The sequence below is a fragment of the Myxocyprinus asiaticus genome, unplaced genomic scaffold (genome assembly GCF_019703515.2).
Source record: "Myxocyprinus asiaticus isolate MX2 ecotype Aquarium Trade unplaced genomic scaffold, UBuf_Myxa_2 HiC_scaffold_65, whole genome shotgun sequence".
NCBI classification, from domain to species: domain Eukaryota; kingdom Metazoa; phylum Chordata; class Actinopteri; order Cypriniformes; family Catostomidae; genus Myxocyprinus; species Myxocyprinus asiaticus.
The window spans coordinates 8,040-79,607 of NW_026249815.1; the positions used below are offsets into that span (position 1 = coordinate 8,040).

At 45.3% G+C, this 71,568-nt stretch overlaps 13 non-coding genes across 13 annotated transcripts; all 13 read left to right on the forward strand.

Annotated features, from left to right (window-relative positions):
• Window positions 1-12,368: 12,368 nt before the first annotated feature.
• On the forward strand, window positions 12,369-12,458 carry trnar-ucu (transfer RNA arginine (anticodon UCU)). Its single transcript is given in 2 exon segments — window positions 12,369-12,405; window positions 12,423-12,458. It is a non-coding gene; the product is annotated as a tRNA-Arg (tRNA).
• A 4,986-nt stretch (window positions 12,459-17,444) lies between these two features.
• trnat-agu (transfer RNA threonine (anticodon AGU)) lies at window positions 17,445-17,518 on the forward strand. The gene has a single exon. It is a non-coding gene; the product is annotated as a tRNA-Thr (tRNA).
• Window positions 17,519-21,999: 4,481 nt separating this feature from the next.
• On the forward strand, window positions 22,000-22,089 carry trnar-ucu (transfer RNA arginine (anticodon UCU)). The gene is given in 2 exon segments: window positions 22,000-22,036; window positions 22,054-22,089. It is a non-coding gene; the product is annotated as a tRNA-Arg (tRNA).
• A 4,986-nt stretch (window positions 22,090-27,075) lies between these two features.
• trnat-agu (transfer RNA threonine (anticodon AGU)) lies at window positions 27,076-27,149 on the forward strand. The gene has a single exon. It is a non-coding gene; the product is annotated as a tRNA-Thr (tRNA).
• Window positions 27,150-31,630: 4,481 nt separating this feature from the next.
• On the forward strand, window positions 31,631-31,720 carry trnar-ucu (transfer RNA arginine (anticodon UCU)). Its single transcript is given in 2 exon segments — window positions 31,631-31,667; window positions 31,685-31,720. It is a non-coding gene; the product is annotated as a tRNA-Arg (tRNA).
• Window positions 31,721-36,706: 4,986 nt separating this feature from the next.
• trnat-agu (transfer RNA threonine (anticodon AGU)) lies at window positions 36,707-36,780 on the forward strand. The gene has a single exon. It is a non-coding gene; the product is annotated as a tRNA-Thr (tRNA).
• A 4,481-nt stretch (window positions 36,781-41,261) lies between these two features.
• trnar-ucu (transfer RNA arginine (anticodon UCU)) lies at window positions 41,262-41,351 on the forward strand. Its single transcript is given in 2 exon segments — window positions 41,262-41,298; window positions 41,316-41,351. It is a non-coding gene; the product is annotated as a tRNA-Arg (tRNA).
• A 4,986-nt stretch (window positions 41,352-46,337) lies between these two features.
• On the forward strand, window positions 46,338-46,411 carry trnat-agu (transfer RNA threonine (anticodon AGU)). Its single transcript has one exon. It is a non-coding gene; the product is annotated as a tRNA-Thr (tRNA).
• A 4,481-nt stretch (window positions 46,412-50,892) lies between these two features.
• trnar-ucu (transfer RNA arginine (anticodon UCU)) lies at window positions 50,893-50,982 on the forward strand. Its single transcript is given in 2 exon segments — window positions 50,893-50,929; window positions 50,947-50,982. It is a non-coding gene; the product is annotated as a tRNA-Arg (tRNA).
• Window positions 50,983-55,964: 4,982 nt separating this feature from the next.
• On the forward strand, window positions 55,965-56,038 carry trnat-agu (transfer RNA threonine (anticodon AGU)). The gene has a single exon. It is a non-coding gene; the product is annotated as a tRNA-Thr (tRNA).
• A 4,481-nt stretch (window positions 56,039-60,519) lies between these two features.
• Window positions 60,520-60,609, forward strand: trnar-ucu (transfer RNA arginine (anticodon UCU)). The gene is given in 2 exon segments: window positions 60,520-60,556; window positions 60,574-60,609. It is a non-coding gene; the product is annotated as a tRNA-Arg (tRNA).
• Window positions 60,610-65,595: 4,986 nt separating this feature from the next.
• Window positions 65,596-65,669, forward strand: trnat-agu (transfer RNA threonine (anticodon AGU)). The gene has a single exon. It is a non-coding gene; the product is annotated as a tRNA-Thr (tRNA).
• A 4,481-nt stretch (window positions 65,670-70,150) lies between these two features.
• Window positions 70,151-70,240, forward strand: trnar-ucu (transfer RNA arginine (anticodon UCU)). Its single transcript is given in 2 exon segments — window positions 70,151-70,187; window positions 70,205-70,240. It is a non-coding gene; the product is annotated as a tRNA-Arg (tRNA).
• The last annotated feature ends 1,328 nt before the right edge of the window (window positions 70,241-71,568 follow it).

The following is a 71,568-nucleotide window of genomic DNA, read 5'->3' on the forward strand; positions in this document are numbered from 1 at the left end:
CAAGCCGAGGTGCACCACCCTCCTCGGACTCTCACAGAGGTTCGCACCTGCTTACACTTGGTTCTTGGCACTTGTGAGTGAAAAAGCATCATTTCATCCAGGCCGCATGAAATTGCTTCAAGCCGAGGTGCACCACCCTCCTCGGACTCTCACAGAGGTTCGCACCTGCTTTCACTTGGTTCTTGGCACTTGTGAGTGGAAAAAGCATCATTTCATCCAGGCCGCATGAAATTGCTTCAAGCCGAGGTGCACCACCCTTCTCGGACACTCACAGAGGTACACACCGCTTATACTTGTGAGAAAGAGCATAAGCCAGGCATCATTTCATCCAGGCCGCATGAAATTGCTTCAAGCCGAGCTGCACCACCCTTCTCGGACACTCACAGAGGTTCACACCGCTTATACTTGTGAGAAAGAGCATCATTTCATCCAGGCCGCATGAAATTGCTTCAAGCCGAGCTGCACCACCCTTCTCGGACACTCACAGAGGTACACACCGCTTATACTTGTGAGAGAAAGAGCATCATTTCATCCAGGCTGCATGAAATTGCTTCAAGCCGAGGTGCACCACCCTTCTCGGACACTCACAGAGGTTCACACCGCTCATACTTGTGAGAAAGAGCATCATTTCATCCAGGCCGCATGAAATTGCTTCAAGCCGAGGTGCACCACCCTTCTCGGACACTCACAGAGGTTCACACCGCTCATACTTGTGAGAAAGAGCATCATTTCATCCAGGCCGCATGAAATTGCTTCAAGCCGAGGTGCACCACCCTTCTCGGACACTCACAGAGGTTCACACACCTTACACTGGCTCTAGGCACCTGTGAGAGCATCCACTATCCGCCCTGAGTGAAGGATGAGCGGCCACAACCTTTACCTTGACTTACATGGAGCATTTACAAAGTCTGCCAAAAACTAAGTCCACAAAAAAGCGTGTCGGACAAATCTCCGACGGCACCCCACCACTGAACCCCCCGCGATTGGACCTCCAGTCGCGGGGGTCCTCGGACCCGAGGCCGACAGGGTTGACCGAAATCGGCATGACCGCGAAAGCCGAAGACCCTGGAGAAACGCGAACTCCCGAAAAAGTGTCATTTTGGGGTAAAACACACACTTTTGGACCTCCAGGCACTACATTGAGCTCATTTATGCCCACCAAGTCGCACCCTCCCGGACTCGGCCGGTTCGGCAGAGGGCCTGGTTCTAACACCCTCTCCCGAAAAATACTTAGTCATTTTTTCAACAAAAAATTTTTCTGCACCACTTTTTGGACCTCCAGGCACTACATTGAGCTCATTTATGCCCACCAGGGTGCACCCTCTCGGCCTCAGCCGGTTCGACAGAGGGCCTGGTTCTTACACCCTCTCCCGAAAATTACTTAGTCATTTTTTCAACCAAAAAATTTTTCTGCACCACTTTTTGGACCTCCAGGCACTACATTGAGCTCATTTATGCCCACCAGGGTGCACCCTCTCGGCCTCAGCCGGTTCGACAGAGGGCCTGGTTCTTACACCCTCTCCCGAAAATTACTTAGTCATTTTTTCAACCAAAAAATTTTTTGCACCACTTTTTGGACCTCCAGGCACTACATTGAGCTCATTTATGCCCACCAGGGTGCACCCTCTCGGCCTCGGCCGGTTCGACAGAGGGCCTGGTTCTTACACCCTCTCCCGAAAATTACTTAGTCATTTTTTCAACCAAAAAATTTTTTGCACCACTTTTTGGACCTCCAGGCACTACATTGAGCTCATTTATGCCCACCAGGGTGCACCCTCTCGGCCTCGGCCGGTTCGACAGAGGGCCTGGTTCTTACACCCTCTCCCGAAAATTACTTAGTCATTTTTTCAACCAAAAAATTTTTTGCACCACTTTTTGGACCTCCAGGCACTACATTGAGCTCATTTATGCCCACCAGGGTGCACCCTCTCGGCCTCAGCCGGTTCGACAGAGGGCCTGGTTCTTACACCCTCTCCCGAAAATTACTTAGTCATTTTTTCAACCAAAAACATTTTTTGCACCACTTTTTGGACCTCCAGGCACTACATAGAGCTGATTTATGCCCACCAGGGTGCACCCTCTCGGCCTCAGCCTGTTCAACAGAGGGCCTGGTTCTTACACCCTCTCCCGAAAATTACTTAGTCATTTTTTCACACTTTTTGATCATTCTTCCAGGCCCTTTGTGTTATGTATCATGCCCACAGGTGTCACACACCTCGGCTTATGACACTGACACTGTCCCCATCACACTTACTGGTTCTTTGTGCACCTCCAGGGGCCTGGGGCAAGTTGTCAATGCGGTGACACACACACCCTCCTCGGATACATTCACTGAAACAGACAACCTATGACAACAGATCATCCAGAATGCATTGACTTAGTCATTTTTTGACACTTTTGATCATTCTTCCAGGCCCTTTGTGTTATGTATCATGCCCACAGGTGTCATACACCTCGGCATATGACACTGACACTGTCCCCATCACAATTACTGGTTCTTTAAGCACTTCCAGGGGCCTGGGGGCAAGTTGTCCATGCCCAGGCAGGTGTCACCCACCCCGGCTTATGACAATGACTTTGTTCCCATCACACTCACTGGTTCTTTAAGCACTTCCAGGGGCCTGGGGGCAAGTTGTCCATACCCAGGCAGGTGTCACTCACCCCGGCTTATGACAATGACTTTGTTCCCATCACACTCACTGGTTCTTTAAGCACTTCCAGGGGCCTGGGGGCAAGTTGTCCATGCCCAGGCAGGTGTCACTCACCCCGGCTTATGACAATGACTTTGTTCCCATCACACTCACTGGTTCTTTAAGCACTTCCAGGGGCCTGGGGGCAAGTTGTCCATGCCCAGGCAGGTGTCACTCACCCCGGCTTATGACAATGACACTCCACCCTTCATACTTACCTATTGTATCAGCACATCCAGGGGCCTGGGGGCAAGTTGTCCATGCCCAGGCAGGTGTCACCCACCCCGGCTTATGACAATGACTTTGTTCCCATCACACTCACTGGTTCTTTAAGCACTTCCAGGGGCCTGGGGGCAAGTTGTCCATACCCAGGCAGGTGTCACTCACCCCGGCTTATGACAATGACTTTGTTCCCATCACACTCACTGGTTCTTTGTGCACTTCCAGGGGCCTGGGGGCAAGTTGTCCATACCCAGGCAGGTGTCACTCACCCCGGCTTATGACAATGACTTTGTTCCCATCACACTCACTGGTTCTTTAAGCACTTCCAGGGGCCTGGGGGCAAGTTGTCCATGCCCAGGCAGGTGTCACTCACCCCGGCTTATGACAATGACTTTGTTCCCATCACACTCACTGGTTCTTTAAGCACTTCCAGGGGCCTGGGGGCAAGTTGTCCATGCCCAGGCAGGTGTCACTCACCCCGGCTTATGACAATGACTTTGTTCCCATCACACTCACTGGTTCTTTAAGCACTTCCAGGGGCCTGGGGGCAAGTTGTCCATACCCAGGCAGGTGTCACTCACCCCGGCTTATGACAATGACTTTGATCCCATCACACTCACTGGTTCTTTGTGCACTTCCAGGGGCCTGGGGGCAAGTTGTCCATGCCCAGGCAGGTGTCACTCACCCCGGCTTATGACAATGACTTTGTTCCTATCACACTCACTGGTTCTTTGTGCACTTCCAGGGGCCTGGGGGCAAGTTGTCCATGCCCAGGCAGGTGTCACTCACCCCGGCTTATGACAATGACTTTGTTCCTATCACACTCACTGGTTCTTTGTGCACTTCCAGGGGCCTGGGGGCAAGTTGTCCATACCCAGGAAGGTGTCACTCACCCCGGCTTATGACAATGACTTTGTTCCCATCACACTCACTGGTTCTTTAAGCACATCCAGGGGCCTGGGGGCAAGTTGTCCATGCCCAGGCAGGTGTCACTCACCCCGGCTTATGACAATGACTTTGTTCCCATCACACTCACTGGTTCTTTGTGCACTTCCAGGGGCCTGGGGGCAAGTTGTCCATGCCCAGGCAGGTGTCACTCACCCCGGCTTATGACAATGACTTTGTTCCTATCACACTCACTGGTTCTTTGTGCACTTCCAGGGGCCTGGGGGCAAGTTGTCCATGCCCAGGCAGGTGTCACTCACCCCGGCTTATGACAATGACTTTGTTCCCATCACACTCACTGGTTCTTTAAGCACTTCCAGGGGCCTGGGGGCAAGTTGTCCATGCCCAGGCAGGTGTCACCCACCCCGGCTTATGACAATGACTTTGTTCCCATCACACTCACTGGTTCTTTAAGCACTTCCAGGGGCCTGGGGGCAAGTTGTCCATACCCAGGCAGGTGTCACTCACCCCGGCTTATGACAATGACTTTGTTCCCATCACACTCACTGGTTCTTTGTGCACTTCCAGGGGCCTGGGGGCAAGTTGTCCATGCCCAGGAAGGTGTCACTCACCCCGGCTTATGACAATGACTTTGTTCCCATCACACTCACTGGTTCTTTAAGCACTTCCAGGGGCCTGGGGGCAAGTTGTCCATGCCCAGGCAGGTGTCACTCACCCCGGCTTATGACAATGACTTTGTTCCCATCACACTCACTGGTTCTTTGTGCACTTCCAGGGGCCTGGGGGCAAGTTGTCCATACCCAGGCAGGTGTCACTCACCCCGGCTTATGACAATGACTTTGTTCCCATCACACTCACTGGTTCTTTAAGCACTTCCAGGGGCCTGGGGGCAAGTTGTCCATGCCCAGGCAGGTGTCACTCACCCCGGCTTATGACAATGACACTCCACCCTTCATACTTACCTATTGTATCAGCACATCCAGGGGCCTGGGGCATGTTGTCCATACCCAGGCAGGTGTCACTCACCCCGGCTTATGACAATGACTTTGTTCCCATCACACTCACTGGTTCTTTGTGCACTTCCAGGGGCCTGGGGGCAAGTTGTCCATACCCAGGAAGGTGTCACTCACCCCGGCTTATGACAATGACTTTGTTCCCATCACACTCACTGGTTCTTTAAGCACATCCAGGGGCCTGGGGGCAAGTTGTCCATACCCAGGCAGGTGTCACCCACCCCGGCTTATGACAATGACTTTGTTCCCATCACACTCACTGGTTCTTTGTGCACTTCCAGGGGCCTGGGGGCAAGTTGTCCATGCCCAGGCAGGTGTCACTCACCCCGGCTTATGACAATGACTTTGTTCCTATCACACTCACTGGTTCTTTGTGCACTTCCAGGGGCCTGGGGGCAAGTTGTCCATACCCAGGAAGGTGTCACTCACCCCGGCTTATGACAATGACTTTGTTCCCATCACACTCACTGGTTCTTTAAGCACATCCAGGGGCCTGGGGGCAAGTTGTCCATGCCCAGGCAGGTGTCACTCACCCGGTTATGACATGACTTGTCCTTGCCCAGGCAGGTGTCACTCACCCCGGCTTATGACAATGACTTTGTTCCCATCACACTCACTGGTTCTTTGTGCACTTCCAGGGGCCTGGGGGCAAGTTGTCCATGCCCAGGCAGGTGTCACTCACCCCGGCTTATGACAATGACTTTGTTCCTATCACACTCACTGGTTCTTTGTGCACTTCCAGGGGCCTGGGGGCAAGTTGTCCATGCCCAGGCAGGTGTCACTCACCCCGGCTTATGACAATGACTTTGTTCCCATCACACTCACTGGTTCTTTGTGCACTTCCAGGGGCCTGGGGGCAAGTTGTCCATACCCAGGCAGGTGTCACCCACCCCGGCTTACAACAATGACTCTGTGCCCATCACACTTACTGGTTCTTTGTGCACTTCCAGGGGCCTGGGGGCAAGTTGTCCATACCCAGGCAGGTGTCACCCACCCCGGCTTACAACAATGACTCTGTGCCCATCACACTTACTGGTTCTTTGTGCACTTCCAGGGGCCTGGGGGCAAGTTGTCCATACCCAGGCAGGTGTCACTCACCCCGGCTTATGACAATGACTCTGTCCCCTTCATACTTACCTGTTGTATCAGCTCATCCAGGGGCCTGGGGCATGTTGTCCATGCCCAGGCAGGTGTCACTCACCCCGGCTTATGACACTGACTCTGTCCCCTTCATACTTACCTGTTGTATCAGCTCATCCAGGGGCCTGGGGCATGTTGTCCATGCCCAGGCAGGTGTCACTCACCACGGCTTATGACACTGACTCTGTCCCCTTCATACTTACCTGTTGTATCAGCTCATCCAGGGGGCCTGGGGCATGTTGTCCATGCCCAGGCAGGTGTCACTCACCCCGGCTTATGACACTGACTCTGTCCCCTTCATACTTACCTGTTGTATCAGCTCATCCAGGGGCCTGGGGCATGTTGTCCATGCCCAGGCAGGTGTCACTCACCACGGCTAATGACACTGACTCTGTTCCCTTCATACTTACCTGTTGTATCAGCTCATCCAGGGGGCCTGGGGCATGTTGTCCATGCCCAGGCAGGTGTCACTCACCCCGGCTTATAACAATGACTCTGTACCCATCACACTTAATGGTTCTTTAAGCACTTCCAGGGGCCTGGGGCATGTTGTCCATGCCCAGGCAGGTGTCACTCACCCCGGCTTATGACAATGACTCTGTCCCCTTCATACTTACCTGTTGTATCAGCTCATCCAGGGGCCTGGGGCATGTTGTCCATGCCCAGGCAGGTGTCACTCACCCCGGCTTATAACAATGACTCTGTACCCATCACACTTAATGGTTCTTTAAGCACTTCCAGGGGCCTGGGGCATGTTGTCCATGCCCAGGCAGGTGTCACTCACCCCGGCTTATGACAATGACTCTGTCCCCTTCATACTTACCTGTTGTATCAGCACTTCCAGGGGCCTGGGGCAAGTTGTCCATGCCCAGGCAGGTGTCACTCATCCCGGGTTATGACAATGACTCTGTACCCATCACACTTAATGGTTGTCTCAGCACTTCCAGGGGCCTGGGGCAAGTTGTCCATGCCCAGGCAGGTGTCACTCATCCCGGGTTATGACAATGACTCTGTACCCATCACACTTAATGGTTGTCTCAGCACTTCCAGGGGCCTGGGGCAAGTTGTCCATGCCCAGGCAGGTGTCACTCACCCCGGGTTATGACAATGACTCTGTACCCATCACACTTAATGGTTGTCTCAGCACTTCCAGGGGCCTGGGGCAAGTTGTCCATGCCCAAGCAGGTGTCACTCACCCCGGCTTATGACACTGTCACTGTACCTTCACACTTACCGGTTCTTTAAGCACCTCCAGTGGCCTGGGGCATGTTGTCAATCCGGTGACAGACACCTTCCTCGGCTACAGTCACTGAATCAAACACCATATAACAACAAATCATCCAGACTGCATTGACTTAGTCATTATTTGCCACTTTTGGATCATACTTCCAGGCCCTTTGGGCTATTTTTCATGCCCAAATAGGTGTTTCACAGCTCGAATAAGGTCATTTACACTGTCTCCCCATTGAAATCAATTGAAACTGACCCTTTCCCCCATGGACATCAATTAAATCAGCACAAACATTTTCAGCATCACTATTTTGACATCCAGGAGGTACATGAAGCCAATTCATGCCCACCAAGGCTCACCCTCTCGGCTTCAGACGATTCGGCAGAGGGCCTGGTTCTTACACCCTCTCCCGAAAAATACTTAGTCGTTTTTTCAACAAAAAATTTTTCTGCATCACTTTTTGGACCTCCAGGCACTACATAGAGCTGATTTATGCCCACCAAGGCGCACCCTCTCGGCCTCAGCCGGTTGGGCGGAGGGCCTGGTTCTTACACCCTCTCCCGAAAAATACTTAGTCGTTTTTTCAACAAAAAATTTTTTGCATCACTTTTTGGACCTCCAGGCACTACATAGAGCTGATTTATGCCCACCAAGGCTCACCCTCTCGGCCTCAGCCGGTTCGGCAGAGGGCCTGGTTCTTACACCCTCTCCCGAAAATTACTTTGTCATTTTTTCACACTTTTTGATCATTCCTCCAGGCCCTTTGTGTTATGTATCATGCCCGCAGGTGTCACACACCTCGGCTAATGACACTGACACTGTCCCCATCACACTTACTGGTTCTTAGTGCACCTCCAGGGGCCTGGGGCAAGTTGTCCATGCCCAGGCAGGTGTCACTCATCCCGGCTTATGACAATGACTTTGTACCCATCACACTTAATGGTTCTTTAAGCACTTCCAGGGGCCTGGGGGCAAGTTGTCCATACCCAGGCAGGTGTCACTCACCCCGGCTTAATACACTGACACTCTACCCATCATACTTACCTGTGGTATCAGCACATCCAGGGGCCTGGGGCAAGTTGTCCATGCCCAGGCAGGTGTCACTCACCCCGGCTTAATACACTGACACTCTACCCTTCATACTTACCTGTTGTATCAGCACCTCCAGGGGCCTGGGGCAAGTTGTCCATGCCCAGGCAGGTGTCACTCACCCCGGCTTAATACACTGACACTCTACCCTTCATACTTACCTGTTGTATCAGCACCTCCAGGGGCCTGGGGCAAGTTGTCCATGCCCAGGCAGGTGTCACTCACCCCGGCTTAATACACTGACACTCTACCCTTCATACTTACCTGTTGTATCAGCACATCCAGGGGCCTGGGGCAAGTTGTCCATGCCCAGGCAGGTGTCACTCACCCCGGCTTAATACACTGACACTCTACCCTTCATACTTACCTGTTGTATCAGCACATCCAGGGGCCTGGGGCAAGTTGTCCATGCCCAGGCAGGTGTCACTCACCCCGGCTTAATACACTAACACACTACCCATCACACTTACCTGTTGTATCAGCACATCCAGGGGCCTGGGGCATGTTGTCCATGCCCAGGCAGGTGTCACTCTCCCCGGCTTAATACACTGACACTCTGCCCATCACACTTACCGGTTCTTTAAGCACCTCCAGGGGCCTGGGGCAAGTTGTCCATGCCCAGGCAGGTGTCACTCTCCCCGGCTTAATACACTGACACTCTGCCCATCACACTTACCGGTTCTTTAAGCACCTCCAGGGGCCTGGGGCATGTTGTCCATGCCCAGGCAGGTGTCACTCACCCCGGCTTAATACACTAACACACTACCCTTCATACTTACCTGTTGTATCAGCACCTCCAGGGGCCTGGGGCAAGTTGTCCATGCCCAGGCAGGTGTCACTCACCCCGGCTTAATACACTGACACTCTACCCATCATACTTACCTGTGGTATCAGCACATCCAGGGGCCTGGGGCAAGTTGTCCATGCCCAGGCAGGTGTCACTCACCCCGGCTTAATACACTGACACTCTACCCTTCATACTTACCTGTGGTATCAGCACATCCAGGGGCCTGGGGCAAGTTGTCCATGCCCAGGCAGGTGTCACTCACCCCGGCTTAATACACTAACACACTACCCTTCATACTTACCTGTTGTATCAGCACATCCAGGGGCCTGGGGCAAGTTGTCCATGCCCAGGCAGGTGTCACTCTCCCCGGCTTAATACACTGACACTCTGCCCATCACACTTACCGGTTTTTTAAGCACCTCCAGGGGCCTGGGGCAAGTTGTCCATGCCCAGGCAGGTGTCACTCTCCCCGGCTTAATACACTGACACTCTGCCCATCACACTTACCGGTTCTTTAAGCACCTCCAGGGGCCTGGGGCATGTTGTCCATGCCCAGGCAGGTGTCACTCACCCTGGCTTAATACACTGACACACTACCCTTCATACTTACCTGTTGTATCAGCACATCCAGGGGCCTGGGGGCAAGTTGACCATGCCCAGGCAGGTGTCACACACCCCGGCTTATGACACTGTCACTGTCCCCGTCACACTTACCTGCTGTTGAAGCACCTTCGAACTCTCCAGCCCAGGTGGCCCGTGGTCCGGAGATAGGATCCCGTGAAAAACCGATTCTTCCGCCGGCCATATCTCCCGAAGGGGACCACCTATGGGCTCGGGGTTGGTCTCGTTGGAAAGTCCGCAGCAAGACCTTTCCAACGAGCCCGGCCACACGTTCCTCGGTGGTTCCTTCCCGGATACAGCGGCTCTGGACCGCCCGAAGTCCCACGGACGTTTCTCCCGGACCGGACACAGCACAGACTCCGGGTTGGTCGCGTTCGAACCGGCCTTCTGAGTCCTTTCAGACGAGCCAACCCCCACCTCCCTACTCCGTTGTCGCGCGGAGCGGCGGCTGCTCCAGCCTTCAGGTGGACGTGACGGATTACGTTTGGGGCTCTACCTCCCGAACCGGACCGACCCCGGACCCCGTTACAGGCTCATCCGACGCGGCTCGAAGGGACCCTTCGATTGAGCCCTGGACCGTCTCTGTAGTCCTCCGGGTCTCAGAGATACGGGCCTTGGATTACACCCTCTCCGGAAAACGACTCTTTCGACGGCCGTATCTCCGGAACGGAGAGGCCCCGGGACACCAAATTCGGGGCCCTTACACATCTCGACGAGCCCTTTCCAACGACACCGGCCCCGACCCTCTAGCCCCTCGGGGGCCCGAGATAGCATTTTGCACATTTGAGCCTCTAGCTCCAGAACCGGAAGTGCCACCGGGTAGAGACCGGCCTCATTCGAAAGGCACGCCCGAGACCTTTCCAACGAGCCCGGCCTCGTCTCTCTAGCCCACCGGGTCCCCGAGATATCGTACGACGCGACCTCCGCGTCCAAAGGGCTGTCGCCCGTGTCAACATGGCCGTCCAAGTTGGCCGCAATTAAACATTGTTTCAACGGCGTATATCCTAACCCTGGATAGCGCATTGCACTTCTAGATTGCAAAATGTGCCCATTCAAAAGTTGTGGGTTCAAGTCCCAACAGAGTCACTGCTTTAGTCATTTTGCTAAGCACACTTGGCCAACGAACAAGTCTATCTGACCACCAAAACTCTTTTCTCAAACAAACACTTTCATGCTCACAATAGCATGGCCTGTTCATTGATCTGATGACCTCCCATGGACACTTTGCAGCAGAAGGTGCTGTGGCTTAGTTGGTTAAAGTGCCTGCCTAGTAAACAGGAGTTCCTGGGTTCAAATCCCAGCAGTGCTTTTGTAGTGTGTTGCGGCCGCCTAGTCTCTAAGATGTAAATGGCACTTTGTAAGAGGGCCAATCGGGTTGAGGCACTTGCTGACCTCATAGAGACTAGGCCGTGGCACCACTGGAAAGAGCACCCTCGAAAATGGGGGGGTAGGGCTTGCTCTCATGCCTCTATCACCTTGCTGGCAAAAGTTATGGCAATCCGGCATGAGCATGGTGGTTTTCATCCCTATATCCTAACCCTAACCTAACCCTAACCCTACCTTTACACCTAAACCCACTTAAAACTAACCCTTACACCTAAAACTTTACCTACACCCACTCAAAACCTACCCTAACCTTAACCCACTTAAAACCTACCCTTACACCTAAACCCACTTAAAACTAACCCTTACACCTAAAACTTTACACCTACACCCACTCAAAACCTACCCTAACCTTAACCCACCTAAAACCTACCTTTACACCTAAACCCACTCAAAACTTACCCTTAACACCTCTAACCCTTTCTAATGGAAACCTAGATTTTTGAACCCCACCTGATGCAGCCCTACTTATTTCAACCCACAAAAAACTATTATTAGCTTATGTGTTGGAGTCAACACAGACTGGGTGGCTGGGGCTCTCTGCTTGGTCCTCTCACCGGAGCTTTGGGCCCACTGGAAGCGACCAGTTGAGAGAAGGCCTGTGCACAACCGGGCCTGGGCCCTTTGGGGCCTAGGCTTAGGATATTACAATTCCCTAACCTAACCTAACCCTAACCCTAACCAACCTAACCTTCCTAACCCTAACCCTAACCCTAACCTAACCTAACCTAACCTAACACTAACCTAACCTAACCTAACCTAACCCTAACCCTAACCTAACCTAACCTAACCTAACAAGTCTATCTGTCCACCAAAACTCTTTTCTCAAACAAACACTTTCATCCTCTCAATAGCATGGCCTATTCCTTGATCTGATGACCTCCCATGGAGACTTTGCAGCAGAAGGTGCTGCAGCTCAGTTGGTTAAAATGCCTGTTTAGTAAACAGGAGGTCATAGGCTCAAATCCCAGCAGTGCCTTTGTAGTGGGTTGTGGCCACTGAGTCTCTAAAATGTAAACAGCACTTTGCAGGAGGGCCAATCGGGTTGAGGCACTTGCTGACCTCATAGAGACTCGGCGGTGGCACCACTGGAAAGAGCACCCTCGAAAATGGGGGGGTAGGGCTTGCTCTAATGTCTCTATCACCTTGCTGGCAAAAGTTACGGCAATCCAGCATGAGCATGGTGCTTTTCATCCCTATATCCTAACCTAACCCTAACCTAACCTAACCCTACCACAAAGACTGTAATCTCAGAGTGTTGGAGACACAAGACAGTGACTAATGTGGGCTCTGTGGCGCAATGGATAGCGCATTGGACTTCTAGATTGCAGAACGTGGCCATTCAAAGGTTGTGGGTTCAAGTCCCACCAGAGTCATTACCTTTGTCATATTGCTAAGCACACTTGGCCAATGAACAAATCTATCTGACCACCAAAACTCTTTTCTCAAACAAACACTTTAATGCTCTCAATAGCATGGCCTATTACTTGATCCTTTCACCTCTTTTTTGCTCCTCTGAGTCATCCTTCCATGCAATATCTGCAGATGGTGGTGCTGTGGCTCACTTGGTTAAAGTGGCTGCCTTGTAAACAGGAGATCCTGGGTTCAAATCCCAGCTGTTCCTTTGCAGTGTGATCTGCACTTCATCAATCTGTATGTATGTTGAAATGTGTGTTTTTCTAAGATCAGTTAGTAATCGATTACCAGGTTCAAAATGCTGCAATGATCAAGGCCAAATGTAAGTCCTGTTCACAAATCTTTCATTGGCTGCATTCTAAGGCTACTTTGACATGATAACACTCTTTTACAACAGTTTTCTGTGGCTAAGCTGGTCAAGGCACATGTTTTGTTCATAGCAGATGCTGGTTTCAAATCTTAGAAGTGCTTATATGGCAGTGACTGTGCTCTCTGGCCTTTCCTGAGGACAGAAGGTCCTGACAGTGCATTTTGAAACGGCAATCTATTCTACAGAGATTCAGGGAAGGTGATTTCTTTTTCACAGAGTGTGTAAACTCACAGTTTTAGAGACACAAAGAAGGTCTTTGGGTGGGGTCTCTGGTGCAATGGATAGAGCATCAAATCAAATCAATCAAATGACTTTATTGTCACTCAACCATATACACAAGCGCAACAGTGGGTGAAAGTCTTGGGTGCAGTTCCAAGCAACATAGCAGTCATGACAGTGATGAAACATATACCAATCTACATAAACATCAGAGTTACACAACACAATTTACAAAACTAATATACACATAGTTGCTCAACAAAATATACAAATAATAATATACAATGTGCAGTATACATTTACATTACATTTGCATTTATTCATTTGGCAGACGCTTTTATCCAAAGTGACTTACAAAAGAGGAAAACATAAGCGAATCATCTTAAGGAGACAGTGGTATGAAAAGTGCCGTATTACAAAGTTTCCCTAGCATCAGAATAGCATTCAAAACAGAATAAAGTGCAACACGAATTATTATTATTATTTTTTTAAATGACTCGTTAAGTGCTCATGGAAAAGATGTGTTTTTAGTCATTTTTTGAAGACGGAGAGTGAGTCAGCTTCATGGATGGAGTTGGGAAGGTCGTTCCACCAACGTGGTATGATGAAGCTGAAAGTCCGGGAAAGTGTTTTGGTGCCTCTTTGTGTTGGTACAACAAGGCGACGTTCCTTAGCCGACCGCAGGCTTCTAGTGGGCGCGTAGCTCTGCATAAATGATTTTAGGTATGCTGGAGCAGACCCAGTGACTTTTCTGTATGCCAGCATCAGATCCTTGAATTTGATACATGCATCAACCAGTAACCAGTGGAGAGAGACAAGGAGTGGTGCAACATGTGCTCTCTTTGGTTCATTAAAGACCAGATGTGCTGCTGCATTCTGGATCATTTGCAGGGGTCTAATTGCACATGCAGGGAGGCCTGCAATGAGAGCGTTACAGTAGTCCAGTCTAGTTATGACAAGTGACTGGACAAGCAGTTGTGTGGTGTGTTCAGAGAGGAAGGGTCTTATCTTCCTGATATTGTAGAGTGTAAATCTACATGATCTTGAGGTCTTTGAGATGTGGTCTGTGAAATTTAGTCTGCTGTCAATGGTTACCCCTAGATTTCTTACTGATTTGGAAGGCGTTACTCTAGTTGCACCCAGCTGCATGGTGATGTTGTGTTCAACAGCAGGGTTGGCTGGAAAGACAAGGAGTTCAGTCTTGGCTGGGTTGAGTTGCAGGTGGTGCTGCTTCATCCAGGCCGAGATGTCTGCCAGGCAGGCAGAAATTCGAGCAGTCACTGTGGTGTCGTTGGGCTGGAAAGGCAAGTAGATTTGCGTGTCATCAGCGTAGCAGTGGTAAGAGAAACCATGTGGCTGAATGATGGGTCCCAGTGATGTTGTGTATATAGAGAAGAGAAGTGGCCCAAGCACTGATCCCTGAGGTACCCCAGTACGTAGCTGATGAGGCTTGGATACCTCACCTCTCCGGGCTACCTTGAAGGACCTACCTGAAAGATAGGACTTAAACCAGTCAAGCAGTCGTGTATACCATACACACAATATAGAATACACAGTATACAATCAAAATAATACATATAAATGTGCAGTAAAGTTGTATAGTGTTGTATTGACATTCATGCTGTTGGTTGATAGTCAGTTGCCTGTGTGTTGTTAAGAGAAATATAATTATGACAGTCCAGTGTGAGACTGATAAAGTTCAGTGCTGATATATGTTGATCATGAGCGATCAAGAGTTCAAAATTCTGATTGCTTGGGGGAAGAAGCTGTCGTGAAGTCGGCTGGTGCAGGTCCTGATGCTGCGATACCGCCTGCCTGATGGTAGCAGTGAGAGCAGCCCATGGCTTGTGTGGCTGGAGTCTCTGATGATCCTCCAAGCTTTTTTCACACACCGCCTGGTATAGATGTCCTGAGGGAGGGAAGCTCACCTCCGATGATGTGTCTGGCAGTTCGAACCACCCTTTGCAAGGCTTTACGGTTGAGGTCGGTGCTGTTGCCTTACCAGGCAGTGATGCAGCCAGTCAGGATGCTCTCTACAGTGCTGGTGTAGAACCGTGTGAAGATGTGGTGGTTCATTCCAAAAGTTGCGCCTCATGTATTCAGATAGAAGACAAAGGCAGGCCTAACACAGTCGTAAAAACCTAACTCAAGCCCCCACATTCCAAGTCGTAAATTATACTGATAAAAATTGCGCCAAAATCAAACAAAGGGAGTCCAAAACAGACTACAAATCCCATGAAGCTTTGCTCACTAAAGGATCGAACTCTCAACTCCTATTGGATGAGGCACACAACAGAAAGTCCCTCAAACATGACATCATCAGTAGTTGAAATACCTCTGAAATGCTTCCGGGATTTGCTTCCAGCAACTTTATTTGCAATGTGTAGACGCAGCTCATTGCTGCTCTCAGGTGCAACCTCGTGGCACAAGGACGAATTGAAACTTTGGCCATACAATCTCCATCTCGCTGGACGAGTTGAGATTACTCTGTGTTCAACCGAACACTCTAACGGATCCGAAGGAGACCGCCGAGCAATGCGCAACTTCATTCGTTTGCCTGCAGAAGTGAAGAGATTAAAGATTTCTCTTCCATCTTCAATCAAGTCGACATTTCTGAGTTCTCCACCAGCCCGCCGAGAATCAACAGCCGTGCCCGCCAACAGAGCGAGGAAACGGCCTCCCGTCATCACCCGAGCCTCAAGGAACCGGGTCGGAATTAAAGGACGGATGAACACACATTCTGTCCTCATGCGATTCAAGTAAGAGGTTTACGTCTGGGCAGAGATAGAATATTATAGTGTGTTATTCTTGTGTTTCAAGGTTTTTGCTTGTACAGTTTACGGACCGCCATGTCCGCTCATTATTGATACTCAGGTTATTAATTATCACAAATTTGTTTTGCTGTATTGTGGTCCAACCAAATTGGACTGTTGTGCATTTTCGCCATCGTGGGTGAAACCGGCAAACTGAGTTATCCATTAAAGAGTCAAAGAACACGGGACTTTTACGAGCCATCCACCGCGTCTCTGAGCGATAAACTGACAGCTGCTTTCTCTCCCACGATTGAGAAATCGGCTTGAGGGCTGTCACTTTATTCTCTCTCTCTCTCTCTCTCTCTCTCTCTCTCTCTCGTACTAACCACACACACACACACACCTAATGTGTTATAGGATTATTTTTATTTCCATATTTAATCATATCACTGTTTAGTTTGTAGTTGTAAGTCGGAAGTTTATTGACTGCATTGTATTAATTATTAACTGATATTACTGCATAAATAAACTTTGTTTATATTGCAAAGATAAGTGTTTTGGTTTGTTTTGCATACACCTGTGTCATGCTGACGGAATGTCAGTGCTTGGATTCAAGCCTTCATTCATTGTTTTTTTCCCCGAAAATCGATATTCTTCGGATGTCGATTTTCCTGAGAAAACAATCTAATATTGAGACTGTTTTACTATCTGGTTATTAGCCCCTGATTCCAGGGTGGTGCCCCGTCAATGTTAATCCTTATTAATTTTCTATTGATTTTTGATAATTGATAATTATCTTTGATGATTGTTGAATTTGAATGATCAATAAGCTAGTGTTAATTTTAATTAATGTTTCATCAATGTTAACAATTAACGATTATCTTTGATAATTGTTGATTTAAAGGATTAAAAAAAAGCTAACGTTCATTCTCATCAATGTTCTATTGATTTTAATGATTAATAATTATCTTTGATAATTATTAATTATTGCTAATAACCAAACTTGCTCCTAAACGTAGCACACTACATTTACTGGAGCCCCATATGAGGTTTTAATGAGTTAGATTCAATTAATTAATTTAAATATTAATTAATAACTAAAGAAATAATTATTAATTATTTCTGATAGTAACACTGACCTAAACAACCAGTAAAGCCCTACACAAACTTCCTCAGCCGTCTCAAGAAAAGAGGTGCTTGTGAACACTCTTCACAACGGCCTCAGTGTGGACGGACCATGTGAGTTCCTCAGTGATGTGGACACCGAGGAACTTGAAGCTGCTGACTCTCTCCACTGGTGCTCGATTAATGGTGATGGGGCTGTGTTCTCTGTCTTTTCTTATGAAGTCCACCACAAGCTCCTTGCGTTGGACTTCTAGTTTGCCAAATTTGGCCATTAAATGTTGTGGGTTCCAGTTGCAGCATTTGTCATTTTGTTGAGCACACTTGGCCAAAAAGGACAAGGCTATCTGACCACCAAAACTCTTTTCTCAAACAAATACATTCATGCTGTCAATAGCATGGCTTATTCCTTGATCCGATGACCTCTCTTCTGGATATTTTGCTCCTCGGAGTCACCCTCCCATGGAGACTTTGCTGAGGGTGGTGCTGTGGCTTAGTTGGTTAAAGCGCCTGTCTAGTAAACAGGAGATCCTGGGTTCAAATCCCAGCAGTGCCTTTGTAGTGTGTTGTGCATCTCAGAAACTTCCAATCACTTTTGTTGTCACACAGCCATATACACAAGTGCAATGGTGTGTGAAATTCTTGGGTGCAGTGCCGATCAACATAGCAGTTGTGACAGTGATGAGACATGTACCAATTTACAATAACATCAAATTAACACAGCACAATTTAAAGTCTAATATACACATAATTACACACAACAATATACAAATAATAACATACACTGTACAGTATACAATACACACAATATAAACACACATTATTCAATAAAAATAAAAAAATAAAAAGTTATATAGTAGTATATATAGAATGTACAGTATGTTGTATTGTACTGTATTGACATTCAGGCTGTCGGTTGATAGTAGGTTGTTAAGAGAGAATATAATATAATAATAATATAATATAATTTATGACAGTCCGGTGTGAGATATAAGAGTAATAAAGTGCAGTGCTGATGTATTTTGATCGTGGGAGATCAAGAGTCTGATTGCTTGGGGGAAGAAGCTATCATGGAGTCGGCTGGTGCGGGTCCTGATGCTGCGATACCACCTGTCTGATGGTAGCAGTGAGAACAGCCCATGGCTCGGGTGGCTGGAGTCTCTGATGATCCTCCGAGCTTTTTTCACACACCGCCTTGTATATATTTCCTGGAGGGAGGGAAGCTCACCTCCGATGATGTGTCTGGCAGTTCGCACCACCCTTTGCAGTGCTTTGCGGTTGTGGGCTGTGCTATTGCCGTACCAGGCGGAGATGCAGCCAGTCAGGATTCTCTCTACAGGTGCAGGTGTAGAACCGTGTGAGGATGTGGCGGTTCATTCCAAACTTCCTCAGCCGTCTCAGGAAGAAGAGGTGCTGATGAGCCTTCTTCACAACGACTTCAGAGTGGATGGACCATGTGAGTTCCTCAGTGATGTGGACACCCAGGAACTTGAAGTTGCTGACTCTCTCCACTGGTGCTCCATTGATGGTGATGGGACTGTGTTCTCTGTCTTTTCTTTTGAAGTCCACCACAAGCTCCTTTGTCTTACTGACGTTGAGGGAGAGGTTGTGCTCTTGACACCAGTGTGTCAGAGTGTGCACCTCCTCTCTGTAGGCTGTTTCATCATTGTCAGTGATCAGACCTACCACCGTCGTATCATCAGCAAACTTAATGATGGCATTGGAGCTATGTGTTGCCACACAGTCATGTGTGTACAAGGAATACAGTAGTGGGCTGAGAACACAGCCCTGCGGGGCTCCAGTGTTGAGGGTCAGTGATGAGGAGATGGTGCTGCCTATTCTAACCACATGGCGTCTGCTTGACAGGAAGTCCAGGATCCAGCTGCACAGCGAGCTGTTTAAGCCCAGAGCCTGGAGTTTCTCATCTAGCTTGGAGGGCACTATGGTGTTGAATGCTGAGATGTAGTCTACAAACAGCATTCTCACATAAGTGTTCTTTTTTTCCAGGTGGGAGAGAGCAGTGTGTAGTGTAGATGCAATGACATCATCAGTGGAGCGGTTGTTGTGGTAAGCAAACTGCAATGGGTCTAGAGAGAGAGAGGCAGCACAGAGCAGATGTAATCTCTGATTAGTCTCTCAAAGCATTTGCTGATGATGGGGGTCAGAGCAACAGGACGCCAGTCATTTAAGCAAGTTATTTTTGATTGCTTTGGAACAGGCACAATGGTGGATGTTTTAAAGCATGTGGGGACTACAGACAAAGAGAGGGAAAAGTTGAAAATGTCTGTAAAAACACCAGCCAGCTGGTTCGCGCACGCTCTGATGACGTGGCCCGGAATGCCATCTGGGCCCGCGGCTTTGTGGATATTCACCCGTCGGAAGGATCGGGTTACATCCGCTACAGAGACAGAGAGTGAACTAACCTCTGTAGCTTCGGCCGTGAGAGCTCTCTCCACGAGGGTGGTGTTATTTCCCTCAAAACGAGCATAAAAAGTATTTAGCTCATCCGGGAGAGAGGCAGCGGTGTTCATGGCGGAGTTTTTATTCCCTTTAAAGTCCGTGATGATGTTAATTCCCTGCCACATGCTTCTAGAGTTGGTGGTGTTAAACTGTCTTTCAGTCTTGTTCCTGTACTGGTGTTTTGCTGTTCTGATTTTTGGAGGGTATAACCGGCTTGTTTATTCTCCTCCACGTTCCCGGAATTGAAAGCGGAGGTCCGCACATTAAGTTCCGCGCGAACATCGCTATTTATCCATGGCTTCTGGTTCGGATAGATCCGTGTTGTTCTGGTCGGAACTACGTCCTCCACGCACTTTTTGATGAAACACATTTAGCTATCAGTGTAAAGCTCGATGTCGTCATCAGAGGCAGACCGGAACATCTCCCAGTCCGCGTGATCAAAACAGTCCTGTAGCGTAGAGTTTGATTGGTCCGACCAGCACTGGATCGTTCTGAGAGTGGGTGCTTCCTGTTTCAGTTCCTGCCTGTAAGCGGGCAGAAGCAGAATGGAAGAGTGGTCCGATTTGCCAGATGGTGGGCGGGGGAGGGATTTGTAGCCAACCCGGAAGGGAGAGTAGCAATGGTCCAAAACCCGGTCCCCTCGTGTGTTGAAACTAATGTGCTGGTGGTATTTTGGTGCGACTGATTTGAAACTGGCTTTATTAAAGTCCCCGGCCACAATGAACGCGGCCTCAGGGTGCGCAGTTTCCTGCTCACTTATACTCCCATACAGTTCCTTGATTGCCTGGTCTGTGTCGGCTTGTGGCGGGATGTACACAGCTGTGATAATGACCGCTGTGAATTCCCTCAGTAGCCAGAATGGTCGACACAGAAGCATGAGAAATTCCAGATCGGGAGAGCAGAAAGACTTGATAGAATGTACGTTCCTCTGATCACTGAGTCTTGGGTGCAGTTCCAAGCAACATAGCAGTCATGACAGTGATGAGACATATACCAATCTACATAAACATCAGATTTACACAACCCAATTTAGAAAACTAATATACACATAATTGCTCCACAAAATATACAAAGAATAATATACAATGTGCAGTATACCATACACACAATATAGAATACACAGTATAAAATAAAAATAATATATATAATTGTGCAGTAAGGTTGTATAGTGTTGTATTGACATTCATGCTGTTGGTTGATAGTCAGTTGCCTGTGTGTTGTTAAGAGAAATATAATTATGACAGTCCAGTGTGAGATTGATAAAGTGCAGTGCAGATATATGTTGATCATGAGCGATCAAGAGTTCAGATTTCTGATTGCTTGGGGGAAGAAGCTGTCGTGAAGTCGGCTGGTGCAGGTCCTGATGCTGCGATACCGCCTGCCTGATGGTAGCAGTGAGAGCAGCCCATGGCTCGTGTGGCTGAAATCTCTGATGATCCTCCAAGCTTTTTTCACACACCGCCTGGTATAGATGTCCTGAGGGAGGGAAGCTCACCTCCGATGATGTGTCTGGCAGTTTGCACCACCCTTTGCAAGCTTTTGCGGTTGAGGGCAGTGCTGTTGCCTTACCAGACAGTGATGCAGCCAGTCAGGATGCTCTCTACAGTGCTGGTGTAGAACCGTGTGAGGATGTGGTGGTTCATTCCAAACTTCCTCAGACGTCTCAGGAAAAGAGGCGATTGTGAACCTTCTTCACAACGGCCTCAGTGTGGATGGACCATGTGAGTTCCTCAGTGATGTGGACACTGAGGAACTTGAAGCTGCTGACTCTCTCCACTGGTGCTCCATTGATGGTGATGGGGCTGTGTTCTCTGTCTTTTCTCATGAAGTCCACCACAAGCTCCGTGCGTTGGACTTCTAGTTTGCCAATTTGGCCATTCAAATGTTGTGGGTTCCAGTTGCAGCATTTGGCATTTTGCTGAGCACACTCGTCCAAAAAATGACAAGGCTATCTGACCACCAAAACTCTTTTCTCAAACAAATATTTTCATGCTGTCAATAGCATGGCCTATTCCTTGATCCGATGACCTCTCTTCTGGATATTTTGCTCCTCGGAGTCACCCTCCCATGGAGACTTTGCAAAGGAAGGTGCTGTGGTTTAGTTGGTTAAAGTGTCTTGTAAACAGGAGATCCTGGATTCAACTCCCGCCAGTGCTTTTGTAGTGTGTTGTGCACCTCGGGAACTTAGACATTTAGAAATTTGTGCTTTTCTAAAAGCCAATAGAAAAAGGTTACTCAAGTAAATTTGCTGCAGTGATCAAGGGTACAAGCCAATCCTGTTCACAGATCTTTCCTTGGCTATGTTTTAATGACACTCAGACATGCTAACACACTTTTTCAACAGGGTACTGTGTCTTAGCTCGTCAAGGTATCTTTCTTATAAACAGGAGATCCTGGTTTTAAATCTTAGCAGTGCTTATCTGGCAGTGACTGTGCTGTCTGGCCCCTCCTGAGGACAAGAGTTCCTGACATCTCCTTTTGAAAGTGCGTTCAGTTCTTAATTCTTGGGAAGTTGATTTTCTTACCACAAAGACTGTAATCTCAGAGTGTTGGAGACACAAGACAGTGACTAATGTGGGCTCTGTGGCGCAATGGATAGCGCATTGGACTTCTAGATTGCAGAACGTGGCCATTCAAAGGTTGTGGGTTCAAGTCCCACCAGAGTCATTACCTTTGTCATATTGCTAAGCACACTTGGCCAATGAACAAATCTATCTGACCACCAAAACTCTTTTCTCAAACAAACACTTTAATGCTCTCAATAGCATGGCCTATTACTTGATCCTTTCACCTCTTTTTTGCTCCTCTGAGTCATCCTTCCATGCAATATCTGCAGATGGTGGTGCTGTGGCTCACTTGGTTAAAGTGGCTGCCTTGTAAACAGGAGATCCTGGGTTCAAATCCCAGCTGTTCCTTTGCAGTGTGATCTGCACTTCATCAATCTGTATGTATGTTGAAATGTGTGTTTTTCTAAGATCAGTTAGTAATCGATTACCAGGTTCAAAATGCTGCAATGATCAAGGCCAAATGTAAGTCCTGTTCACAAATCTTTCATTGGCTGCATTCTAAGGCTACTTTGACATGATAACACTCTTTTACAACAGTTTTCTGTGGCTAAGCTGGTCAAGGCACATGTTTTGTTCATAGCAGATGCTGGTTTCAAATCTTAGAAGTGCTTATATGGCAGTGACTGTGCTCTCTGGCCTTTCCTGAGGACAGAAGGTCCTGACAGTGCATTTTGAAACGGCAATCTATTCTACAGAGATTCAGGGAAGGTGATTTCTTTTTCACAGAGTGTGTAAACTCACAGTTTTAGAGACACAAAGAAGGTCTTTGGGTGGGGTCTCTGGTGCAATGGATAGAGCATCAAATCAAATCAATCAAATGACTTTATTGTCACTCAACCATATACACAAGCGCAACAGTGGGTGAAAGTCTTGGGTGCAGTTCCAAGCAACATAGCAGTCATGACAGTGATGAAACATATACCAATCTACATAAACATCAGAGTTACACAACACAATTTACAAAACTAATATACACATAGTTGCTCAACAAAATATACAAATAATAATATACAATGTGCAGTATACATTTACATTACATTTGCATTTATTCATTTGGCAGACGCTTTTATCCAAAGTGACTTACAAAAGAGGAAAACATAAGCGAATCATCTTAAGGAGACAGTGGTATGAAAAGTGCCGTATTACAAAGTTTCCCTAGCATCAGAATAGCATTCAAAACAGAATAAAGTGCAACACGAATTATTATTATTATTTTTTTAAATGACTCGTTAAGTGCTCATGGAAAAGATGTGTTTTTAGTCATTTTTTGAAGACGGAGAGTGAGTCAGCTTCATGGATGGAGTTGGGAAGGTCGTTCCACCAACGTGGTATGATGAAGCTGAAAGTCCGGGAAAGTGTTTTGGTGCCTCTTTGTGTTGGTACAACAAGGCGACGTTCCTTAGCCGACCGCAGGCTTCTAGTGGGCGCGTAGCTCTGCATAAATGATTTTAGGTATGCTGGAGCAGACCCAGTGACTCTTCTGTATGCCAGCATCAGATCCTTGAATTTGATACATGCATCAACCAGTAACCAGTGGAGAGAGACAAGGAGTGGTGCAACATGTGCTCTCTTTGGTTCATTAAAGACCAGATGTGCTGCTGCATTCTGGATCATTTGCAGGGGTCTAATTGCACATGCAGGGAGGCCTGCAATGAGAGCGTTACAGTAGTCCAGTCTAGTTATGACAAGTGACTGGACAAGCAGTTGTGTGGTGTGTTCAGAGAGGAAGGGTCTTATCTTCCTGATATTGTAGAGTGTAAATCTACATGATCTTGAGGTCTTTGAGATGTGGTCTGTGAAATTTAGTCTGCTGTCAATGGTTACCCCTAGATTTCTTACTGATTTGGAAGGCGTTACTCTAGTTGCACCCAGCTGCATGGTGATGTTGTGTTCAACAGCAGGGTTGGCTGGAAAGACAAGGAGTTCAGTCTTGGCTGGGTTGAGTTGCAGGTGGTGCTGCTTCATCCAGGCCGAGATGTCTGCCAGGCAGGCAGAAATTCGAGCAGTCACTGTGGTGTCGTTGGGCTGGAAAGGCAAGTAGATTTGCGTGTCATCAGCGTAGCAGTGGTAAGAGAAACCATGTGGCTGAATGATGGGTCCCAGTGATGTTGTGTATATAGAGAAGAGAAGTGGCCCAAGCACTGATCCCTGAGGTACCCCAGTACGTAGCTGATGAGGCTTGGATACCTCACCTCTCCGGGCTACCTTGAAGGACCTACCTGAAAGATAGGACTTAAACCAGTCAAGCAGTCGTGTATACCATACACACAATATAGAATACACAGTATACAATCAAAATAATACATATAAATGTGCAGTAAAGTTGTATAGTGTTGTATTGACATTCATGCTGTTGGTTGATAGTCAGTTGCCTGTGTGTTGTTAAGAGAAATATAATTATGACAGTCCAGTGTGAGACTGATAAAGTTCAGTGCTGATATATGTTGATCATGAGCGATCAAGAGTTCAAAATTCTGATTGCTTGGGGGAAGAAGCTGTCGTGAAGTCGGCTGGTGCAGGTCCTGATGCTGCGATACCGCCTGCCTGATGGTAGCAGTGAGAGCAGCCCATGGCTTGTGTGGCTGGAGTCTCTGATGATCCTCCAAGCTTTTTTCACACACCGCCTGGTATAGATGTCCTGAGGGAGGGAAGCTCACCTCCGATGATGTGTCTGGCAGTTCGAACCACCCTTTGCAAGGCTTTACGGTTGAGGTCGGTGCTGTTGCCTTACCAGGCAGTGATGCAGCCAGTCAGGATGCTCTCTACAGTGCTGGTGTAGAACCGTGTGAAGATGTGGTGGTTCATTCCAAAAGTTGCGCCTCATGTATTCAGATAGAAGACAAAGGCAGGCCTAACACAGTCGTAAAAACCTAACTCAAGCCCCCACATTCCAAGTCGTAAATTATACTGATAAAAATTGCGCCAAAATCAAACAAAGGGAGTCCAAAACAGACTACAAATCCCATGAAGCTTTGCTCACTAAAGGATCGAACTCTCAACTCCTATTGGATGAGGCACACAACAGAAAGTCCCTCAAACATGACATCATCAGTAGTTGAAATACCTCTGAAATGCTTCCGGGATTTGCTTCCAGCAACTTTATTTGCAATGTGTAGACGCAGCTCATTGCTGCTCTCAGGTGCAACCTCGTGGCACAAGGACGAATTGAAACTTTGGCCATACAATCTCCATCTCGCTGGACGAGTTGAGATTACTCTGTGTTCAACCGAACACTCTAACGGATCCGAAGGAGACCGCCGAGCAATGCGCAACTTCATTCGTTTGCCTGCAGAAGTGAAGAGATTAAAGATTTCTCTTCCATCTTCAATCAAGTCGACATTTCTGAGTTCTCCACCAGCCCGCCGAGAATCAACAGCCGTGCCCGCCAACAGAGCGAGGAAACGGCCTCCCGTCATCACCCGAGCCTCAAGGAACCGGGTCGGAATTAAAGGACGGATGAACACACATTCTGTCCTCATGCGATTCAAGTAAGAGGTTTACGTCTGGGCAGAGATAGAATATTATAGTGTGTTATTCTTGTGTTTCAAGGTTTTTGCTTGTACAGTTTACGGACCGCCATGTCCGCTCATTATTGATACTCAGGTTATTAATTATCACAAATTTGTTTTGCTGTATTGTGGTCCAACCAAATTGGACTGTTGTGCATTTTCGCCATCGTGGGTGAAACCGGCAAACTGAGTTATCCATTAAAGAGTCAAAGAACACGGGACTTTTACGAGCCATCCACCGCGTCTCTGAGCGATAAACTGACAGCTGCTTTCTCTCCCACGATTGAGAAATCGGCTTGAGGGCTGTCACTTTATTCTCTCTCTCTCTCTCTCTCTCTCTCTCTCTCTCTCGTACTAACCACACACACACACACACCTAATGTGTTATAGGATTATTTTTATTTCCATATTTAATCATATCACTGTTTAGTTTGTAGTTGTAAGTCGGAAGTTTATTGACTGCATTGTATTAATTATTAACTGATATTACTGCATAAATAAACTTTGTTTATATTGCAAAGATAAGTGTTTTGGTTTGTTTTGCATACACCTGTGTCATGCTGACGGAATGTCAGTGCTTGGATTCAAGCCTTCATTCATTGTTTTTTTCCCCGAAAATCGATATTCTTCGGATGTCGATTTTCCTGAGAAAACAATCTAATATTGAGACTGTTTTACTATCTGGTTATTAGCCCCTGATTCCAGGGTGGTGCCCCGTCAATGTTAATCCTTATTAATTTTCTATTGATTTTTGATAATTGATAATTATCTTTGATGATTGTTGAATTTGAATGATCAATAAGCTAGTGTTAATTTTAATTAATGTTTCATCAATGTTAACAATTAACGATTATCTTTGATAATTGTTGATTTAAAGGATTAAAAAAAAGCTAACGTTCATTCTCATCAATGTTCTATTGATTTTAATGATTAATAATTATCTTTGATAATTATTAATTATTGCTAATAACCAAACTTGCTCCTAAACGTAGCACACTACATTTACTGGAGCCCCATATGAGGTTTTAATGAGTTAGATTCAATTAATTAATTTAAATATTAATTAATAACTAAAGAAATAATTATTAATTATTTCTGATAGTAACACTGACCTAAACAACCAGTAAAGCCCTACACAAACTTCCTCAGCCGTCTCAAGAAAAGAGGTGCTTGTGAACACTCTTCACAACGGCCTCAGTGTGGACGGACCATGTGAGTTCCTCAGTGATGTGGACACCGAGGAACTTGAAGCTGCTGACTCTCTCCACTGGTGCTCGATTAATGGTGATGGGGCTGTGTTCTCTGTCTTTTCTTATGAAGTCCACCACAAGCTCCTTGCGTTGGACTTCTAGTTTGCCAAATTTGGCCATTAAATGTTGTGGGTTCCAGTTGCAGCATTTGTCATTTTGTTGAGCACACTTGGCCAAAAAGGACAAGGCTATCTGACCACCAAAACTCTTTTCTCAAACAAATACATTCATGCTGTCAATAGCATGGCTTATTCCTTGATCCGATGACCTCTCTTCTGGATATTTTGCTCCTCGGAGTCACCCTCCCATGGAGACTTTGCTGAGGGTGGTGCTGTGGCTTAGTTGGTTAAAGCGCCTGTCTAGTAAACAGGAGATCCTGGGTTCAAATCCCAGCAGTGCCTTTGTAGTGTGTTGTGCATCTCAGAAACTTCCAATCACTTTTGTTGTCACACAGCCATATACACAAGTGCAATGGTGTGTGAAATTCTTGGGTGCAGTGCCGATCAACATAGCAGTTGTGACAGTGATGAGACATGTACCAATTTACAATAACATCAAATTAACACAGCACAATTTAAAGTCTAATATACACATAATTACACACAACAATATACAAATAATAACATACACTGTACAGTATACAATACACACAATATAAACACACATTATTCAATAAAAATAAAAAAATAAAAAGTTATATAGTAGTATATATAGAATGTACAGTATGTTGTATTGTACTGTATTGACATTCAGGCTGTCGGTTGATAGTAGGTTGTTAAGAGAGAATATAATATAATAATAATATAATATAATTTATGACAGTCCGGTGTGAGATATAAGAGTAATAAAGTGCAGTGCTGATGTATTTTGATCGTGGGAGATCAAGAGTCTGATTGCTTGGGGGAAGAAGCTATCATGGAGTCGGCTGGTGCGGGTACTGATGCTGCGATACCACCTGTCTGATGGTAGCAGTGAGAACAGCCCATGGCTCGGGTGGCTGGAGTCTCTGATGATCCTCCGAGCTTTTTTCACACACCGCCTTGTATATATTTCCTGGAGGGAGGGAAGCTCACCTCCGATGATGTGTCTGGCAGTTCGCACCACCCTTTGCAGTGCTTTGCGGTTGTGGGCTGTGCTATTGCCGTACCAGGCGGAGATGCAGCCAGTCAGGATTCTCTCTACAGGTGCAGGTGTAGAACCGTGTGAGGATGTGGCGGTTCATTCCAAACTTCCTCAGCCGTCTCAGGAAGAAGAGGTGCTGATGAGCCTTCTTCACAACGACTTCAGAGTGGATGGACCATGTGAGTTCCTCAGTGATGTGGACACCCAGGAACTTGAAGTTGCTGACTCTCTCCACTGGTGCTCCATTGATGGTGATGGGACTGTGTTCTCTGTCTTTTCTTTTGAAGTCCACCACAAGCTCCTTTGTCTTACTGACGTTGAGGGAGAGGTTGTGCTCTTGACACCAGTGTGTCAGAGTGTGCACCTCCTCTCTGTAGGCTGTTTCATCATTGTCAGTGATCAGACCTACCACCGTCGTATCATCAGCAAACTTAATGATGGCATTGGAGCTATGTGTTGCCACACAGTCATGTGTGTACAAGGAATACAGTAGTGGGCTGAGAACACAGCCCTGCGGGGCTCCAGTGTTGAGGGTCAGTGATGAGGAGATGGTGCTGCCTATTCTAACCACATGGCGTCTGCTTGACAGGAAGTCCAGGATCCAGCTGCACAGCGAGCTGTTTAAGCCCAGAGCCTGGAGTTTCTCATCTAGCTTGGAGGGCACTATGGTGTTGAATGCTGAGATGTAGTCTACAAACAGCATTCTCACATAAGTGTTCTTTTTTTCCAGGTGGGAGAGAGCAGTGTGTAGTGTAGATGCAATGACATCATCAGTGGAGCGGTTGTTGTGGTAAGCAAACTGCAATGGGTCTAGAGAGAGAGAGGCAGCACAGAGCAGATGTAATCTCTGATTAGTCTCTCAAAGCATTTGCTGATGATGGGGGTCAGAGCAACAGGACGCCAGTCATTTAAGCAAGTTATTTTTGATTGCTTTGGAACAGGCACAATGGTGGATGTTTTAAAGCATGTGGGGACTACAGACAAAGAGAGGGAAAAGTTGAAAATGTCTGTAAAAACACCAGCCAGCTGGTTCGCGCACGCTCTGATGACGTGGCCCGGAATGCCATCTGGGCCCGCGGCTTTGTGGATATTCACCCGTCGGAAGGATCGGGTTACATCCGCTACAGAGACAGAGAGTGAACTAACCTCTGTAGCTTCGGCCGTGAGAGCTCTCTCCACGAGGGCGGTGTTATTTCCCTCAAAACGAGCATAAAAAGTATTTAGCTCATCCGGGAGAGAGGCAGCGGTGTTCATGGCGGAGTTTTTATTCCCTTTAAAGTCCGTGATGATGTTAATTCCCTGCCACATGCTTCTAGAGTTGGTGGTGTTAAACTGTCTTTCAGTCTTGTTCCTGTACTGGTGTTTTGCTGTTCTGATTTTTGGAGGGTATAACCGGCTTGTTTATTCTCCTCCACGTTCCCGGAATTGAAAGCGGAGGTCCGCACATTAAGTTCCGCGCGAACATCGCTATTTATCCATGGCTTCTGGTTCGGATAGATCCGTGTTGTTCTGGTCGGAACTACGTCCTCCACGCACTTTTTGATGAAACACATTTAGCTATCAGTGTAAAGCTCGATGTCGTCATCAGAGGCAGACCGGAACATCTCCCAGTCCGCGTGATCAAAACAGTCCTGTAGCGTAGAGTTTGATTGGTCCGACCAGCACTGGATCGTTCTGAGAGTGGGTGCTTCCTGTTTCAGTTCCTGCCTGTAAGCGGGCAGAAGCAGAATGGAAGAGTGGTCCGATTTGCCAGATGGTGGGCGGGGGAGGGATTTGTAGCCAACCCGGAAGGGAGAGTAGCAATGGTCCAAAACCCGGTCCCCTCGTGTGTTGAAACTAATGTGCTGGTGGTATTTTGGTGCGACTGATTTGAAACTGGCTTTATTAAAGTCCCCGGCCACAATGAACGCGGCCTCAGGGTGCGCAGTTTCCTGCTCACTTATACTCCCATACAGTTCCTTGATTGCCTGGTCTGTGTCGGCTTGTGGCGGGATGTACACAGCTGTGATAATGACCGCTGTGAATTCCCTCAGTAGCCAGAATGGTCGACACAGAAGCATGAGAAATTCCAGATCGGGAGAGCAGAAAGACTTGATAGAATGTACGTTCCTCTGATCACTGAGTCTTGGGTGCAGTTCCAAGCAACATAGCAGTCATGACAGTGATGAGACATATACCAATCTACATAAACATCAGATTTACACAACCCAATTTAGAAAACTAATATACACATAATTGCTCCACAAAATATACAAAGAATAATATACAATGTGCAGTATACCATACACACAATATAGAATACACAGTATAAAATAAAAATAATATATATAATTGTGCAGTAAGGTTGTATAGTGTTGTATTGACATTCATGCTGTTGGTTGATAGTCAGTTGCCTGTGTGTTGTTAAGAGAAATATAATTATGACAGTCCAGTGTGAGATTGATAAAGTGCAGTGCAGATATATGTTGATCATGAGCGATCAAGAGTTCAGATTTCTGATTGCTTGGGGGAAGAAGCTGTCGTGAAGTCGGCTGGTGCAGGTCCTGATGCTGCGATACCGCCTGCCTGATGGTAGCAGTGAGAGCAGCCCATGGCTCGTGTGGCTGAAATCTCTGATGATCCTCCAAGCTTTTTTCACACACCGCCTGGTATAGATGTCCTGAGGGAGGGAAGCTCACCTCCGATGATGTGTCTGGCAGTTTGCACCACCCTTTGCAAGCTTTTGCGGTTGAGGGCAGTGCTGTTGCCTTACCAGACAGTGATGCAGCCAGTCAGGATGCTCTCTACAGTGCTGGTGTAGAACCGTGTGAGGATGTGGTGGTTCATTCCAAACTTCCTCAGACGTCTCAGGAAAAGAGGCGATTGTGAACCTTCTTCACAACGGCCTCAGTGTGGATGGACCATGTGAGTTCCTCAGTGATGTGGACACTGAGGAACTTGAAGCTGCTGACTCTCTCCACTGGTGCTCCATTGATGGTGATGGGGCTGTGTTCTCTGTCTTTTCTCATGAAGTCCACCACAAGCTCCGTGCGTTGGACTTCTAGTTTGCCAATTTGGCCATTCAAATGTTGTGGGTTCCAGTTGCAGCATTTGGCATTTTGCTGAGCACACTCGTCCAAAAAATGACAAGGCTATCTGACCACCAAAACTCTTTTCTCAAACAAATATTTTCATGCTGTCAATAGCATGGCCTATTCCTTGATCCGATGACCTCTCTTCTGGATATTTTGCTCCTCGGAGTCACCCTCCCATGGAGACTTTGCAAAGGAAGGTGCTGTGGTTTAGTTGGTTAAAGTGTCTTGTAAACAGGAGATCCTGGATTCAACTCCCGCCAGTGCTTTTGTAGTGTGTTGTGCACCTCGGGAACTTAGACATTTAGAAATTTGTGCTTTTCTAAAAGCCAATAGAAAAAGGTTACTCAAGTAAATTTGCTGCAGTGATCAAGGGTACAAGCCAATCCTGTTCACAGATCTTTCCTTGGCTATGTTTTAATGACACTCAGACATGCTAACACACTTTTTCAACAGGGTACTGTGTCTTAGCTCGTCAAGGTATCTTTCTTATAAACAGGAGATCCTGGTTTTAAATCTTAGCAGTGCTTATCTGGCAGTGACTGTGCTGTCTGGCCCCTCCTGAGGACAAGAGTTCCTGACATCTCCTTTTGAAAGTGCGTTCAGTTCTTAATTCTTGGGAAGTTGATTTTCTTACCACAAAGACTGTAATCTCAGAGTGTTGGAGACACAAGACAGTGACTAATGTGGGCTCTGTGGCGCAATGGATAGCGCATTGGACTTCTAGATTGCAGAACGTGGCCATTCAAAGGTTGTGGGTTCAAGTCCCACCAGAGTCATTACCTTTGTCATATTGCTAAGCACACTTGGCCAATGAACAAATCTATCTGACCACCAAAACTCTTTTCTCAAACAAACACTTTAATGCTCTCAATAGCATGGCCTATTACTTGATCCTTTCACCTCTTTTTTGCTCCTCTGAGTCATCCTTCCATGCAATATCTGCAGATGGTGGTGCTGTGGCTCACTTGGTTAAAGTGGCTGCCTTGTAAACAGGAGATCCTGGGTTCAAATCCCAGCTGTTCCTTTGCAGTGTGATCTGCACTTCATCAATCTGTATGTATGTTGAAATGTGTGTTTTTCTAAGATCAGTTAGTAATCGATTACCAGGTTCAAAATGCTGCAATGATCAAGGCCAAATGTAAGTCCTGTTCACAAATCTTTCATTGGCTGCATTCTAAGGCTACTTTGACATGATAACACTCTTTTACAACAGTTTTCTGTGGCTAAGCTGGTCAAGGCACATGTTTTGTTCATAGCAGATGCTGGTTTCAAATCTTAGAAGTGCTTATATGGCAGTGACTGTGCTCTCTGGCCTTTCCTGAGGACAGAAGGTCCTGACAGTGCATTTTGAAACGGCAATCTATTCTACAGAGATTCAGGGAAGGTGATTTCTTTTTCACAGAGTGTGTAAACTCACAGTTTTAGAGACACAAAGAAGGTCTTTGGGTGGGGTCTCTGGTGCAATGGATAGAGCATCAAATCAAATCAATCAAATGACTTTATTGTCACTCAACCATATACACAAGCGCAACAGTGGGTGAAAGTCTTGGGTGCAGTTCCAAGCAACATAGCAGTCATGACAGTGATGAAACATATACCAATCTACATAAACATCAGAGTTACACAACACAATTTACAAAACTAATATACACATAGTTGCTCAACAAAATATACAAATAATAATATACAATGTGCAGTATACATTTACATTACATTTGCATTTATTCATTTGGCAGACGCTTTTATCCAAAGTGACTTACAAAAGAGGAAAACATAAGCGAATCATCTTAAGGAGACAGTGGTATGAAAAGTGCCGTATTACAAAGTTTCCCTAGCATCAGAATAGCATTCAAAACAGAATAAAGTGCAACACGAATTATTATTATTATTTTTTTAAATGACTCGTTAAGTGCTCATGGAAAAGATGTGTTTTTAGTCATTTTTTGAAGACGGAGAGTGAGTCAGCTTCATGGATGGAGTTGGGAAGGTCGTTCCACCAACGTGGTATGATGAAGCTGAAAGTCCGGGAAAGTGTTTTGGTGCCTCTTTGTGTTGGTACAACAAGGCGACGTTCCTTAGCCGACCGCAGGCTTCTAGTGGGCGCGTAGCTCTGCATAAATGATTTTAGGTATGCTGGAGCAGACCCAGTGACTCTTCTGTATGCCAGCATCAGATCCTTGAATTTGATACATGCATCAACCAGTAACCAGTGGAGAGAGACAAGGAGTGGTGCAACATGTGCTCTCTTTGGTTCATTAAAGACCAGATGTGCTGCTGCATTCTGGATCATTTGCAGGGGTCTAATTGCACATGCAGGGAGGCCTGCAATGAGAGCGTTACAGTAGTCCAGTCTAGTTATGACAAGTGACTGGACAAGCAGTTGTGTGGTGTGTTCAGAGAGGAAGGGTCTTATCTTCCTGATATTGTAGAGTGTAAATCTACATGATCTTGAGGTCTTTGAGATGTGGTCTGTGAAATTTAGTCTGCTGTCAATGGTTACCCCTAGATTTCTTACTGATTTGGAAGGCGTTACTCTAGTTGCACCCAGCTGCATGGTGATGTTGTGTTCAACAGCAGGGTTGGCTGGAAAGACAAGGAGTTCAGTCTTGGCTGGGTTGAGTTGCAGGTGGTGCTGCTTCATCCAGGCCGAGATGTCTGCCAGGCAGGCAGAAATTCGAGCAGTCACTGTGGTGTCGTTGGGCTGGAAAGGCAAGTAGATTTGCGTGTCATCAGCGTAGCAGTGGTAAGAGAAACCATGTGGCTGAATGATGGGTCCCAGTGATGTTGTGTATATAGAGAAGAGAAGTGGCCCAAGCACTGATCCCTGAGGTACCCCAGTACGTAGCTGATGAGGCTTGGATACCTCACCTCTCCGGGCTACCTTGAAGGACCTACCTGAAAGATAGGACTTAAACCAGTCAAGCAGTCGTGTATACCATACACACAATATAGAATACACAGTATACAATCAAAATAATACATATAAATGTGCAGTAAAGTTGTATAGTGTTGTATTGACATTCATGCTGTTGGTTGATAGTCAGTTGCCTGTGTGTTGTTAAGAGAAATATAATTATGACAGTCCAGTGTGAGACTGATAAAGTTCAGTGCTGATATATGTTGATCATGAGCGATCAAGAGTTCAAAATTCTGATTGCTTGGGGGAAGAAGCTGTCGTGAAGTCGGCTGGTGCAGGTCCTGATGCTGCGATACCGCCTGCCTGATGGTAGCAGTGAGAGCAGCCCATGGCTTGTGTGGCTGGAGTCTCTGATGATCCTCCAAGCTTTTTTCACACACCGCCTGGTATAGATGTCCTGAGGGAGGGAAGCTCACCTCCGATGATGTGTCTGGCAGTTCGAACCACCCTTTGCAAGGCTTTACGGTTGAGGTCGGTGCTGTTGCCTTACCAGGCAGTGATGCAGCCAGTCAGGATGCTCTCTACAGTGCTGGTGTAGAACCGTGTGAAGATGTGGTGGTTCATTCCAAAAGTTGCGCCTCATGTATTCAGATAGAAGACAAAGGCAGGCCTAACACAGTCGTAAAAACCTAACTCAAGCCCCCACATTCCAAGTCGTAAATTATACTGATAAAAATTGCGCCAAAATCAAACAAAGGGAGTCCAAAACAGACTACAAATCCCATGAAGCTTTGCTCACTAAAGGATCGAACTCTCAACTCCTATTGGATGAGGCACACAACAGAAAGTCCCTCAAACATGACATCATCAGTAGTTGAAATACCTCTGAAATGCTTCCGGGATTTGCTTCCAGCAACTTTATTTGCAATGTGTAGACGCAGCTCATTGCTGCTCTCAGGTGCAACCTCGTGGCACAAGGACGAATTGAAACTTTGGCCATACAATCTCCATCTCGCTGGACGAGTTGAGATTACTCTGTGTTCAACCGAACACTCTAACGGATCCGAAGGAGACCGCCGAGCAATGCGCAACTTCATTCGTTTGCCTGCAGAAGTGAAGAGATTAAAGATTTCTCTTCCATCTTCAATCAAGTCGACATTTCTGAGTTCTCCACCAGCCCGCCGAGAATCAACAGCCGTGCCCGCCAACAGAGCGAGGAAACGGCCTCCCGTCATCACCCGAGCCTCAAGGAACCGGGTCGGAATTAAAGGACGGATGAACACACATTCTGTCCTCATGCGATTCAAGTAAGAGGTTTACGTCTGGGCAGAGATAGAATATTATAGTGTGTTATTCTTGTGTTTCAAGGTTTTTGCTTGTACAGTTTACGGACCGCCATGTCCGCTCATTATTGATACTCAGGTTATTAATTATCACAAATTTGTTTTGCTGTATTGTGGTCCAACCAAATTGGACTGTTGTGCATTTTCGCCATCGTGGGTGAAACCGGCAAACTGAGTTATCCATTAAAGAGTCAAAGAACACGGGACTTTTACGAGCCATCCACCGCGTCTCTGAGCGATAAACTGACAGCTGCTTTCTCTCCCACGATTGAGAAATCGGCTTGAGGGCTGTCACTTTATTCTCTCTCTCTCTCTCTCTCTCTCTCTCTCTCTCTCGTACTAACCACACACACACACACACCTAATGTGTTATAGGATTATTTTTATTTCCATATTTAATCATATCACTGTTTAGTTTGTAGTTGTAAGTCGGAAGTTTATTGACTGCATTGTATTAATTATTAACTGATATTACTGCATAAATAAACTTTGTTTATATTGCAAAGATAAGTGTTTTGGTTTGTTTTGCATACACCTGTGTCATGCTGACGGAATGTCAGTGCTTGGATTCAAGCCTTCATTCATTGTTTTTTTCCCCGAAAATCGATATTCTTCGGATGTCGATTTTCCTGAGAAAACAATCTAATATTGAGACTGTTTTACTATCTGGTTATTAGCCCCTGATTCCAGGGTGGTGCCCCGTCAATGTTAATCCTTATTAATTTTCTATTGATTTTTGATAATTGATAATTATCTTTGATGATTGTTGAATTTGAATGATCAATAAGCTAGTGTTAATTTTAATTAATGTTTCATCAATGTTAACAATTAACGATTATCTTTGATAATTGTTGATTTAAAGGATTAAAAAAAAGCTAACGTTCATTCTCATCAATGTTCTATTGATTTTAATGATTAATAATTATCTTTGATAATTATTAATTATTGCTAATAACCAAACTTGCTCCTAAACGTAGCACACTACATTTACTGGAGCCCCATATGAGGTTTTAATGAGTTAGATTCAATTAATTAATTTAAATATTAATTAATAACTAAAGAAATAATTATTAATTATTTCTGATAGTAACACTGACCTAAACAACCAGTAAAGCCCTACACAAACTTCCTCAGCCGTCTCAAGAAAAGAGGTGCTTGTGAACACTCTTCACAACGGCCTCAGTGTGGACGGACCATGTGAGTTCCTCAGTGATGTGGACACCGAGGAACTTGAAGCTGCTGACTCTCTCCACTGGTGCTCGATTAATGGTGATGGGGCTGTGTTCTCTGTCTTTTCTTATGAAGTCCACCACAAGCTCCTTGCGTTGGACTTCTAGTTTGCCAAATTTGGCCATTAAATGTTGTGGGTTCCAGTTGCAGCATTTGTCATTTTGTTGAGCACACTTGGCCAAAAAGGACAAGGCTATCTGACCACCAAAACTCTTTTCTCAAACAAATACATTCATGCTGTCAATAGCATGGCTTATTCCTTGATCCGATGACCTCTCTTCTGGATATTTTGCTCCTCGGAGTCACCCTCCCATGGAGACTTTGCTGAGGGTGGTGCTGTGGCTTAGTTGGTTAAAGCGCCTGTCTAGTAAACAGGAGATCCTGGGTTCAAATCCCAGCAGTGCCTTTGTAGTGTGTTGTGCATCTCAGAAACTTCCAATCACTTTTGTTGTCACACAGCCATATACACAAGTGCAATGGTGTGTGAAATTCTTGGGTGCAGTGCCGATCAACATAGCAGTTGTGACAGTGATGAGACATGTACCAATTTACAATAACATCAAATTAACACAGCACAATTTAAAGTCTAATATACACATAATTACACACAACAATATACAAATAATAACATACACTGTACAGTATACAATACACACAATATAAACACACATTATTCAATAAAAATAAAAAAATAAAAAGTTATATAGTAGTATATATAGAATGTACAGTATGTTGTATTGTACTGTATTGACATTCAGGCTGTCGGTTGATAGTAGGTTGTTAAGAGAGAATATAATATAATAATAATATAATATAATTTATGACAGTCCGGTGTGAGATATAAGAGTAATAAAGTGCAGTGCTGATGTATTTTGATCGTGGGAGATCAAGAGTCTGATTGCTTGGGGGAAGAAGCTATCATGGAGTCGGCTGGTGCGGGTACTGATGCTGCGATACCACCTGTCTGATGGTAGCAGTGAGAACAGCCCATGGCTCGGGTGGCTGGAGTCTCTGATGATCCTCCGAGCTTTTTTCACACACCGCCTTGTATATATTTCCTGGAGGGAGGGAAGCTCACCTCCGATGATGTGTCTGGCAGTTCGCACCACCCTTTGCAGTGCTTTGCGGTTGTGGGCTGTGCTATTGCCGTACCAGGCGGAGATGCAGCCAGTCAGGATTCTCTCTACAGGTGCAGGTGTAGAACCGTGTGAGGATGTGGCGGTTCATTCCAAACTTCCTCAGCCGTCTCAGGAAGAAGAGGTGCTGATGAGCCTTCTTCACAACGACTTCAGAGTGGATGGACCATGTGAGTTCCTCAGTGATGTGGACACCCAGGAACTTGAAGTTGCTGACTCTCTCCACTGGTGCTCCATTGATGGTGATGGGACTGTGTTCTCTGTCTTTTCTTTTGAAGTCCACCACAAGCTCCTTTGTCTTACTGACGTTGAGGGAGAGGTTGTGCTCTTGACACCAGTGTGTCAGAGTGTGCACCTCCTCTCTGTAGGCTGTTTCATCATTGTCAGTGATCAGACCTACCACCGTCGTATCATCAGCAAACTTAATGATGGCATTGGAGCTATGTGTTGCCACACAGTCATGTGTGTACAAGGAATACAGTAGTGGGCTGAGAACACAGCCCTGCGGGGCTCCAGTGTTGAGGGTCAGTGATGAGGAGATGGTGCTGCCTATTCTAACCACATGGCGTCTGCTTGACAGGAAGTCCAGGATCCAGCTGCACAGCGAGCTGTTTAAGCCCAGAGCCTGGAGTTTCTCATCTAGCTTGGAGGGCACTATGGTGTTGAATGCTGAGATGTAGTCTACAAACAGCATTCTCACATAAGTGTTCTTTTTTTCCAGGTGGGAGAGAGCAGTGTGTAGTGTAGATGCAATGACATCATCAGTGGAGCGGTTGTTGTGGTAAGCAAACTGCAATGGGTCTAGAGAGAGAGAGGCAGCACAGAGCAGATGTAATCTCTGATTAGTCTCTCAAAGCATTTGCTGATGATGGGGGTCAGAGCAACAGGACGCCAGTCATTTAAGCAAGTTATTTTTGATTGCTTTGGAACAGGCACAATGGTGGATGTTTTAAAGCATGTGGGGACTACAGACAAAGAGAGGGAAAAGTTGAAAATGTCTGTAAAAACACCAGCCAGCTGGTTCGCGCACGCTCTGATGACGTGGCCCGGAATGCCATCTGGGCCCGCGGCTTTGTGGATATTCACCCGTCGGAAGGATCGGGTTACATCCGCTACAGAGACAGAGAGTGAACTAACCTCTGTAGCTTCGGCCGTGAGAGCTCTCTCCACGAGGGCGGTGTTATTTCCCTCAAAACGAGCATAAAAAGTATTTAGCTCATCCGGGAGAGAGGCAGCGGTGTTCATGGCGGAGTTTTTATTCCCTTTAAAGTCCGTGATGATGTTAATTCCCTGCCACATGCTTCTAGAGTTGGTGGTGTTAAACTGTCTTTCAGTCTTGTTCCTGTACTGGTGTTTTGCTGTTCTGATTTTTGGAGGGTATAACCGGCTTGTTTATTCTCCTCCACGTTCCCGGAATTGAAAGCGGAGGTCCGCACATTAAGTTCCGCGCGAACATCGCTATTTATCCATGGCTTCTGGTTCGGATAGATCCGTGTTGTTCTGGTCGGAACTACGTCCTCCACGCACTTTTTGATGAAACACATTTAGCTATCAGTGTAAAGCTCGATGTCGTCATCAGAGGCAGACCGGAACATCTCCCAGTCCGCGTGATCAAAACAGTCCTGTAGCGTAGAGTTTGATTGGTCCGACCAGCACTGGATCGTTCTGAGAGTGGGTGCTTCCTGTTTCAGTTCCTGCCTGTAAGCGGGCAGAAGCAGAATGGAAGAGTGGTCCGATTTGCCAGATGGTGGGCGGGGGAGGGATTTGTAGCCAACCCGGAAGGGAGAGTAGCAATGGTCCAAAACCCGGTCCCCTCGTGTGTTGAAACTAATGTGCTGGTGGTATTTTGGTGCGACTGATTTGAAACTGGCTTTATTAAAGTCCCCGGCCACAATGAACGCGGCCTCAGGGTGCGCAGTTTCCTGCTCACTTATACTCCCATACAGTTCCTTGATTGCCTGGTCTGTGTCGGCTTGTGGCGGGATGTACACAGCTGTGATAATGACCGCTGTGAATTCCCTCAGTAGCCAGAATGGTCGACACAGAAGCATGAGAAATTCCAGATCGGGAGAGCAGAAAGACTTGATAGAATGTACGTTCCTCTGATCACTGAGTCTTGGGTGCAGTTCCAAGCAACATAGCAGTCATGACAGTGATGAGACATATACCAATCTACATAAACATCAGATTTACACAACCCAATTTAGAAAACTAATATACACATAATTGCTCCACAAAATATACAAAGAATAATATACAATGTGCAGTATACCATACACACAATATAGAATACACAGTATAAAATAAAAATAATATATATAATTGTGCAGTAAGGTTGTATAGTGTTGTATTGACATTCATGCTGTTGGTTGATAGTCAGTTGCCTGTGTGTTGTTAAGAGAAATATAATTATGACAGTCCAGTGTGAGATTGATAAAGTGCAGTGCAGATATATGTTGATCATGAGCGATCAAGAGTTCAGATTTCTGATTGCTTGGGGGAAGAAGCTGTCGTGAAGTCGGCTGGTGCAGGTCCTGATGCTGCGATACCGCCTGCCTGATGGTAGCAGTGAGAGCAGCCCATGGCTCGTGTGGCTGAAATCTCTGATGATCCTCCAAGCTTTTTTCACACACCGCCTGGTATAGATGTCCTGAGGGAGGGAAGCTCACCTCCGATGATGTGTCTGGCAGTTTGCACCACCCTTTGCAAGCTTTTGCGGTTGAGGGCAGTGCTGTTGCCTTACCAGACAGTGATGCAGCCAGTCAGGATGCTCTCTACAGTGCTGGTGTAGAACCGTGTGAGGATGTGGTGGTTCATTCCAAACTTCCTCAGACGTCTCAGGAAAAGAGGCGATTGTGAACCTTCTTCACAACGGCCTCAGTGTGGATGGACCATGTGAGTTCCTCAGTGATGTGGACACTGAGGAACTTGAAGCTGCTGACTCTCTCCACTGGTGCTCCATTGATGGTGATGGGGCTGTGTTCTCTGTCTTTTCTCATGAAGTCCACCACAAGCTCTGTGCGTTGGACTTCTAGTTTGCCAATTTGGCCATTCAAATGTTGTGGGTTCCAGTTGCAGCATTTGGCATTTTGCTGAGCACACTCGTCCAAAAAATGACAAGGCTATCTGACCACCAAAACTCTTTCCTCAAACAAATATTTTCATGCTGTCAATAGCATGGCCTATTCCTTGATCCGATGACCTCTCTTCTGGATATTTTGCTCCTCGGAGTCACCCTCCCATGGAGACTTTGCAAAGGAAGGTGCTGTGGTTTAGTTGGTTAAAGTGTCTTGTAAACAGGAGATCCTGGATTCAACTCCCGCCAGTGCTTTTGTAGTGTGTTGTGCACCTCGGGAACTTAGACATTTAGAAATTTGTGCTTTTCTAAAAGCCAATAGAAAAAGGTTACTCAAGTAAATTTGCTGCAGTGATCAAGGGTACAAGCCAATCCTGTTCACAGATCTTTCCTTGGCTATGTTTTAATGACACTCAGACATGCTAACACACTTTTTCAACAGGGTACTGTGTCTTAGCTCGTCAAGGTATCTTTCTTATAAACAGGAGATCCTGGTTTTAAATCTTAGCAGTGCTTATCTGGCAGTGACTGTGCTGTCTGGCCCCTCCTGAGGACAAGAGTTCCTGACATCTCCTTTTGAAAGTGCGTTCAGTTCTTAATTCTTGGGAAGTTGATTTTCTTACCACAAAGACTGTAATCTCAGAGTGTTGGAGACACAAGACAGTGACTAATGTGGGCTCTGTGGCGCAATGGATAGCGCATTGGACTTCTAGATTGCAGAACGTGGCCATTCAAAGGTTGTGGGTTCAAGTCCCACCAGAGTCATTACCTTTGTCATATTGCTAAGCACACTTGGCCAATGAACAAATCTATCTGACCACCAAAACTCTTTTCTCAAACAAACACTTTAATGCTCTCAATAGCATGGCCTATTACTTGATCCTTTCACCTCTTTTTTGCTCCTCTGAGTCATCCTTCCATGCAATATCTGCAGATGGTGGTGCTGTGGCTCACTTGGTTAAAGTGGCTGCCTTGTAAACAGGAGATCCTGGGTTCAAATCCCAGCTGTTCCTTTGCAGTGTGATCTGCACTTCATCAATCTGTATGTATGTTGAAATGTGTGTTTTTCTAAGATCAGTTAGTAATCGATTACCAGGTTCAAAATGCTGCAATGATCAAGGCCAAATGTAAGTCCTGTTCACAAATCTTTCATTGGCTGCATTCTAAGGCTACTTTGACATGATAACACTCTTTTACAACAGTTTTCTGTGGCTAAGCTGGTCAAGGCACATGTTTTGTTCATAGCAGATGCTGGTTTCAAATCTTAGAAGTGCTTATATGGCAGTGACTGTGCTCTCTGGCCTTTCCTGAGGACAGAAGGTCCTGACAGTGCATTTTGAAACGGCAATCTATTCTACAGAGATTCAGGGAAGGTGATTTCTTTTTCACAGAGTGTGTAAACTCACAGTTTTAGAGACACAAAGAAGGTCTTTGGGTGGGGTCTCTGGTGCAATGGATAGAGCATCAAATCAAATCAATCAAATGACTTTATTGTCACTCAACCATATACACAAGCGCAACAGTGGGTGAAAGTCTTGGGTGCAGTTCCAAGCAACATAGCAGTCATGACAGTGATGAAACATATACCAATCTACATAAACATCAGAGTTACACAACACAATTTACAAAACTAATATACACATAGTTGCTCAACAAAATATACAAATAATAATATACAATGTGCAGTATACATTTACATTACATTTGCATTTATTCATTTGGCAGACGCTTTTATCCAAAGTGACTTACAAAAGAGGAAAACATAAGCGAATCATCTTAAGGAGACAGTGGTATGAAAAGTGCCGTATTACAAAGTTTCCCTAGCATCAGAATAGCATTCAAAACAGAATAAAGTGCAACACGAATTATTATTATTATTTTTTTAAATGACTCGTTAAGTGCTCATGGAAAAGATGTGTTTTTAGTCATTTTTTGAAGACGGAGAGTGAGTCAGCTTCATGGATGGAGTTGGGAAGGTCGTTCCACCAACGTGGTATGATGAAGCTGAAAGTCCGGGAAAGTGTTTTGGTGCCTCTTTGTGTTGGTACAACAAGGCGACGTTCCTTAGCCGACCGCAGGCTTCTAGTGGGCGCGTAGCTCTGCATAAATGATTTTAGGTATGCTGGAGCAGACCCAGTGACTCTTCTGTATGCCAGCATCAGATCCTTGAATTTGATACATGCATCAACCAGTAACCAGTGGAGAGAGACAAGGAGTGGTGCAACATGTGCTCTCTTTGGTTCATTAAAGACCAGATGTGCTGCTGCATTCTGGATCATTTGCAGGGGTCTAATTGCACATGCAGGGAGGCCTGCAATGAGAGCGTTACAGTAGTCCAGTCTAGTTATGACAAGTGACTGGACAAGCAGTTGTGTGGTGTGTTCAGAGAGGAAGGGTCTTATCTTCCTGATATTGTAGAGTGTAAATCTACATGATCTTGAGGTCTTTGAGATGTGGTCTGTGAAATTTAGTCTGCTGTCAATGGTTACCCCTAGATTTCTTACTGATTTGGAAGGCGTTACTCTAGTTGCACCCAGCTGCATGGTGATGTTGTGTTCAACAGCAGGGTTGGCTGGAAAGACAAGGAGTTCAGTCTTGGCTGGGTTGAGTTGCAGGTGGTGCTGCTTCATCCAGGCCGAGATGTCTGCCAGGCAGGCAGAAATTCGAGCAGTCACTGTGGTGTCGTTGGGCTGGAAAGGCAAGTAGATTTGCGTGTCATCAGCGTAGCAGTGGTAAGAGAAACCATGTGGCTGAATGATGGGTCCCAGTGATGTTGTGTATATAGAGAAGAGAAGTGGCCCAAGCACTGATCCCTGAGGTACCCCAGTACGTAGCTGATGAGGCTTGGATACCTCACCTCTCCGGGCTACCTTGAAGGACCTACCTGAAAGATAGGACTTAAACCAGTCAAGCAGTCGTGTATACCATACACACAATATAGAATACACAGTATACAATCAAAATAATACATATAAATGTGCAGTAAAGTTGTATAGTGTTGTATTGACATTCATGCTGTTGGTTGATAGTCAGTTGCCTGTGTGTTGTTAAGAGAAATATAATTATGACAGTCCAGTGTGAGACTGATAAAGTTCAGTGCTGATATATGTTGATCATGAGCGATCAAGAGTTCAAAATTCTGATTGCTTGGGGGAAGAAGCTGTCGTGAAGTCGGCTGGTGCAGGTCCTGATGCTGCGATACCGCCTGCCTGATGGTAGCAGTGAGAGCAGCCCATGGCTTGTGTGGCTGGAGTCTCTGATGATCCTCCAAGCTTTTTTCACACACCGCCTGGTATAGATGTCCTGAGGGAGGGAAGCTCACCTCCGATGATGTGTCTGGCAGTTCGAACCACCCTTTGCAAGGCTTTACGGTTGAGGTCGGTGCTGTTGCCTTACCAGGCAGTGATGCAGCCAGTCAGGATGCTCTCTACAGTGCTGGTGTAGAACCGTGTGAAGATGTGGTGGTTCATTCCAAAAGTTGCGCCTCATGTATTCAGATAGAAGACAAAGGCAGGCCTAACACAGTCGTAAAAACCTAACTCAAGCCCCCACATTCCAAGTCGTAAATTATACTGATAAAAATTGCGCCAAAATCAAACAAAGGGAGTCCAAAACAGACTACAAATCCCATGAAGCTTTGCTCACTAAAGGATCGAACTCTCAACTCCTATTGGATGAGGCACACAACAGAAAGTCCCTCAAACATGACATCATCAGTAGTTGAAATACCTCTGAAATGCTTCCGGGATTTGCTTCCAGCAACTTTATTTGCAATGTGTAGACGCAGCTCATTGCTGCTCTCAGGTGCAACCTCGTGGCACAAGGACGAATTGAAACTTTGGCCATACAATCTCCATCTCGCTGGACGAGTTGAGATTACTCTGTGTTCAACCGAACACTCTAACGGATCCGAAGGAGACCGCCGAGCAATGCGCAACTTCATTCGTTTGCCTGCAGAAGTGAAGAGATTAAAGATTTCTCTTCCATCTTCAATCAAGTCGACATTTCTGAGTTCTCCACCAGCCCGCCGAGAATCAACAGCCGTGCCCGCCAACAGAGCGAGGAAACGGCCTCCCGTCATCACCCGAGCCTCAAGGAACCGGGTCGGAATTAAAGGACGGATGAACACACATTCTGTCCTCATGCGATTCAAGTAAGAGGTTTACGTCTGGGCAGAGATAGAATATTATAGTGTGTTATTCTTGTGTTTCAAGGTTTTTGCTTGTACAGTTTACGGACCGCCATGTCCGCTCATTATTGATACTCAGGTTATTAATTATCACAAATTTGTTTTGCTGTATTGTGGTCCAACCAAATTGGACTGTTGTGCATTTTCGCCATCGTGGGTGAAACCGGCAAACTGAGTTATCCATTAAAGAGTCAAAGAACACGGGACTTTTACGAGCCATCCACCGCGTCTCTGAGCGATAAACTGACAGCTGCTTTCTCTCCCACGATTGAGAAATCGGCTTGAGGGCTGTCACTTTATTCTCTCTCTCTCTCTCTCTCTCTCTCTCTCTCTCTCGTACTAACCACACACACACACACACCTAATGTGTTATAGGATTATTTTTATTTCCATATTTAATCATATCACTGTTTAGTTTGTAGTTGTAAGTCGGAAGTTTATTGACTGCATTGTATTAATTATTAACTGATATTACTGCATAAATAAACTTTGTTTATATTGCAAAGATAAGTGTTTTGGTTTGTTTTGCATACACCTGTGTCATGCTGACGGAATGTCAGTGCTTGGATTCAAGCCTTCATTCATTGTTTTTTTCCCCGAAAATCGATATTCTTCGGATGTCGATTTTCCTGAGAAAACAATCTAATATTGAGACTGTTTTACTATCTGGTTATTAGCCCCTGATTCCAGGGTGGTGCCCCGTCAATGTTAATCCTTATTAATTTTCTATTGATTTTTGATAATTGATAATTATCTTTGATGATTGTTGAATTTGAATGATCAATAAGCTAGTGTTAATTTTAATTAATGTTTCATCAATGTTAACAATTAACGATTATCTTTGATAATTGTTGATTTAAAGGATTAAAAAAAAGCTAACGTTCATTCTCATCAATGTTCTATTGATTTTAATGATTAATAATTATCTTTGATAATTATTAATTATTGCTAATAACCAAACTTGCTCCTAAACGTAGCACACTACATTTACTGGAGCCCCATATGAGGTTTTAATGAGTTAGATTCAATTAATTAATTTAAATATTAATTAATAACTAAAGAAATAATTATTAATTATTTCTGATAGTAACACTGACCTAAACAACCAGTAAAGCCCTACACAAACTTCCTCAGCCGTCTCAAGAAAAGAGGTGCTTGTGAACACTCTTCACAACGGCCTCAGTGTGGACGGACCATGTGAGTTCCTCAGTGATGTGGACACCGAGGAACTTGAAGCTGCTGACTCTCTCCACTGGTGCTCGATTAATGGTGATGGGGCTGTGTTCTCTGTCTTTTCTTATGAAGTCCACCACAAGCTCCTTGCGTTGGACTTCTAGTTTGCCAAATTTGGCCATTAAATGTTGTGGGTTCCAGTTGCAGCATTTGTCATTTTGTTGAGCACACTTGGCCAAAAAGGACAAGGCTATCTGACCACCAAAACTCTTTTCTCAAACAAATACATTCATGCTGTCAATAGCATGGCTTATTCCTTGATCCGATGACCTCTCTTCTGGATATTTTGCTCCTCGGAGTCACCCTCCCATGGAGACTTTGCTGAGGGTGGTGCTGTGGCTTAGTTGGTTAAAGCGCCTGTCTAGTAAACAGGAGATCCTGGGTTCAAATCCCAGCAGTGCCTTTGTAGTGTGTTGTGCATCTCAGAAACTTCCAATCACTTTTGTTGTCACACAGCCATATACACAAGTGCAATGGTGTGTGAAATTCTTGGGTGCAGTGCCGATCAACATAGCAGTTGTGACAGTGATGAGACATGTACCAATTTACAATAACATCAAATTAACACAGCACAATTTAAAGTCTAATATACACATAATTACACACAACAATATACAAATAATAACATACACTGTACAGTATACAATACACACAATATAAACACACATTATTCAATAAAAATAAAAAAATAAAAAGTTATATAGTAGTATATATAGAATGTACAGTATGTTGTATTGTACTGTATTGACATTCAGGCTGTCGGTTGATAGTAGGTTGTTAAGAGAGAATATAATATAATAATAATATAATATAATTTATGACAGTCCGGTGTGAGATATAAGAGTAATAAAGTGCAGTGCTGATGTATTTTGATCGTGGGAGATCAAGAGTCTGATTGCTTGGGGGAAGAAGCTATCATGGAGTCGGCTGGTGCGGGTACTGATGCTGCGATACCACCTGTCTGATGGTAGCAGTGAGAACAGCCCATGGCTCGGGTGGCTGGAGTCTCTGATGATCCTCCGAGCTTTTTTCACACACCGCCTTGTATATATTTCCTGGAGGGAGGGAAGCTCACCTCCGATGATGTGTCTGGCAGTTCGCACCACCCTTTGCAGTGCTTTGCGGTTGTGGGCTGTGCTATTGCCGTACCAGGCGGAGATGCAGCCAGTCAGGATTCTCTCTACAGGTGCAGGTGTAGAACCGTGTGAGGATGTGGCGGTTCATTCCAAACTTCCTCAGCCGTCTCAGGAAGAAGAGGTGCTGATGAGCCTTCTTCACAACGACTTCAGAGTGGATGGACCATGTGAGTTCCTCAGTGATGTGGACACCCAGGAACTTGAAGTTGCTGACTCTCTCCACTGGTGCTCCATTGATGGTGATGGGACTGTGTTCTCTGTCTTTTCTTTTGAAGTCCACCACAAGCTCCTTTGTCTTACTGACGTTGAGGGAGAGGTTGTGCTCTTGACACCAGTGTGTCAGAGTGTGCACCTCCTCTCTGTAGGCTGTTTCATCATTGTCAGTGATCAGACCTACCACCGTCGTATCATCAGCAAACTTAATGATGGCATTGGAGCTATGTGTTGCCACACAGTCATGTGTGTACAAGGAATACAGTAGTGGGCTGAGAACACAGCCCTGCGGGGCTCCAGTGTTGAGGGTCAGTGATGAGGAGATGGTGCTGCCTATTCTAACCACATGGCGTCTGCTTGACAGGAAGTCCAGGATCCAGCTGCACAGCGAGCTGTTTAAGCCCAGAGCCTGGAGTTTCTCATCTAGCTTGGAGGGCACTATGGTGTTGAATGCTGAGATGTAGTCTACAAACAGCATTCTCACATAAGTGTTCTTTTTTTCCAGGTGGGAGAGAGCAGTGTGTAGTGTAGATGCAATGACATCATCAGTGGAGCGGTTGTTGTGGTAAGCAAACTGCAATGGGTCTAGAGAGAGAGAGGCAGCACAGAGCAGATGTAATCTCTGATTAGTCTCTCAAAGCATTTGCTGATGATGGGGGTCAGAGCAACAGGACGCCAGTCATTTAAGCAAGTTATTTTTGATTGCTTTGGAACAGGCACAATGGTGGATGTTTTAAAGCATGTGGGGACTACAGACAAAGAGAGGGAAAAGTTGAAAATGTCTGTAAAAACACCAGCCAGCTGGTTCGCGCACGCTCTGATGACGTGGCCCGGAATGCCATCTGGGCCCGCGGCTTTGTGGATATTCACCCGTCGGAAGGATCGGGTTACATCCGCTACAGAGACAGAGAGTGAACTAACCTCTGTAGCTTCGGCCGTGAGAGCTCTCTCCACGAGGGCGGTGTTATTTCCCTCAAAACGAGCATAAAAAGTATTTAGCTCATCCGGGAGAGAGGCAGCGGTGTTCATGGCGGAGTTTTTATTCCCTTTAAAGTCCGTGATGATGTTAATTCCCTGCCACATGCTTCTAGAGTTGGTGGTGTTAAACTGTCTTTCAGTCTTGTTCCTGTACTGGTGTTTTGCTGTTCTGATTTTTGGAGGGTATAACCGGCTTGTTTATTCTCCTCCACGTTCCCGGAATTGAAAGCGGAGGTCCGCACATTAAGTTCCGCGCGAACATCGCTATTTATCCATGGCTTCTGGTTCGGATAGATCCGTGTTGTTCTGGTCGGAACTACGTCCTCCACGCACTTTTTGATGAAACACATTTAGCTATCAGTGTAAAGCTCGATGTCGTCATCAGAGGCAGACCGGAACATCTCCCAGTCCGCGTGATCAAAACAGTCCTGTAGCGTAGAGTTTGATTGGTCCGACCAGCACTGGATCGTTCTGAGAGTGGGTGCTTCCTGTTTCAGTTCCTGCCTGTAAGCGGGCAGAAGCAGAATGGAAGAGTGGTCCGATTTGCCAGATGGTGGGCGGGGGAGGGATTTGTAGCCAACCCGGAAGGGAGAGTAGCAATGGTCCAAAACCCGGTCCCCTCGTGTGTTGAAACTAATGTGCTGGTGGTATTTTGGTGCGACTGATTTGAAACTGGCTTTATTAAAGTCCCCGGCCACAATGAACGCGGCCTCAGGGTGCGCAGTTTCCTGCTCACTTATACTCCCATACAGTTCCTTGATTGCCTGGTCTGTGTCGGCTTGTGGCGGGATGTACACAGCTGTGATAATGACCGCTGTGAATTCCCTCAGTAGCCAGAATGGTCGACACAGAAGCATGAGAAATTCCAGATCGGGAGAGCAGAAAGACTTGATAGAATGTACGTTCCTCTGATCACTGAGTCTTGGGTGCAGTTCCAAGCAACATAGCAGTCATGACAGTGATGAGACATATACCAATCTACATAAACATCAGATTTACACAACCCAATTTAGAAAACTAATATACACATAATTGCTCCACAAAATATACAAAGAATAATATACAATGTGCAGTATACCATACACACAATATAGAATACACAGTATAAAATAAAAATAATATATATAATTGTGCAGTAAGGTTGTATAGTGTTGTATTGACATTCATGCTGTTGGTTGATAGTCAGTTGCCTGTGTGTTGTTAAGAGAAATATAATTATGACAGTCCAGTGTGAGATTGATAAAGTGCAGTGCAGATATATGTTGATCATGAGCGATCAAGAGTTCAGATTTCTGATTGCTTGGGGGAAGAAGCTGTCGTGAAGTCGGCTGGTGCAGGTCCTGATGCTGCGATACCGCCTGCCTGATGGTAGCAGTGAGAGCAGCCCATGGCTCGTGTGGCTGAAATCTCTGATGATCCTCCAAGCTTTTTTCACACACCGCCTGGTATAGATGTCCTGAGGGAGGGAAGCTCACCTCCGATGATGTGTCTGGCAGTTTGCACCACCCTTTGCAAGCTTTTGCGGTTGAGGGCAGTGCTGTTGCCTTACCAGACAGTGATGCAGCCAGTCAGGATGCTCTCTACAGTGCTGGTGTAGAACCGTGTGAGGATGTGGTGGTTCATTCCAAACTTCCTCAGACGTCTCAGGAAAAGAGGCGATTGTGAACCTTCTTCACAACGGCCTCAGTGTGGATGGACCATGTGAGTTCCTCAGTGATGTGGACACTGAGGAACTTGAAGCTGCTGACTCTCTCCACTGGTGCTCCATTGATGGTGATGGGGCTGTGTTCTCTGTCTTTTCTCATGAAGTCCACCACAAGCTCTGTGCGTTGGACTTCTAGTTTGCCAATTTGGCCATTCAAATGTTGTGGGTTCCAGTTGCAGCATTTGGCATTTTGCTGAGCACACTCGTCCAAAAAATGACAAGGCTATCTGACCACCAAAACTCTTTCCTCAAACAAATATTTTCATGCTGTCAATAGCATGGCCTATTCCTTTATCCGATGACCTCTCTTCTGGATATTTTGCTCCTCGGAGTCACCCTCCCATGGAGACTTTGCAAAGGAAGGTGCTGTGGTTTAGTTGGTTAAAGTGTCTTGTAAACAGGAGATCCTGGATTCAACTCCCGCCAGTGCTTTTGTAGTGTGTTGTGCACCTCGGGAACTTAGACATTTAGAAATTTGTGCTTTTCTAAAAGCCAATAGAAAAAGGTTACTCAAGTAAATTTGCTGCAGTGATCAAGGGTACAAGCCAATCCTGTTCACAGATCTTTCCTTGGCTATGTTTTAATGACACTCAGACATGCTAACACACTTTTTCAACAGGGTACTGTGTCTTAGCTCGTCAAGGTATCTTTCTTATAAACAGGAGATCCTGGTTTTAAATCTTAGCAGTGCTTATCTGGCAGTGACTGTGCTGTCTGGCCCCTCCTGAGGACAAGAGTTCCTGACATCTCCTTTTGAAAGTGCGTTCAGTTCTTAATTCTTGGGAAGTTGATTTTCTTACCACAAAGACTGTAATCTCAGAGTGTTGGAGACACAAGACAGTGACTAATGTGGGCTCTGTGGCGCAATGGATAGCGCATTGGACTTCTAGATTGCAGAACGTGGCCATTCAAAGGTTGTGGGTTCAAGTCCCACCAGAGTCATTACCTTTGTCATATTGCTAAGCACACTTGGCCAATGAACAAATCTATCTGACCACCAAAACTCTTTTCTCAAACAAACACTTTAATGCTCTCAATAGCATGGCCTATTACTTGATCCTTTCACCTCTTTTTTGCTCCTCTGAGTCATCCTTCCATGCAATATCTGCAGATGGTGGTGCTGTGGCTCACTTGGTTAAAGTGGCTGCCTTGTAAACAGGAGATCCTGGGTTCAAATCCCAGCTGTTCCTTTGCAGTGTGATCTGCACTTCATCAATCTGTATGTATGTTGAAATGTGTGTTTTTCTAAGATCAGTTAGTAATCGATTACCAGGTTCAAAATGCTGCAATGATCAAGGCCAAATGTAAGTCCTGTTCACAAATCTTTCATTGGCTGCATTCTAAGGCTACTTTGACATGATAACACTCTTTTACAACAGTTTTCTGTGGCTAAGCTGGTCAAGGCACATGTTTTGTTCATAGCAGATGCTGGTTTCAAATCTTAGAAGTGCTTATATGGCAGTGACTGTGCTCTCTGGCCTTTCCTGAGGACAGAAGGTCCTGACAGTGCATTTTGAAACGGCAATCTATTCTACAGAGATTCAGGGAAGGTGATTTCTTTTTCACAGAGTGTGTAAACTCACAGTTTTAGAGACACAAAGAAGGTCTTTGGGTGGGGTCTCTGGTGCAATGGATAGAGCATCAAATCAAATCAATCAAATGACTTTATTGTCACTCAACCATATACACAAGCGCAACAGTGGGTGAAAGTCTTGGGTGCAGTTCCAAGCAACATAGCAGTCATGACAGTGATGAAACATATACCAATCTACATAAACATCAGAGTTACACAACACAATTTACAAAACTAATATACACATAGTTGCTCAACAAAATATACAAATAATAATATACAATGTGCAGTATACATTTACATTACATTTGCATTTATTCATTTGGCAGACGCTTTTATCCAAAGTGACTTACAAAAGAGGAAAACATAAGCGAATCATCTTAAGGAGACAGTGGTATGAAAAGTGCCGTATTACAAAGTTTCCCTAGCATCAGAATAGCATTCAAAACAGAATAAAGTGCAACACGAATTATTATTATTATTTTTTTAAATGACTCGTTAAGTGCTCATGGAAAAGATGTGTTTTTAGTCATTTTTTGAAGACGGAGAGTGAGTCAGCTTCATGGATGGAGTTGGGAAGGTCGTTCCACCAACGTGGTATGATGAAGCTGAAAGTCCGGGAAAGTGTTTTGGTGCCTCTTTGTGTTGGTACAACAAGGCGACGTTCCTTAGCCGACCGCAGGCTTCTAGTGGGCGCGTAGCTCTGCATAAATGATTTTAGGTATGCTGGAGCAGACCCAGTGACTCTTCTGTATGCCAGCATCAGATCCTTGAATTTGATACATGCATCAACCAGTAACCAGTGGAGAGAGACAAGGAGTGGTGCAACATGTGCTCTCTTTGGTTCATTAAAGACCAGATGTGCTGCTGCATTCTGGATCATTTGCAGGGGTCTAATTGCACATGCAGGGAGGCCTGCAATGAGAGCGTTACAGTAGTCCAGTCTAGTTATGACAAGTGACTGGACAAGCAGTTGTGTGGTGTGTTCAGAGAGGAAGGGTCTTATCTTCCTGATATTGTAGAGTGTAAATCTACATGATCTTGAGGTCTTTGAGATGTGGTCTGTGAAATTTAGTCTGCTGTCAATGGTTACCCCTAGATTTCTTACTGATTTGGAAGGCGTTACTCTAGTTGCACCCAGCTGCATGGTGATGTTGTGTTCAACAGCAGGGTTGGCTGGAAAGACAAGGAGTTCAGTCTTGGCTGGGTTGAGTTGCAGGTGGTGCTGCTTCATCCAGGCCGAGATGTCTGCCAGGCAGGCAGAAATTCGAGCAGTCACTGTGGTGTCGTTGGGCTGGAAAGGCAAGTAGATTTGCGTGTCATCAGCGTAGCAGTGGTAAGAGAAACCATGTGGCTGAATGATGGGTCCCAGTGATGTTGTGTATATAGAGAAGAGAAGTGGCCCAAGCACTGATCCCTGAGGTACCCCAGTACGTAGCTGATGAGGCTTGGATACCTCACCTCTCCGGGCTACCTTGAAGGACCTACCTGAAAGATAGGACTTAAACCAGTCAAGCAGTCGTGTATACCATACACACAATATAGAATACACAGTATACAATCAAAATAATACATATAAATGTGCAGTAAAGTTGTATAGTGTTGTATTGACATTCATGCTGTTGGTTGATAGTCAGTTGCCTGTGTGTTGTTAAGAGAAATATAATTATGACAGTCCAGTGTGAGACTGATAAAGTTCAGTGCTGATATATGTTGATCATGAGCGATCAAGAGTTCAAAATTCTGATTGCTTGGGGGAAGAAGCTGTCGTGAAGTCGGCTGGTGCAGGTCCTGATGCTGCGATACCGCCTGCCTGATGGTAGCAGTGAGAGCAGCCCATGGCTTGTGTGGCTGGAGTCTCTGATGATCCTCCAAGCTTTTTCACACACCGCCTGGTATAGATGTCCTGAGGGAGGGAAGCTCACCTCCGATGATGTGTCTGGCAGTTCGAACCACCCTTTGCAAGGCTTTACGGTTGAGGTCGGTGCTGTTGCCTTACCAGGCAGTGATGCAGCCAGTCAGGATGCTCTCTACAGTGCTGGTGTAGAACCGTGTGAAGATGTGGTGGTTCATTCCAAAAGTTGCGCCTCATGTATTCAGATAGAAGACAAAGGCAGGCCTAACACAGTCGTAAAAACCTAACTCAAGCCCCCACATTCCAAGTCGTAAATTATACTGATAAAAATTGCGCCAAAATCAAACAAAGGGAGTCCAAAACAGACTACAAATCCCATGAAGCTTTGCTCACTAAAGGATCGAACTCTCAACTCCTATTGGATGAGGCACACAACAGAAAGTCCCTCAAACATGACATCATCAGTAGTTGAAATACCTCTGAAATGCTTCCGGGATTTGCTTCCAGCAACTTTATTTGCAATGTGTAGACGCAGCTCATTGCTGCTCTCAGGTGCAACCTCGTGGCACAAGGACGAATTGAAACTTTGGCCATACAATCTCCATCTCGCTGGACGAGTTGAGATTACTCTGTGTTCAACCGAACACTCTAACGGATCCGAAGGAGACCGCCGAGCAATGCGCAACTTCATTCGTTTGCCTGCAGAAGTGAAGAGATTAAAGATTTCTCTTCCATCTTCAATCAAGTCGACATTTCTGAGTTCTCCACCAGCCCGCCGAGAATCAACAGCCGTGCCCGCCAACAGAGCGAGGAAACGGCCTCCCGTCATCACCCGAGCCTCAAGGAACCGGGTCGGAATTAAAGGACGGATGAACACACATTCTGTCCTCATGCGATTCAAGTAAGAGGTTTACGTCTGGGCAGAGATAGAATATTATAGTGTGTTATTCTTGTGTTTCAAGGTTTTTGCTTGTACAGTTTACGGACCGCCATGTCCGCTCATTATTGATACTCAGGTTATTAATTATCACAAATTTGTTTTGCTGTATTGTGGTCCAACCAAATTGGACTGTTGTGCATTTTCGCCATCGTGGGTGAAACCGGCAAACTGAGTTATCCATTAAAGAGTCAAAGAACACGGGACTTTTACGAGCCATCCACCGCGTCTCTGAGCGATAAACTGACAGCTGCTTTCTCTCCCACGATTGAGAAATCGGCTTGAGGGCTGTCACTTTATTCTCTCTCTCTCTCTCTCTCTCTCTCTCTCTCTCGTACTAACCACACACACACACACACCTAATGTGTTATAGGATTATTTTTATTTCCATATTTAATCATATCACTGTTTAGTTTGTAGTTGTAAGTCGGAAGTTTATTGACTGCATTGTATTAATTATTAACTGATATTACTGCGTAAATAAACTTTGTTTATATTGCAAAGATAAGTGTTTTGGTTTGTTTTGCATACACCTGTGTCATGCTGACGGAATGTCAGTGCTTGGATTCAAGCCTTCATTCATTGTTTTTTCCCCGAAAATCGATATTCTTCGGATGTCGATTTTCCTGAGAAAACAATCTAATATTGAGACTGTTTTACTATCTGGTTATTAGCCCCTGATTCCAGGGTGGTGCCCCGTCAATGTTAATCCTTATTAATTTTCTATTGATTTTTGATAATTGATAATTATCTTTGATGATTGTTGAATTTGAATGATCAATAAGCTAGTGTTAATTTTAATTAATGTTTCATCAATGTTAACAATTAACGATTATCTTTGATAATTGTTGATTTAAAGGATTAAAAAAAAGCTAACGTTCATTCTCATCAATGTTCTATTGATTTTAATGATTAATAATTATCTTTGATAATTATTAATTATTGCTAATAACCAAACTTGCTCCTAAACGTAGCACACTACATTTACTGGAGCCCCATATGAGGTTTTAATGAGTTAGATTCAATTAATTAATTTAAATATTAATTAATAACTAAAGAAATAATTATTAATTATTTCTGATAGTAACACTGACCTAAACAACCAGTAAAGCCCTACACAAACTTCCTCAGCCGTCTCAAGAAAAGAGGTGCTTGTGAACACTCTTCACAACGGCCTCAGTGTGGACGGACCATGTGAGTTCCTCAGTGATGTGGACACCGAGGAACTTGAAGCTGCTGACTCTCTCCACTGGTGCTCGATTAATGGTGATGGGGCTGTGTTCTCTGTCTTTTCTTATGAAGTCCACCACAAGCTCCTTGCGTTGGACTTCTAGTTTGCCAAATTTGGCCATTAAATGTTGTGGGTTCCAGTTGCAGCATTTGTCATTTTGTTGAGCACACTTGGCCAAAAAGGACAAGGCTATCTGACCACCAAAACTCTTTTCTCAAACAAATACATTCATGCTGTCAATAGCATGGCTTATTCCTTGATCCGATGACCTCTCTTCTGGATATTTTGCTCCTCGGAGTCACCCTCCCATGGAGACTTTGCTGAGGGTGGTGCTGTGGCTTAGTTGGTTAAAGCGCCTGTCTAGTAAACAGGAGATCCTGGGTTCAAATCCCAGCAGTGCCTTTGTAGTGTGTTGTGCATCTCAGAAACTTCCAATCACTTTTGTTGTCACACAGCCATATACACAAGTGCAATGGTGTGTGAAATTCTTGGGTGCAGTGCCGATCAACATAGCAGTTGTGACAGTGATGAGACATGTACCAATTTACAATAACATCAAATTAACACAGCACAATTTAAAGTCTAATATACACATAATTACACACAACAATATACAAATAATAACATACACTGTACAGTATACAATACACACAATATAAACACACATTATTCAATAAAAATAAAAAAATAAAAAGTTATATAGTAGTATATATAGAATGTACAGTATGTTGTATTGTACTGTATTGACATTCAGGCTGTCGGTTGATAGTAGGTTGTTAAGAGAGAATATAATATAATAATAATATAATATAATTTATGACAGTCCGGTGTGAGATATAAGAGTAATAAAGTGCAGTGCTGATGTATTTTGATCGTGGGAGATCAAGAGTCTGATTGCTTGGGGGAAGAAGCTATCATGGAGTCGGCTGGTGCAGGTCCTGATGCTGCGATACCACCTGTCTGATGGTAGCAGTGAGAACAGCCCATGGCTCGGGTGGCTGGAGTCTCTGATGATCCTCCGAGCTTTTTTCACACACCGCCTTGTATATATTTCCTGGAGGGAGGGAAGCTCACCTCCGATGATGTGTCTGGCAGTTCGCACCACCCTTTGCAGTGCTTTGCGGTTGTGGGCTGTGCTATTGCCGTACCAGGCGGAGATGCAGCCAGTCAGGATTCTCTCTACAGGTGCAGGTGTAGAACCGTGTGAGGATGTGGCGGTTCATTCCAAACTTCCTCAGCCGTCTCAGGAAGAAGAGGTGCTGATGAGCCTTCTTCACAACGACTTCAGAGTGGATGGACCATGTGAGTTCCTCAGTGATGTGGACACCCAGGAACTTGAAGTTGCTGACTCTCTCCACTGGTGCTCCATTGATGGTGATGGGACTGTGTTCTCTGTCTTTTCTTTTGAAGTCCACCACAAGCTCCTTTGTCTTACTGACGTTGAGGGAGAGGTTGTGCTCTTGACACCAGTGTGTCAGAGTGTGCACCTCCTCTCTGTAGGCTGTTTCATCATTGTCAGTGATCAGACCTACCACCGTCGTATCATCAGCAAACTTAATGATGGCATTGGAGCTATGTGTTGCCACACAGTCATGTGTGTACAAGGAATACAGTAGTGGGCTGAGAACACAGCCCTGCGGGGCTCCAGTGTTGAGGGTCAGTGATGAGGAGATGGTGCTGCCTATTCTAACCACATGGCGTCTGCTTGACAGGAAGTCCAGGATCCAGCTGCACAGCGAGCTGTTTAAGCCCAGAGCCTGGAGTTTCTCATCTAGCTTGGAGGGCACTATGGTGTTGAATGCTGAGATGTAGTCTACAAACAGCATTCTCACATAAGTGTTCTTTTTTTCCAGGTGGGAGAGAGCAGTGTGTAGTGTAGATGCAATGACATCATCAGTGGAGCGGTTGTTGTGGTAAGCAAACTGCAATGGGTCTAGAGAGAGAGAGGCAGCACAGAGCAGATGTAATCTCTGATTAGTCTCTCAAAGCATTTGCTGATGATGGGGGTCAGAGCAACAGGACGCCAGTCATTTAAGCAAGTTATTTTTGATTGCTTTGGAACAGGCACAATGGTGGATGTTTTAAAGCATGTGGGGACTACAGACAAAGAGAGGGAAAAGTTGAAAATGTCTGTAAAAACACCAGCCAGCTGGTTCGCGCACGCTCTGATGACGTGGCCCGGAATGCCATCTGGGCCCGCGGCTTTGTGGATATTCACCCGTCGGAAGGATCGGGTTACATCCGCTACAGAGACAGAGAGTGAACTAACCTCTGTAGCTTCGGCCGTGAGAGCTCTCTCCACGAGGGCGGTGTTATTTCCCTCAAAACGAGCATAAAAAGTATTTAGCTCATCCGGGAGAGAGGCAGCGGTGTTCATGGCGGAGTTTTTATTCCCTTTAAAGTCCGTGATGATGTTAATTCCCTGCCACATGCTTCTAGAGTTGGTGGTGTTAAACTGTCTTTCAGTCTTGTTCCTGTACTGGTGTTTTGCTGTTCTGATTTTTGGAGGGTATAACCGGCTTGTTTATTCTCCTCCACGTTCCCGGAATTGAAAGCGGAGGTCCGCACATTAAGTTCCGCGCGAACATCGCTATTTATCCATGGCTTCTGGTTCGGATAGATCCGTGTTGTTCTGGTCGGAACTACGTCCTCCACGCACTTTTTGATGAAACACATTTAGCTATCAGTGTAAAGCTCGATGTCGTCATCAGAGGCAGACCGGAACATCTCCCAGTCCGCGTGATCAAAACAGTCCTGTAGCGTAGAGTTTGATTGGTCCGACCAGCACTGGATCGTTCTGAGAGTGGGTGCTTCCTGTTTCAGTTCCTGCCTGTAAGCGGGCAGAAGCAGAATGGAAGAGTGGTCCGATTTGCCAGATGGTGGGCGGGGGAGGGATTTGTAGCCAACCCGGAAGGGAGAGTAGCAATGGTCCAAAACCCGGTCCCCTCGTGTGTTGAAACTAATGTGCTGGTGGTATTTTGGTGCGACTGATTTGAAACTGGCTTTATTAAAGTCCCCGGCCACAATGAACGCGGCCTCAGGGTGCGCAGTTTCCTGCTCACTTATACTCCCATACAGTTCCTTGATTGCCTGGTCTGTGTCGGCTTGTGGCGGGATGTACACAGCTGTGATAATGACCGCTGTGAATTCCCTCAGTAGCCAGAATGGTCGACACAGAAGCATGAGAAATTCCAGATCGGGAGAGCAGAAAGACTTGATAGAATGTACGTTCCTCTGATCACTGAGTCTTGGGTGCAGTTCCAAGCAACATAGCAGTCATGACAGTGATGAGACATATACCAATCTACATAAACATCAGATTTACACAACCCAATTTAGAAAACTAATATACACATAATTGCTCCACAAAATATACAAAGAATAATATACAATGTGCAGTATACCATACACACAATATAGAATACACAGTATAAAATAAAAATAATATATATAATTGTGCAGTAAGGTTGTATAGTGTTGTATTGACATTCATGCTGTTGGTTGATAGTCAGTTGCCTGTGTGTTGTTAAGAGAAATATAATTATGACAGTCCAGTGTGAGATTGATAAAGTGCAGTGCAGATATATGTTGATCATGAGCGATCAAGAGTTCAGATTTCTGATTGCTTGGGGGAAGAAGCTGTCGTGAAGTCGGCTGGTGCAGGTCCTGATGCTGCGATACCGCCTGCCTGATGGTAGCAGTGAGAGCAGCCCATGGCTCGTGTGGCTGAAATCTCTGATGATCCTCCAAGCTTTTTTCACACACCGCCTGGTATAGATGTCCTGAGGGAGGGAAGCTCACCTCCGATGATGTGTCTGGCAGTTTGCACCACCCTTTGCAAGCTTTTGCGGTTGAGGGCAGTGCTGTTGCCTTACCAGACAGTGATGCAGCCAGTCAGGATGCTCTCTACAGTGCTGGTGTAGAACCGTGTGAGGATGTGGTGGTTCATTCCAAACTTCCTCAGACGTCTCAGGAAAAGAGGCGATTGTGAACCTTCTTCACAACGGCCTCAGTGTGGATGGACCATGTGAGTTCCTCAGTGATGTGGACACTGAGGAACTTGAAGCTGCTGACTCTCTCCACTGGTGCTCCATTGATGGTGATGGGGCTGTGTTCTCTGTCTTTTCTCATGAAGTCCACCACAAGCTCCGTGCGTTGGACTTCTAGTTTGCCAATTTGGCCATTCAAATGTTGTGGGTTCCAGTTGCAGCATTTGGCATTTTGCTGAGCACACTCGTCCAAAAAATGACAAGGCTATCTGACCACCAAAACTCTTTCCTCAAACAAATATTTTCATGCTGTCAATAGCATGGCCTATTCCTTGATCCGATGACCTCTCTTCTGGATATTTTGCTCCTCGGAGTCACCCTCCCATGGAGACTTTGCAAAGGAAGGTGCTGTGGTTTAGTTGGTTAAAGTGTCTTGTAAACAGGAGATCCTGGATTCAACTCCCGCCAGTGCTTTTGTAGTGTGTTGTGCACCTCGGGAACTTAGACATTTAGAAATTTGTGCTTTTCTAAAAGCCAATAGAAAAAGGTTACTCAAGTAAATTTGCTGCAGTGATCAAGGGTACAAGCCAATCCTGTTCACAGATCTTTCCTTGGCTATGTTTTAATGACACTCAGACATGCTAACACACTTTTTCAACAGGGTACTGTGTCTTAGCTCGTCAAGGTATCTTTCTTATAAACAGGAGATCCTGGTTTTAAATCTTAGCAGTGCTTATCTGGCAGTGACTGTGCTGTCTGGCCCCTCCTGAGGACAAGAGTTCCTGACATCTCCTTTTGAAAGTGCGTTCAGTTCTTAATTCTTGGGAAGTTGATTTTCTTACCACAAAGACTGTAATCTCAGAGTGTTGGAGACACAAGACAGTGACTAATGTGGGCTCTGTGGCGCAATGGATAGCGCATTGGACTTCTAGATTGCAGAACGTGGCCATTCAAAGGTTGTGGGTTCAAGTCCCACCAGAGTCATTACCTTTGTCATATTGCTAAGCACACTTGGCCAATGAACAAATCTATCTGACCACCAAAACTCTTTTCTCAAACAAACACTTTAATGCTCTCAATAGCATGGCCTATTACTTGATCCTTTCACCTCTTTTTTGCTCCTCTGAGTCATCCTTCCATGCAATATCTGCAGATGGTGGTGCTGTGGCTCACTTGGTTAAAGTGGCTGCCTTGTAAACAGGAGATCCTGGGTTCAAATCCCAGCTGTTCCTTTGCAGTGTGATCTGCACTTCATCAATCTGTATGTATGTTGAAATGTGTGTTTTTCTAAGATCAGTTAGTAATCGATTACCAGGTTCAAAATGCTGCAATGATCAAGGCCAAATGTAAGTCCTGTTCACAAATCTTTCATTGGCTGCATTCTAAGGCTACTTTGACATGATAACACTCTTTTACAACAGTTTTCTGTGGCTAAGCTGGTCAAGGCACATGTTTTGTTCATAGCAGATGCTGGTTTCAAATCTTAGAAGTGCTTATATGGCAGTGACTGTGCTCTCTGGCCTTTCCTGAGGACAGAAGGTCCTGACAGTGCATTTTGAAACGGCAATCTATTCTACAGAGATTCAGGGAAGGTGATTTCTTTTTCACAGAGTGTGTAAACTCACAGTTTTAGAGACACAAAGAAGGTCTTTGGGTGGGGTCTCTGGTGCAATGGATAGAGCATCAAATCAAATCAATCAAATGACTTTATTGTCACTCAACCATATACACAAGCGCAACAGTGGGTGAAAGTCTTGGGTGCAGTTCCAAGCAACATAGCAGTCATGACAGTGATGAAACATATACCAATCTACATAAACATCAGAGTTACACAACACAATTTACAAAACTAATATACACATAGTTGCTCAACAAAATATACAAATAATAATATACAATGTGCAGTATACATTTACATTACATTTGCATTTATTCATTTGGCAGACGCTTTTATCCAAAGTGACTTACAAAAGAGGAAAACATAAGCGAATCATCTTAAGGAGACAGTGGTATGAAAAGTGCCGTATTACAAAGTTTCCCTAGCATCAGAATAGCATTCAAAACAGAATAAAGTGCAACACGAATTATTATTATTATTTTTTTAAATGACTCGTTAAGTGCTCATGGAAAAGATGTGTTTTTAGTCATTTTTTGAAGACGGAGAGTGAGTCAGCTTCATGGATGGAGTTGGGAAGGTCGTTCCACCAACGTGGTATGATGAAGCTGAAAGTCCGGGAAAGTGTTTTGGTGCCTCTTTGTGTTGGTACAACAAGGCGACGTTCCTTAGCCGACCGCAGGCTTCTAGTGGGCGCGTAGCTCTGCATAAATGATTTTAGGTATGCTGGAGCAGACCCAGTGACTTTTCTGTATGCCAGCATCAGATCCTTGAATTTGATACATGCATCAACCAGTAACCAGTGGAGAGAGACAAGGAGTGGTGCAACATGTGCTCTCTTTGGTTCATTAAAGACCAGATGTGCTGCTGCATTCTGGATCATTTGCAGGGGTCTAATTGCACATGCAGGGAGGCCTGCAATGAGAGCGTTACAGTAGTCCAGTCTAGTTATGACAAGTGACTGGACAAGCAGTTGTGTGGTGTGTTCAGAGAGGAAGGGTCTTATCTTCCTGATATTGTAGAGTGTAAATCTACATGATCTTGAGGTCTTTGAGATGTGGTCTGTGAAATTTAGTCTGCTGTCAATGGTTACCCCTAGATTTCTTACTGATTTGGAAGGCGTTACTCTAGTTGCACCCAGCTGCATGGTGATGTTGTGTTCAACAGCAGGGTTGGCTGGAAAGACAAGGAGTTCAGTCTTGGCTGGGTTGAGTTGCAGGTGGTGCTGCTTCATCCAGGCCGAGATGTCTGCCAGGCAGGCAGAAATTCGAGCAGTCACTGTGGTGTCGTTGGGCTGGAAAGGCAAGTAGATTTGCGTGTCATCAGCGTAGCAGTGGTAAGAGAAACCATGTGGCTGAATGATGGGTCCCAGTGATGTTGTGTATATAGAGAAGAGAAGTGGCCCAAGCACTGATCCCTGAGGTACCCCAGTACGTAGCTGATGAGGCTTGGATACCTCACCTCTCCGGGCTACCTTGAAGGACCTACCTGAAAGATAGGACTTAAACCAGTCAAGCAGTCGTGTATACCATACACACAATATAGAATACACAGTATACAATCAAAATAATACATATAAATGTGCAGTAAAGTTGTATAGTGTTGTATTGACATTCATGCTGTTGGTTGATAGTCAGTTGCCTGTGTGTTGTTAAGAGAAATATAATTATGACAGTCCAGTGTGAGACTGATAAAGTTCAGTGCTGATATATGTTGATCATGAGCGATCAAGAGTTCAAAATTCTGATTGCTTGGGGGAAGAAGCTGTCGTGAAGTCGGCTGGTGCAGGTCCTGATGCTGCGATACCGCCTGCCTGATGGTAGCAGTGAGAGCAGCCCATGGCTTGTGTGGCTGGAGTCTCTGATGATCCTCCAAGCTTTTTTCACACACCGCCTGGTATAGATGTCCTGAGGGAGGGAAGCTCACCTCCGATGATGTGTCTGGCAGTTCGAACCACCCTTTGCAAGGCTTTACGGTTGAGGTCGGTGCTGTTGCCTTACCAGGCAGTGATGCAGCCAGTCAGGATGCTCTCTACAGTGCTGGTGTAGAACCGTGTGAAGATGTGGTGGTTCATTCCAAAAGTTGCGCCTCATGTATTCAGATAGAAGACAAAGGCAGGCCTAACACAGTCGTAAAAACCTAACTCAAGCCCCCACATTCCAAGTCGTAAATTATACTGATAAAAATTGCGCCAAAATCAAACAAAGGGAGTCCAAAACAGACTACAAATCCCATGAAGCTTTGCTCACTAAAGGATCGAACTCTCAACTCCTATTGGATGAGGCACACAACAGAAAGTCCCTCAAACATGACATCATCAGTAGTTGAAATACCTCTGAAATGCTTCCGGGATTTGCTTCCAGCAACTTTATTTGCAATGTGTAGACGCAGCTCATTGCTGCTCTCAGGTGCAACCTCGTGGCACAAGGACGAATTGAAACTTTGGCCATACAATCTCCATCTCGCTGGACGAGTTGAGATTACTCTGTGTTCAACCGAACACTCTAACGGATCCGAAGGAGACCGCCGAGCAATGCGCAACTTCATTCGTTTGCCTGCAGAAGTGAAGAGATTAAAGATTTCTCTTCCATCTTCAATCAAGTCGACATTTCTGAGTTCTCCACCAGCCCGCCGAGAATCAACAGCCGTGCCCGCCAACAGAGCGAGGAAACGGCCTCCCGTCATCACCCGAGCCTCAAGGAACCGGGTCGGAATTAAAGGACGGATGAACACACATTCTGTCCTCATGCGATTCAAGTAAGAGGTTTACGTCTGGGCAGAGATAGAATATTATAGTGTGTTATTCTTGTGTTTCAAGGTTTTTGCTTGTACAGTTTACGGACCGCCATGTCCGCTCATTATTGATACTCAGGTTATTAATTATCACAAATTTGTTTTGCTGTATTGTGGTCCAACCAAATTGGACTGTTGTGCATTTTCGCCATCGTGGGTGAAACCGGCAAACTGAGTTATCCATTAAAGAGTCAAAGAACACGGGACTTTTACGAGCCATCCACCGCGTCTCTGAGCGATAAACTGACAGCTGCTTTCTCTCCCACGATTGAGAAATCGGCTTGAGGGCTGTCACTTTATTCTCTCTCTCTCTCTCTCTCTCTCTCTCTCTCTCTCGTACTAACCACACACACACACACACCTAATGTGTTATAGGATTATTTTTATTTCCATATTTAATCATATCACTGTTTAGTTTGTAGTTGTAAGTCGGAAGTTTATTGACTGCATTGTATTAATTATTAACTGATATTACTGCATAAATAAACTTTGTTTATATTGCAAAGATAAGTGTTTTGGTTTGTTTTGCATACACCTGTGTCATGCTGACGGAATGTCAGTGCTTGGATTCAAGCCTTCATTCATTGTTTTTTTCCCCGAAAATCGATATTCTTCGGATGTCGATTTTCCTGAGAAAACAATCTAATATTGAGACTGTTTTACTATCTGGTTATTAGCCCCTGATTCCAGGGTGGTGCCCCGTCAATGTTAATCCTTATTAATTTTCTATTGATTTTTGATAATTGATAATTATCTTTGATGATTGTTGAATTTGAATGATCAATAAGCTAGTGTTAATTTTAATTAATGTTTCATCAATGTTAACAATTAACGATTATCTTTGATAATTGTTGATTTAAAGGATTAAAAAAAAGCTAACGTTCATTCTCATCAATGTTCTATTGATTTTAATGATTAATAATTATCTTTGATAATTATTAATTATTGCTAATAACCAAACTTGCTCCTAAACGTAGCACACTACATTTACTGGAGCCCCATATGAGGTTTTAATGAGTTAGATTCAATTAATTAATTTAAATATTAATTAATAACTAAAGAAATAATTATTAATTATTTCTGATAGTAACACTGACCTAAACAACCAGTAAAGCCCTACACAAACTTCCTCAGCCGTCTCAAGAAAAGAGGTGCTTGTGAACACTCTTCACAACGGCCTCAGTGTGGACGGACCATGTGAGTTCCTCAGTGATGTGGACACCGAGGAACTTGAAGCTGCTGACTCTCTCCACTGGTGCTCGATTAATGGTGATGGGGCTGTGTTCTCTGTCTTTTCTTATGAAGTCCACCACAAGCTCCTTGCGTTGGACTTCTAGTTTGCCAAATTTGGCCATTAAATGTTGTGGGTTCCAGTTGCAGCATTTGTCATTTTGTTGAGCACACTTGGCCAAAAAGGACAAGGCTATCTGACCACCAAAACTCTTTTCTCAAACAAATACATTCATGCTGTCAATAGCATGGCTTATTCCTTGATCCGATGACCTCTCTTCTGGATATTTTGCTCCTCGGAGTCACCCTCCCATGGAGACTTTGCTGAGGGTGGTGCTGTGGCTTAGTTGGTTAAAGCGCCTGTCTAGTAAACAGGAGATCCTGGGTTCAAATCCCAGCAGTGCCTTTGTAGTGTGTTGTGCATCTCAGAAACTTCCAATCACTTTTGTTGTCACACAGCCATATACACAAGTGCAATGGTGTGTGAAATTCTTGGGTGCAGTGCCGATCAACATAGCAGTTGTGACAGTGATGAGACATGTACCAATTTACAATAACATCAAATTAACACAGCACAATTTAAAGTCTAATATACACATAATTACACACAACAATATACAAATAATAACATACACTGTACAGTATACAATACACACAATATAAACACACATTATTCAATAAAAATAAAAAAATAAAAAGTTATATAGTAGTATATATAGAATGTACAGTATGTTGTATTGTACTGTATTGACATTCAGGCTGTCGGTTGATAGTAGGTTGTTAAGAGAGAATATAATATAATAATAATATAATATAATTTATGACAGTCCGGTGTGAGATATAAGAGTAATAAAGTGCAGTGCTGATGTATTTTGATCGTGGGAGATCAAGAGTCTGATTGCTTGGGGGAAGAAGCTATCATGGAGTCGGCTGGTGCGGGTACTGATGCTGCGATACCACCTGTCTGATGGTAGCAGTGAGAACAGCCCATGGCTCGGGTGGCTGGAGTCTCTGATGATCCTCCGAGCTTTTTTCACACACCGCCTTGTATATATTTCCTGGAGGGAGGGAAGCTCACCTCCGATGATGTGTCTGGCAGTTCGCACCACCCTTTGCAGTGCTTTGCGGTTGTGGGCTGTGCTATTGCCGTACCAGGCGGAGATGCAGCCAGTCAGGATTCTCTCTACAGGTGCAGGTGTAGAACCGTGTGAGGATGTGGCGGTTCATTCCAAACTTCCTCAGCCGTCTCAGGAAGAAGAGGTGCTGATGAGCCTTCTTCACAACGACTTCAGAGTGGATGGACCATGTGAGTTCCTCAGTGATGTGGACACCCAGGAACTTGAAGTTGCTGACTCTCTCCACTGGTGCTCCATTGATGGTGATGGGACTGTGTTCTCTGTCTTTTCTTTTGAAGTCCACCACAAGCTCCTTTGTCTTACTGACGTTGAGGGAGAGGTTGTGCTCTTGACACCAGTGTGTCAGAGTGTGCACCTCCTCTCTGTAGGCTGTTTCATCATTGTCAGTGATCAGACCTACCACCGTCGTATCATCAGCAAACTTAATGATGGCATTGGAGCTATGTGTTGCCACACAGTCATGTGTGTACAAGGAATACAGTAGTGGGCTGAGAACACAGCCCTGCGGGGCTCCAGTGTTGAGGGTCAGTGATGAGGAGATGGTGCTGCCTATTCTAACCACATGGCGTCTGCTTGACAGGAAGTCCAGGATCCAGCTGCACAGCGAGCTGTTTAAGCCCAGAGCCTGGAGTTTCTCATCTAGCTTGGAGGGCACTATGGTGTTGAATGCTGAGATGTAGTCTACAAACAGCATTCTCACATAAGTGTTCTTTTTTTCCAGGTGGGAGAGAGCAGTGTGTAGTGTAGATGCAATGACATCATCAGTGGAGCGGTTGTTGTGGTAAGCAAACTGCAATGGGTCTAGAGAGAGAGAGGCAGCACAGAGCAGATGTAATCTCTGATTAGTCTCTCAAAGCATTTGCTGATGATGGGGGTCAGAGCAACAGGACGCCAGTCATTTAAGCAAGTTATTTTTGATTGCTTTGGAACAGGCACAATGGTGGATGTTTTAAAGCATGTGGGGACTACAGACAAAGAGAGGGAAAAGTTGAAAATGTCTGTAAAAACACCAGCCAGCTGGTTCGCGCACGCTCTGATGACGTGGCCCGGAATGCCATCTGGGCCCGCGGCTTTGTGGATATTCACCCGTCGGAAGGATCGGGTTACATCCGCTACAGAGACAGAGAGTGAACTAACCTCTGTAGCTTCGGCCGTGAGAGCTCTCTCCACGAGGGCGGTGTTATTTCCCTCAAAACGAGCATAAAAAGTATTTAGCTCATCCGGGAGAGAGGCAGCGGTGTTCATGGCGGAGTTTTTATTCCCTTTAAAGTCCGTGATGATGTTAATTCCCTGCCACATGCTTCTAGAGTTGGTGGTGTTAAACTGTCTTTCAGTCTTGTTCCTGTACTGGTGTTTTGCTGTTCTGATTTTTGGAGGGTATAACCGGCTTGTTTATTCTCCTCCACGTTCCCGGAATTGAAAGCGGAGGTCCGCACATTAAGTTCCGCGCGAACATCGCTATTTATCCATGGCTTCTGGTTCGGATAGATCCGTGTTGTTCTGGTCGGAACTACGTCCTCCACGCACTTTTTGATGAAACACATTTAGCTATCAGTGTAAAGCTCGATGTCGTCATCAGAGGCAGACCGGAACATCTCCCAGTCCGCGTGATCAAAACAGTCCTGTAGCGTAGAGTTTGATTGGTCCGACCAGCACTGGATCGTTCTGAGAGTGGGTGCTTCCTGTTTCAGTTCCTGCCTGTAAGCGGGCAGAAGCAGAATGGAAGAGTGGTCCGATTTGCCAGATGGTGGGCGGGGGAGGGATTTGTAGCCAACCCGGAAGGGAGAGTAGCAATGGTCCAAAACCCGGTCCCCTCGTGTGTTGAAACTAATGTGCTGGTGGTATTTTGGTGCGACTGATTTGAAACTGGCTTTATTAAAGTCCCCGGCCACAATGAACGTGGCCTCAGGGTGCGCAGTTTCCTGCTCACTTATACTCCCATACAGTTCCTTGATTGCCTGGTCTGTGTCGGCTTGTGGCGGGATGTACACAGCTGTGATAATGACCGCTGTGAATTCCCTCAGTAGCCAGAATGGTCGACACAGAAGCATGAGAAATTCCAGATCGGGAGAGCAGAAAGACTTGATAGAATGTACGTTCCTCTGATCACTGAGTCTTGGGTGCAGTTCCAAGCAACATAGCAGTCATGACAGTGATGAGACATATACCAATCTACATAAACATCAGATTTACACAACCCAATTTAGAAAACTAATATACACATAATTGCTCCACAAAATATACAAAGAATAATATACAATGTGCAGTATACCATACACACAATATAGAATACACAGTATAAAATAAAAATAATATATATAATTGTGCAGTAAGGTTGTATAGTGTTGTATTGACATTCATGCTGTTGGTTGATAGTCAGTTGCCTGTGTGTTGTTAAGAGAAATATAATTATGACAGTCCAGTGTGAGATTGATAAAGTGCAGTGCAGATATATGTTGATCATGAGCGATCAAGAGTTCAGATTTCTGATTGCTTGGGGGAAGAAGCTGTCGTGAAGTCGGCTGGTGCAGGTCCTGATGCTGCGATACCGCCTGCCTGAGGGTAGCAGTGAGAGCAGCCCATGGCTCGTGTGGCTGAAATCTCTGATGATCCTCCAAGCTTTTTTCACACACCGCCTGGTATAGATGTCCTGAGGGAGGGAAGCTCACCTCCGATGATGTGTCTGGCAGTTTGCACCACCCTTTGCAAGCTTTTGCGGTTGAGGGCAGTGCTGTTGCCTTACCAGACAGTGATGCAGCCAGTCAGGATGCTCTCTACAGTGCTGGTGTAGAACCGTGTGAGGATGTGGTGGTTCATTCCAAACTTCCTCAGACGTCTCAGGAAAAGAGGCGATTGTGAACCTTCTTCACAACGGCCTCAGTGTGGATGGACCATGTGAGTTCCTCAGTGATGTGGACACTGAGGAACTTGAAGCTGCTGACTCTCTCCACTGGTGCTCCATTGATGGTGATGGGGCTGTGTTCTCTGTCTTTTCTCATGAAGTCCACCACAAGCTCCGTGCGTTGGACTTCTAGTTTGCCAATTTGGCCATTCAAATGTTGTGGGTTCCAGTTGCAGCATTTGGCATTTTGCTGAGCACACTCGTCCAAAAAATGACAAGGCTATCTGACCACCAAAACTCTTTTCTCAAACAAATATTTTCATGCTGTCAATAGCATGGCCTATTCCTTGATCCGATGACCTCTCTTCTGGATATTTTGCTCCTCGGAGTCACCCTCCCATGGAGACTTTGCAAAGGAAGGTGCTGTGGTTTAGTTGGTTAAAGTGTCTTGTAAACAGGAGATCCTGGATTCAACTCCCGCCAGTGCTTTTGTAGTGTGTTGTGCACCTCGGGAACTTAGACATTTAGAAATTTGTGCTTTTCTAAAAGCCAATAGAAAAAGGTTACTCAAGTAAATTTGCTGCAGTGATCAAGGGTACAAGCCAATCCTGTTCACAGATCTTTCCTTGGCTATGTTTTAATGACACTCAGACATGCTAACACACTTTTTCAACAGGGTACTGTGTCTTAGCTCGTCAAGGTATCTTTCTTATAAACAGGAGATCCTGGTTTTAAATCTTAGCAGTGCTTATCTGGCAGTGACTGTGCTGTCTGGCCCCTCCTGAGGACAAGAGTTCCTGACATCTCCTTTTGAAAGTGCGTTCAGTTCTTAATTCTTGGGAAGTTGATTTTCTTACCACAAAGACTGTAATCTCAGAGTGTTGGAGACACAAGACAGTGACTAATGTGGGCTCTGTGGCGCAATGGATAGCGCATTGGACTTCTAGATTGCAGAACGTGGCCATTCAAAGGTTGTGGGTTCAAGTCCCACCAGAGTCATTACCTTTGTCATATTGCTAAGCACACTTGGCCAATGAACAAATCTATCTGACCACCAAAACTCTTTTCTCAAACAAACACTTTAATGCTCTCAATAGCATGGCCTATTACTTGATCCTTTCACCTCTTTTTTGCTCCTCTGAGTCATCCTTCCATGCAATATCTGCAGATGGTGGTGCTGTGGCTCACTTGGTTAAAGTGGCTGCCTTGTAAACAGGAGATCCTGGGTTCAAATCCCAGCTGTTCCTTTGCAGTGTGATCTGCACTTCATCAATCTGTATGTATGTTGAAATGTGTGTTTTTCTAAGATCAGTTAGTAATCGATTACCAGGTTCAAAATGCTGCAATGATCAAGGCCAAATGTAAGTCCTGTTCACAAATCTTTCATTGGCTGCATTCTAAGGCTACTTTGACATGATAACACTCTTTTACAACAGTTTTCTGTGGCTAAGCTGGTCAAGGCACATGTTTTGTTCATAGCAGATGCTGGTTTCAAATCTTAGAAGTGCTTATATGGCAGTGACTGTGCTCTCTGGCCTTTCCTGAGGACAGAAGGTCCTGACAGTGCATTTTGAAACGGCAATCTATTCTACAGAGATTCAGGGAAGGTGATTTCTTTTTCACAGAGTGTGTAAACTCACAGTTTTAGAGACACAAAGAAGGTCTTTGGGTGGGGTCTCTGGTGCAATGGATAGAGCATCAAATCAAATCAATCAAATGACTTTATTGTCACTCAACCATATACACAAGCGCAACAGTGGGTGAAAGTCTTGGGTGCAGTTCCAAGCAACATAGCAGTCATGACAGTGATGAAACATATACCAATCTACATAAACATCAGAGTTACACAACACAATTTACAAAACTAATATACACATAGTTGCTCAACAAAATATACAAATAATAATATACAATGTGCAGTATACATTTACATTACATTTGCATTTATTCATTTGGCAGACGCTTTTATCCAAAGTGACTTACAAAAGAGGAAAACATAAGCGAATCATCTTAAGGAGACAGTGGTATGAAAAGTGCCGTATTACAAAGTTTCCCTAGCATCAGAATAGCATTCAAAACAGAATAAAGTGCAACACGAATTATTATTATTATTTTTTTAAATGACTCGTTAAGTGCTCATGGAAAAGATGTGTTTTTAGTCATTTTTTGAAGACGGAGAGTGAGTCAGCTTCATGGATGGAGTTGGGAAGGTCGTTCCACCAACGTGGTATGATGAAGCTGAAAGTCCGGGAAAGTGTTTTGGTGCCTCTTTGTGTTGGTACAACAAGGCGACGTTCCTTAGCCGACCGCAGGCTTCTAGTGGGCGC